The sequence below is a fragment of the Marmota flaviventris genome, chromosome 1 (genome assembly GCF_047511675.1).
Source record: "Marmota flaviventris isolate mMarFla1 chromosome 1, mMarFla1.hap1, whole genome shotgun sequence".
Taxonomy (NCBI): domain Eukaryota; kingdom Metazoa; phylum Chordata; class Mammalia; order Rodentia; family Sciuridae; genus Marmota; species Marmota flaviventris.
Window position 1 is genome coordinate 51774281 of NC_092498.1, and position 72089 is coordinate 51846369.

The following is a 72089-nucleotide window of genomic DNA, read 5'->3' on the forward strand; positions in this document are numbered from 1 at the left end:
CACTGATATCTTATTTTTCAAAATACAATTTGGAAAAATTATTTTTAAGCCTTGTAAAATTTCTGCAATATTTCATGTAAATTATTCTAAACATTTAAAATTAACTAATTAATTGAGTTAATTAATTAATGCTGACTAGACAATTTTCAAATGTCAAGTCACAGTTCTAAAGTACATTATTTCAAATACTACCATGCTGTTTTTAAATAACCAAGTATTAATACATTGTTTTATATAAGTAACTGTACATTCTGGTTGGCCTGTGACAGTTTTGGTTTATGTCTATTGCAATGAATTCTATTTAGTTCATCATTTTCATCTTTTAAACAATAATTTTTATACATAGTTATATGAAAATAAATCAGAATAGGTGGGGTAAATCTCAAAACATTTTATTTCTAGCTTCTATCATGATTTAATTTGAATCAAATGACTATTCTATATTTGTTGATCTCATAAATAAATACTAGTTTTTTTTATATCCATGAAGAATGAAGAATGATTCATAGATGTCAATGTCTTGGTGCCATCAGCACAGGAGAACTGTAGAAAGTTAAATTATTCTGAGTGTTTATAAAAACATTAATGTTATCAAATGTGTCATTTTGTTTATCTATTCATTGACTGGAAATACAGATATTTAAGTTTATTTTATTAAAATGAGAGATTTAACATGCTGTTGAAATTGCCTTTAAAAATACAATGTGAATGATGCAACCAATTTAATAAGTTCTGGTGGAGCAAAGCTTTGCAGTACAAATAATATTTTCATTAAATTAAGAAACCTGTGGAGCAGAAATGTACATAAATTGGTTTTGAGTACACATAAATTGCCATTATTCCTAAACAAGATTGATTTTCTTCAGATAAAAATAGAAGATTGAAGTTCACAAATTTTATAATTTTTACTTACATCAAATGTAAGTGTAAGTAAATGAACTAAAAATGTTAAGCAAAAATTAATGTTGAATTCACCCAGAAACTAAAAATCATCCTTGTAATAAATTTCTTTCTGTTTTGTGTTTCATAAATAGTTGAGCTGTAAATACATTTTTGTAAATCAATCTATGTGCACTAAATATTGATTTTTGTACACATTGCAATTTAATTTTTATTGCAATGTGTTAAAAATAAATAATGTACTTAAACAAGTAAATACATTGTTTGAAAATATGGGTTAGAAATTCTAGCAAATGAAATAAAATAAAAACAAAGCTTACAAATAGGAAAATACAAAACTATACTTTTATGAAAGTTAAAAAACTAAATCAATTAAAAGACTCTAAATTATTTGTAATACTTAAATATTCTATATGTGCTTTGCAATATTTAAATTTGGAAAAAATATACTTCTACAAATTTTAGTTGAATAAATTGGTATCTGTCCTATATCTTTTTATCGCCAATATTGTCAAAAATTGACATTTATTGAAATATTAAAAAATATTGCATAAGAACAACTTCTTGAATTTTATCTTATGCAAATATTTATTAAGAAATCTACTCTGATTTGAGATTAAAAAACAGTATATAAAGATATATTTCATAAAAAAATTGTGTTTACCAGGGACTTCAACATCTAAAGACAACATTTTTTTTTAAAAAAAATTAAAATATGTAAAGAATCTTCAATAGAATTATTGTTAATTTTACATATGCTGACAATAAAATGATATTTTTTGCAGTAAATCATAGGCAATTAATCATATTAAAAAGAAAATATTTAAAAATTATATTATTATTTAATATAAAAATTATAATATTATTTAAATAGTATTATTGGCATAGTTTTAGAAACAAATGTGACTAAAAAACTGATTAAAGTACATGAGTATAGCCAGGATTAATTTTAGAAAATTAATAAAAAGACACTTAAAGTTTGATTTAATATAAATGGCTATATATTTACATATTTTAGGACTATACTAATTTCAAAATTTATTTTTTAATTTAACTCTTAAAGGTAGACAAGTATGATAGAACCAGTGGCTATCATATAAACTATTTTGTAGAATTATATTGTAAGATTATTTTAATAACACCATTTACCATAAAAATTTGCTAATCTGGAACAATAAATTATATGGTCACCTTATATTGAGTATTCTTACAATTCTTTGCACCTGTCCTCAGCCAAGGTTTGAACATTTGGTTTCAGATCACACTACTCACCTGCTTCTTACCTCTGGTTTCAGTTTTCTTCTTATCTCCAAATATTCTTTATAAGTCTTTCACTAAGCATTATGAGTGACAATCTTTTCCAGCGTTTGCAATACAATGTCTTTATATCATACATACTCTTCAATGATAATGTAACTAGGTATAAGACTGTTATGGTTTAGATGGGTTGTGTTCCCCAAAAACCTAAGTGTGAGACAATTCAGGAAAGTTCAGAGGTGAAATGATCAGGTTATGAGAGCCATAACCCCATCAGTGCATTAATCTCCTGATATGGATTAATGGGCCAGTAACAGTAGGAAGGCAGGCAGGGCGTGGAAAAAGTAGGTCACTGGCACACATTTTGGGGGTTTATATTGTATCCCAGACAAGCAGAGCTCTTTCTACTTCCTAGTTGCCATGTTTTGCACTGCTCTCCTCTGCCACACCATTTCACCATGATGTTGTCTCCCAACAAGGGCCCAGAGCTATGGAATTGGATGACCACCTCTTCTGAAACCGTGAGCAAACTAAACTTTTCCTCTTTTATGTTGTTCTTCTTGGGTCTTTGTGTAAAAGCGACAAAAGAGCTGACCGAAACAGATCTCTTAAGTTAAATTCATTTTCTCTTATCTCTTTGTGAGAGTTCAATTGTCTTTGAGGTGCTACAATGGCTGTCAACAACTGTTGGTCTAATTATTATTTCTTTTTAAGTAAGTCATTTTTCTGTATGAAAAATTGCTTTCAACAATTTTTATTTTTATTTTGTGAAGGTCAATTGAACTATTAACTAGATGTGAACTTCTTTTTATTCATCTTGCATGAGAATAAGCAGTTTATTTCAATGTGATAATTTGTGTCTTCACTAAATTCTGGATGATCGTAAATATTATTTTTATAAATATTGCCTCAGTGACATTCTTCCTGCACTATTCTGTTGAAACTGTATTAATAAATGTGGGCAGATAGTACCACCTGGCCAGTCCATACCTGGACTTTTTTCCTTATACACTTTCACTAAAATGACCAGAGATGCTAAATGCTTGCTTTTCAACTCTCTCTTGAAGTTAGGACTTGCTAAGTGATAGTTTTAAAGATTAAATGCTATGCATAGCATAATTGTGTTGTTGGAATTCATGGGGAAACTTTCTTTCATGATGAAAGAGGTCATCTTGCTGCTGAATTTTCTTCCTTCTCTCTTCCTGCAACAAACTCAGATGGAATTAGAGGAGCTTTAGCAAACTTCACACTAATCTTAGTCAAAGGGACAAGGCAGTGTCAGAGATGCTCTGTCACATCACTGACACAGAGATAGGGTACTCTTAGCTTCCTCCGTCTGAATTTTTAGTTTTGTGTGGGTGTAATTTCAGTTTCTTTAAACAGAGTCCACAGAAAGGATTTCCGTGCTAATGCTTTATTTGAGTGGAACACAACCAAAGTGGACTGAGGGAAACCCGGCGATGAAGAAAGGAAAAATGCTTAGGAAAGTGATGCAATATATGATACCTGAGTGTTCGTTCACCAAGAGGTGCAGAGAGACATGACATATTTAACGTAAATTTATGCTCTTTACACATAGAAAAAATTTTAAAATGTTGAATGGAGAAAACTGACATCAGAGCAGCCCACAGGAGAGAAAATAGATTTATTTGCCTAGTGCTCTCCTGCCTCCTGTTTCCTGTAAGACCACATGCCAGGGAACACAGAGGGGATGATCTGATGGACATCTCCTTCACTTTCATGTCATGGTGTCCAGCCCTTTGCAGGCCATTCATTAAGCGACACCTTGTGGTATATTTCATCCAAATCTAAAAGAAGAGAGACAGTCCTGAAAGGTGGGATGTGGATCAAGGGACAGAGAAGACATAGTTGGGAGAATGTTCCTCACCCAGGACTGCATTTAAAATTCCAAGCCTTTTCTAAGATTTCTCACACTTCTTCTTCTCTTTACTATTACAAGACTTATCAGTTAAGCTGATAACATGGTGATATATTGCATTATTAATTTATTATCTTTTATCCTTTAGTTGGTAAGTAACATGAAGGCATTACATTTCATCACAATGAATGTCAGCCAGGGTGCTTTGCCATAAACCACTGAGTATTAACATGGTTTTGAACCAGATTCGTGCTTTTGTGATTTGGCTAGTTTGAACTTGTCCTATTGGGCAACATGTCATGTGATGAGAATAGTTTTTGCCTAATATTCTAGTGGTTGAGATCATTAAAGTTAGGTACTGATTTCCTGAATTCAAATTCTACCTCTGCCACTTAGAGTTGTATGACATCGTGAAATTTATTTAAATGCTGTAAGACTCAGTTTTCTTGGTGTGATAGTGCATGCCTATAATCCCAGAGGCTTGGGAGGCTAAGGTAGGAGGATTACAAGTTCAAAGCCAGCTTCTACATCTTAGCAAGGCCCTAAGTAACTGAGGGAGACCTGTTTCGAAATAAATAAATAAATAAACAAACAAATAAAAGTGCTGAGGATTTGATTCGGTGGTTAAGTGCCCTTGGTTCAATCCCTAGTACCAAAAAAAAAAAAAAGTCAGTGTTCTCATTGGACAAAAGATAGTACTTATATTATCTTTGCAAGGAATATTCATTATCATATATAAAGCATTTTCATGGTGTCTGGTACCCAGTAAATATTTAGTAGTTGTCGTTATCACTTCAAACTGCTATAACAAATTACCATGGATTAGGTGGCCTAGAGAACTAAAATTTATTTCTCAGAATTTTGGATATTAGACAATTCAGAATCAAGTGCCAGCAGATCTGGTATCAAGTGAGAGTTCGTCCTGGTTTGAAGATGGTCTTCTCCTTGTTTCCTTTCATGGCAAAGAACAGTGAGAGTGTGAGATCAAGCTCTCCTTTCCTTATTTGGGCACTAATCTCATTCATGAGGGCTCCTCCCATCATGATTCTCATTCTTTTTTTAATTTGTTTTAATTAGTTACACATGACAGTACAATGACCTTGACATATCATACATTTGAATCAGATGGGATATAATTTCTCATTATTCTGAGTGTACAGGTTGCAGAATCACATTGGTCATGCAGTCACGTATATACACACAGCAATAATAATGTCTATTTCATTTTACTTATTCTCATTCTTTTCAAGGCTTCATCTCCCACTATTATGCTGGGGATTAGAACTTCAAGATATGAATTTTAGGAGGACATGAATATTTGGTTCACTATAGTGATGTTTTTATCTTCAGGTTCTAATAGACAAACAGAAAGAACTTGAAGAATTTAAAATAGAGGAATTCAGTGCATATAACATTTTAGTTAAGTAAAAGCTAAACAACAACAATAACAGAAAAGGCAAACAGGAAACTGGTGAGGTGATCCAAAAATGTGCAGTAGCAGTATCTTACTACCATCTCTAGATTTTAGGATGAGGCAACGTACACAAGGCCAGGGGCAAAGTTAGATGCCCAAGAGCCAGTGCCATAAAGTAGATGCAGCTCTGCCCGATGGTGGTGATGATGAGAGAAAAAGAAAATACTTAACTTCTCCCTTCTCTTCACCCTTCATCTTCCCATTCTTAAAACCCAACTGGATGCCAAGTGATAGGAGAACCTTGAGAACCCAGTTCAGGGGAACAGCTCATCAGTTTTACAGATCATAAAGGAAAGGGTCAAAGAATGGGTCTGAGGGCAATCCTGCCCAGAATCTGCTCCATATTATTTATTATTGTTAGAATTATCATTGACAAGATTTCAGCATTTTTTTCTGCTCTATTCAATATATCTCAAAGAATTTTTTTCCTATTTCCCTGGGATCACCTATAAATCAGAAACCATACTTATTGGTTTTAGTGTACCTCATGTTGCAAAGTACCTTTCTCATGGAAAATGTTCAATTGTTGAAGGAATAAATGAGATTGATTGTATACATTTATATTAGTACTTTATAATCAAAACTTATCCAGTTCAGCCACTTAATAGTTCACCTACCTACCTCTAACTTCATTTTATGCTTCCCTGTTAGAATAAATCATTATTTTTATGCAAAGCAAATGACTGTTCCATTTGTATGATGTGGTGTTTATCACCATGATAAAGAGTTTCTATTTTTCCCTTTTGTGCTCTTTAGCAGTTGTTATCAATGAAAGATTCATTGTATCTACACATTGCTTTTTGTGTGTCCCTTCAAAAGTTAGTTAATTTTAGCATTAATAGTTTTCTTAATCTTATTTTAAATATTGTCTGTGAATCTAAAATCTATTAAACAAAGAGGAAGTTTTAAGAATACTTGTCCCTCAAACACTGTTTAATTCATGACATCTCACATTGCTTTTATAAAAATAATACCTTCATTTTCTGTCTTTTCTGGAGAATTTCCTTAAAATAATACATTTTCAAATGCACTACCATTTGTAGGTGGAAAATTCCAGTATAAGCCCTCTGCCTTTCCAGGTTTTATATAAAAGTCACATTGAAGAAAAATAATCTTTTTATTATTATTTGAATCTACTCTATTTCTAAAATTGCTCTTCTTTTCACTTCTTTGTGCTTATTTTTTAACAACTACATAATAATGTTTTTATCAAAAGAGTTTATTCTCTTTGTGGCATGTAGACCACTTTATTTTCCTCATTGCACAAATGCATTGTTTAGAGTTGTTAAGCTCTTCTATTATGTAACAGGTACCACATTTCAAGGATAAAGAGGTAGGAAGAAGTAACAGCACCAATTTCCCCTATTAAAGTGAAATTTATAGGACTGATATTTTGTTAGAACAGCTACAACCCTTATTCATGCATTTATTATAAATGAACTCCCTCTGCAGTACTTTTGTAATCCCCATGTGATACCTGTGTCTTTCTTTCTACTGAGATATTTATAGCATCAGCTGTGCATTGATATTTCCTAAAAATTGCCCAGTGTTTCAAACATTACTAGCAATTAGTGATATACAGGGTAATAATATCTTTCCTTACCATTTTAATACTTCAATTACTATCTATGATTACATGATAAAAATAGAGAATCTGAACATCGCCTAGGCCCAAGCTATGGCTGAGTGGGAATATCACTAGCAAAGCTCTAGAGAAAAGAATCAAAGCTCAATTTGAGACAAGGCAAGGTCATAGATAAGAAACAGATTTAGGATTTATTAAAACACAAAAATCAGCAAAAATAGAGCCATGAGAGGAAATCTAGACAGTAAAGAATATGTGTAGTTAAAATCAATAAGAAGTAAAGGAGCAAGAACATGAATTTTGTTAGAAGATTAATATGAGACTATGCTGTGAGTTGCTTTGTGACTTTGGCCATCTCAAAGTATAGCTGAATTTCTCTTTGAAATATGTATTGATGAGGCTACATATGCAATTGAAATAATACAGCTCCTGTTAAATTTCATATGCTTGTAACATGATTTATTCACATTTTGCCAATAAAGGGAACTGGATCCATTTATCCTGTTTTCAGTTGAGGAAAATCAATCTAAATGCTGCCTAAGGAACCAATAGTTTTTTTGTTTTTTTTTTATACTTTACAAATGCTTTTTATCCCATATGCTTTAAAGTACTTTCCAATAGAAATAGAATGTGAGCCATAAATGTGACCCTCAAATTCACTTTTAACATTTCAATTAGCCCCATGCCTACTTCACCAAAAAGTCAACTGAGTAGATGAAATTAATTGTAATGACACATGATAGTAAACAGCAACATATAACAAACGTTCTTATTTAAATGTGAGATCATTGTAAAAGCTACTAATGAGGCACTTTACCTTAAAAATAGGTACTAAAAACAATATTCTGTGCAACTTTGCACATTCCAGTGGTGATTCAAACTGAGGCAATCAGTAAGTACTAGAGGAAGCATTGGAAGTTCAGGAGTGAAGCTCAGGAGTTGTTTGGTAGATTCTAACTTGTTAAAAGTGCATCTACTGAAATTCAAAGAAACATGATAGAGAGCAAGTACCAGTGACATTAGAACACCTTTCCCTAGTGTTCATTGCACAAATGACATTCCCAGATTATGTGAGTTATCTAAGTGTCTTCCAGAAAGCCTCCAGTTTAACCTATCTTAAATTGCATTGCTGTCACTTGCTGTATTAGTGTTTTAGGGCTGCCATAACAAAATACGGTAGATTGAATGGCATAAACAACAGAAGCCATTTCCTCACAGTTGCGAAGGTTTGGTTTCTTCTGAGTTCTCTCTGGCTTGCAGAGGGCTGCCTTCTCATTATGTTCTTATCTGGGGTTTCCTCTGTGTACCCATGCCTATGTCCAAATCCTCTCTTTCATAAGAACACCAGACATCCTGGATTAAAGTTTATGAAAATGATCTCATGTTACCTCGATTACCTCTTTAAAGACTGGATGTTCAAGTATAGTCACATTCTGAGGTAACGGGGGTTAAGATTTTAACATATGCATTTGGGGGGTACACAATTCAGGCCATAGTGGATGCAACAGTAGCAACAAAAATAGTCTTGATAAATATACTTTCTATGGAGGGTATTGGATCATCTCTAGGTGAATTTATTTTTGAAATATGATTTTGGAATTGAATGAAAATTAAAACATGTATAATTGTACATATTCCGATAAGAAGGGGAATTTGAAGAAATGATTGTATTTTAGAATACATTAGAACACCATATTTTAGAAGAGATACGTGACAAACAGAAATGACTCCAGAAAAGGCACAATAATTGTGAAAGTTGCAAAATCATGTTCTTTAAGGGACTGTTCGATTATCAACCTGGGTAAGTAGAACACAAAGTCCAAGTTATCCTATACATCGAAAAGCCTGTCATCTAATAAATGTATTAGGTTACAGGAAAGAATCAGAATCAAAGGGTGCAAGAACAGGAAGGCACGTTTTAGTGAAACATGAAAAATATTTTTTATTCCTCAAAATTAGAGCTTCCCTGGAATAAGCCATTCATCAAAGTAAATATTCAGAAAATGAATACTCATAAATCAGAGATGTTGTCTATGGCCTCGTTGTATTAATGCACTCATTTTGTAAATACCTTTTAAAAATATTCTGTGACTTTTTGGTACTTTTTTGGTGATGGGGATTACACAGATTATGTCCAAATAATGTTGAAACTAACATAATTACAAATGTTTTTGGACCAGGATCAGATAAATGTCTCTTTCTTTTCTTTCATTGTGTGGTTCTATGAACTTAGTCTCTTTTCTTATCTAGTTTATTTAGAAATTATATATATATATATATATATATATATATATATATATATATATATATATATATGCTAAAGTACATCCACTTAAATTGACAAGTCAATGAGTTTGACAGTTACACATACCCATTAAACCACTTAACTGAGGATAGATTATTTCTAGAAGTCTCCAAAGATTTTTGTTAGCTCATTGTTATTCATTGTTCCCTGTCTTCTGGCCCCAGTAAGGAACCAATTGGCTTTTGATCTTTATAGACTTATTTGTATTTTATGTAAATGTTTTTTCCTTTTTAAATAATTGAATGGTATTCTGTCATAGATTTACCATATTGTATGTATGCAAATGTTAATGGACACTTAAATTGTTTCTTCTTTTTATCTTGTTAATAAAACTACTAGGAATACAAGTGTTTACGTGAAAAATTTTAGTTTCTATGATAAATATCTAGGTATAGAATGCTTAGGTCTTCTGGTAGCTAGCTATATTTTTAACTTAAAGGAAAACAACAAAATGTTCTAACTGGTCCTGCACAATGTGTATAACATTTTCTATTCCTAGCAGACAGAGAATAAGTATTCCAGTTTACCCTCATTATTGAATTTTTCATTATTTGAATTTTATCTATTCAAACCCTTTGCCCTCTTTTAAATTGGACTTTTGTCTTCAATATTGAGTTGTAAAAGTTCTTCATATAGTCTGGGTATTAAACCCTCATAAGCTGTGTGAGCAGTGTTAAAACTGAGAAGCCATTACCAAATCTGAGATTGTAAAGAATGTCTTTTATGCTTTCTTCTGTAGTTTTTTAGTCTTTATTCTTAGATTACTGTTCCATATTGAGTTACTTTTTGCATATAGTGGAAGGCAAATATTTATTTCATTCTTTTGCATAGGGTTATCTAATTTTTCTAGAACCATTTGATGAATAGACTACCCTCTTCCCATTAAATAATCTTGATACCTTCTTCAAAAATCAATTGGCAATGTATGTTTGGATTTATTTCTGGGGTATTGATTCTATCCTATTGATCTGTATGTCTGTACTATGACCATGTCCCACTTTTTGATTACCATATTTTCACAGTAAATTTCAAAATCACAAAATATATGCCCTGTAACATTGTATTTCTTTTTCAATGGTATTTTTTCCTATTCAGGACCTCTTGCATTTCCATAAGAATCTGAAAACCAGTTTTTCTGCCAGAGGCCACTGGGAATTTTAAAAGGAATTCCACTGAATCTCTATCCCATTTTTAGAGTTGACCATTTAAAAAATATTATCTTCTAATCCATTAACATAGAGTATCTTTCCAATTAATTAGGTCTTCTTTAATTTCTTTCTGCAACATTTGTAGTTTTCAACGTGTAATTCTTTCACCTTTTTGGGGGTATTATTTTAAACAGAATTAATTTCTTCCTTGGTTTCTTCATTGCTGGTATGTAGAAACAAATGGAATTATAGCCTAAAGGTGTTGGTTCCTAAGTGAAGAATGCAACCCAAAGAGACATCAATACCAACCTTGTATTGGAAATTAACACTGACACCTGGCTACTTTGAACTACTCATGTATCTGAATCAATGAGCAATAAAGGGACTTCCTGTGCTAGATGGGTGACTGACTTTCCAATGGGGAATTGAACTAGTACTCCACCACAGAGACAAGGGAGATTTGGGTGTCTCTTGTAATTATATTCATGAAAGACTTTAACCTATAATTTTCTTTTGTAACAATGTCTCTGTCTTGTTTTTACTATTAAGGTTATGTTGACTTCATAAAATGACTTAAAAAATGTTATATCCTGTTGACTTTTCAAGGTTTATGTAAAATTATTAAGATTTCTCTCTTGACTGTTTAGAATTCATGAGTGAAGTCATCTGGGTCCTGAATTTTCTTAGTGAAGTAAAGTTTAAATAAATTATAATTTTATTATTATAGGTATATAGAAGATTGAATAAAATTAGGTAATTTTCATATTTTAAGAAATATTTTAAAATTTCAAATAAGATGTTTAACTTTGGGGAATAATGTTAATTTTTAATTTACTCCTTGACACTTCTACATCTGCAATAATAATTCCTTTTTCAATTTCATTACTGATGACTCAAATTCTGTCACTATTTATTGATCATTCCTTAGAGACAATTTTTTAATTTACATATTATTACAATTTCTACTTTTAACTGCAGTATTTGTTATATTTAATACATTAAATGTAATAAATATACTATTACTAATATGGCTGACATTAGCTTTACCATTTCATACTGTATCCTCAGTTTACTTCTCCCTTTGTTGCTTTCTTATCTGTTTGAATTTTTCTGCTTTCATTTGGATTTTATAAATTTCTTATGGTTTCGTTTTTAAGTGATGCACCTTCGCTCCAATGTTTAGCATTTATTTAAAGGATTATAATAGGTATCCTTAAACTTTTACCATTTATTTAAGTTTAATATTATATAACTTTTCAGAAAATATAAAAACCTGCAACTAGACAGATCTATTTATTCTTCCTCTCATTTTTATTTGTTATGGTTGTCATATATATCAAATTTACATATATTAGTAACTCCACGCAAGAAAATTACAATTGGTTAAGCCATCATTGTATTTTATTTTATTTTACTTTATTTTTGAGAGAGAGAGAGGGAGAGAGAGAGGGGGGAGAGAGAGAGAGAGAGAGAGAGAGAGAGAGAGAGAGAGAGAGAGAGAATTTTTTCAATGTTTATTTTTAGTTTTCGGCAGACACATCATCTTTGTTTTTGTATGTGGTGCTGAGGATCGAACCCAGGCCGCACGCATGCCAGGCGAGCGCGCTACTGCTTGAGCCACATCCCCAGCCCAATCATTGTATTTTAAATAAATTAAGGAAAATAAGTCACATATTTACCATCTCTGGATTCTTCATTTATTTCCTGTTATACAATTTTTTTTTCTCAAATAGTCATAATTTTCTTCTATTTGAAGAAATTCATTTAACATTTGTTATGGCTCAGCTTGATTCAAACCAAATCTTTTTAGATTTTCTACAATGTGTTTTTACTTTTATTCTTGAAGACATATTTTTCCTTTTATTCTTGAAAGACAGCTTCTCTGGATCAAGAATATTGGGTTACCTTCCCTTCAGAGACAGTGTTTCACTGTGTTCTCATGACCATAGTTATAGAGAGACGTCTACAGCCATTTCAGTCATCTTCCTCTGTATGTGATATGTTCTTTTTTGTAATTGCTATATTATAATAAAGAAATGTGGAACTGAAACATTTATAGCCTGTAACATATCCTTTTATCCTTTCTCTGATTTTAGAGGCAGCTTTTGTGAACAGTTTTCCCATACAAAGGACATGGATAGGCCTATCTCAAGTTATAGCTTCTCTCTCTTTCTCTTCTTTTTCTTTTTTGTGGCCCAGAGTTTTGAAGCATGATGTTTTGTTCTTCAGGACTTTCATAAACAATGGAGGTGCAAGAGAGTTAAGCCCTGGAACACTCCCACTAGTAGAGAGGCTTTCCCCAGTTCATGTCATTTAAGGAAAGATTTTAGGTTCATTTTAATTTCTTTAAAGGAGTTGTACGTACACATGGTAATGCTCAACTTGATAATAGACACTTATTTATTGTATTTTCTTCTTTTCTGTCTCACTACCTGACTACTTACTCTGGCTTTTTAGGGAACATTTTCCAAATAAATTACCTGCAAAGTAATTCCTTAACTCAGGCTCTGCTTCATGGAAATCCAAGCCATTAGACCCTGGCTTTGTCATGTCTTCTTCTTGAACCCATTTCTTTATGGTGGAAGCCAAAACACTTTCTGAGACCCATTCCACCACCCCATATATGTTAATTGCAGTAATATATCATCAATCAGGTGTATCACATCACATTTGCAACATGTAGTCTACTGCATCTGGCTTCTTTCAGTCAATTTGTTGAAATTTATTCAAAAGATGGATTCTTTTGAGATTCCTTCACATTATTGCATTTATCACAGTTTTTTTTCTTTTGTATTACTTTTGAATCTCTGTGTAGAATCCTATAATAAGGATGTGTCACAATCTGTCTTCCAAAGTAATGGTTATATTACTATTTGATGGACTTTTGAAGCACTTTCAATTTTGACTATTATAAGTAAAATTGCTATGAACATTGATGACCTATCTTTTTGTGGACATATATTTCATTTCTCTAGGATAAATACCTAGGAGTATAATTGCTATGTTAAATAATATATGCATGTTTAATGTTTTAAGAAATGGGATTGCCTCTCCTCATACCCTGTCCCTTTGTTTATTGCCATTCTTACAAAATTAGAATTTCTTTTGGTGAGGAAGAAATGAAGAATGGCTGATGTGTAGTCAATAAAAATTATGTACCAAGAGAGAAGTATTTCACCAGAAGCTGATATATTCTAAGTGATGCACTTTGAACCAACCTGTTGAATGATTTTGCACCTTTTGACAAGCACTGGATAAATACATATTTATTTTCCAGGCACTTTTCAGTTTTTGAAATTATGTTTTTGATTACCATGGGCTCTTTTTAGCTATCTCATGAAAGATATGCCCAACTGAACATCAGATTACTCTTTAAGGTAGTAAAATTTTAGGATGTTTAGTGATGATTGTGTGTGTGTGTGTGTGTGTGTGTGTGTGTGTGTGTGTGTGTGAAGTTCAAAAGTAGGTTAATACCCAACAATTTTAATTTGTAAGATTTTCAGTTCCTAAAGTAACATTTTCTGAGGTTACAAAAGTATGTGCTTGTTTATGTTGCTATGCTGATTTGCAATTCCACAGGTCAGAAGAGCCACTGAATGTTTATGCCCATATAATTGGGAACCATCTTCTTTGGCTCACAATTCAGCAGTAACGAGCTCTACTCTACAGTACTGTGTATTTTACCTTATTAGATTCTAGAGCTGACCCCAGGAAACAGGGAAGTAAGTGAAGTCTATCCTCATTCTATATTTGTTTTATTCCTTGAATTATATTTTCTCTCTTCCCTTCATGAAAACCTCTACTGGCAAAATACTCTGAGGGGCTTATCAACACTAATCTCTTTAATTATTATTCTGCCAAGGGGAATTTGACAGAGGTTAAAGGAATAAAGATATAGTAATGGTAGAATTTTAGCTTTCAAAATTCATTGGATGCAATCCCCAATATATATATATCTTTGGGAAAAAGGAGTGCAAACATAGGGAAAGTGGATGACACCTTAGGGAATTTACTCCTGGTGACAAAGTCCTTTCAGAAAGTCCACTAAACTGAACCACTTACCTTGACTCTGTTCTTGCCTTACAAACAAAAACCAAAATAGATGTATAAAAAATTCAATGGAGTATAATACAATACCTATTTTTGCTTATTTATGAAGGGTCTTGAATGGGCATTATTTTATTACAATTTTAAAAATTTATTATATTTTATTACATCATTTTATCTAGGTTAATGTTGTATCTTATACAAGATGGTTAACTCTCTGGATTCAGGGAAACAAAGAACAGGTTATATGTTGATATGGAAGAATTATGAAGATCAGAATAGAAAGCAGAGTTCAAATAACAGTGTTCTTATTTAATGTAATTGAAATTTATATTTACTCAAGAAGAGTTTATCAAATATTTTTGTATTTTTGTAAAAATCACACTTGAATATATCTACCCTGAAGCTTCCCGCATTAAGTGGCTGGGCAAAATACTCCCTATAGGACTAGAAACCATTCCTTTATATTCTGCTTACCATGCAATGAAAGAATCATCAATTTGTTACTGGATGAGTTTTTAAATATTATACCAGAATATAGAAATTTATAAAACCCTTGGGTTGTATGTCACCCAGGGGGAAAAAAAACTTCTCTGGCTACCAAATAAAGAGAAAAAAATAAGAATTTAATGGGAAATGTAAAAATTTTGATATTTTACTTTACTTTCCATAAGAAAAAAGTGATAGTGCTGATTAAATTTGGATTCATGCCATTCACATCAAAACATGGGTGAATCCATTGTCAGTAAAACACAACACACAAGCCATAGAGTATTCAGAATGAGAGATCTTTCAACAAAAGTAAAACATATTTATAACATTGATATAACATAAATAATATACATATAGCAATGTACAAATTGCTATGTAATTTGGTAGCCCAAAGAATAAATAATTTATAGAACAATGCATTTTTTTCTTTTTGGTCAATGTCCGTGATAGTATAATATCTCTGGCTGAGAGCAGAGAAGGTACCATCATAAAGTTTTAAGAATAACCTATTCTTTGTTAGATATACATCATTTGTTACTTAATTAATTCTTCCCATGATAGAAAGTTGATTTTCTTAAAATCCAATAGAGAAATGCACACAAAAGCCTGATTATTTATAAAGAAGAAAGCCTAAAGATTAAATAATACTCATTCCCTTCTCAAGAATTTTTTTTTAAAGAAGGTCTTTACTGATGTTCAATTTAAAAAGGTAATGCACAAGGGATCAATACTGTTTAGATCTGTGTTTTAGTGGGTTTTGGCAATGATTTTATTACTGACACAAAGTCTATCTGTGGCAAAGGAAGTGACCCAAAAAACAAGGGTGCTGTCAGCTATTTAAGACCTTACAGACCTACTGTCCCCCCCCCCCCCACTGACATTAGTCTCATGTTTAGTTTGTGTGTACAAAGTTCTTTTGTGCCAAGAAATTGGCTGAGAAGATGTGTATGTATAAAAAGCTCACTGAGAGGCAAGTTTTGCAGTGACTATAAAAAGGCAAACAGTGGGCATCAGAACATTGGCATTTGTGGAAAACAGCCTTGTCCTTGTTCCTGTCATTTAATTGGATGACTATCAGATTATCTTAGTAATAAAGGATAGTAGTCAATCTGCCAGGGGAAAAAAAGCATGCTGACAGCAGAATTATGCTGAACAGCATCCAAATACATTCTAAATGGACAAGCTTCTCAGCTTAGCTGACACTGCATTCTTACAGGGATAGAGGAAACATAATGTAAGTGGCAATTTGCCCTTACTGATGATAATTTATATGTATCTTGGTTATATTTTGCTAATATTATAATTCATTGCATGTGGTATTTCTACTCATCTGGGACCAATGTCTAAACTGATATTTAGAATTAATAAGTTTCACAGTAATAGCTTGATATTTTTTTAGATACTATGGAACAAAATAATCAGAAGGGTTCAGTTATAGTACTGATTCTTGAATTTACTAGAAATCAAACGTGGCAAAGTCTGTTTCTCAGTGTCCTCTCTTTCAGCTATAATATGTAGATAATTTTTATTACCTTTTCTGATAATAAAATATAGTAAGTGAGAAAATACATTTTAAATTGCAAGGCAAAATACAACATTTTTAAAAGAGATTCCTTTATTGTTTTTAAATGGGCCTTTACTTTGTTCATTTATTTATATATGGTGCTGAGAATTGAACCCGGTGCCTCACACATGTCAGGCAAGCACTTTAACACTGAGCTGTAACTCCTTCTCCCAAAATACAACAGTTTGATGACATAAGAACTCCATCAGCTACTCAGTGGAGAAATAGAACAATTTCCTGTTTCTTATGTTGCTGATTCGTTCTCATTTAAGGTGGGCACCAAAGGGCTGTAACCCTGTCATCTTGGTGGAACATGCATGAGTTTTGGGCAAACCTAGCAATTGTGTGGTCTAAGGAACAACCTCTGTCATTGGAATGAAGAAGGCAGAGAATGGAGTAGTACCCAGTTTCCTCTCATCCCATGTGTGATTTACTCCTCTACTACTTTCAGCTGTAAATCTTTTCATACAGGTTAAATTTTAAGAAAAAAAAAATCTGCTCAGGAAATGATAAACAGGCTGTGTGACTTAGAGAGTTCCTATTACAAAGTGTCATTTGCTTTAGTGTGTCTGGGAAAGCCAGGTACCCTGTACATATTGATCAATGGACAGCTGAGAATTGAAGCCCACAGGTAAGAAGCCACTGTCTTGTGGAAAACTGAGCTTTATAACCTGCTAGCAGGACAATAAGGAGTCCTCTGAGGTCCAACTAGTTTCTTGTCAAGTAATACAATGAGTACCTGCGTTTCAACTGGCCCTGTGTATTGTATGAGACAACCCAGTACCCATTTTCCTCCAACAGAGATTATTTTATTGCTTCTTAATCCCCCAAACTGGATTTGTAGAAAACCCTCTCCATCTTCTGCATTCTGCCTGCCCATCTCAATTCCACCTACTTAATTAAGGCATTTTGGCATGTGGAGTAGGAAGAGCATGTGAGCTTTGGAGCCAGAGTGCTCTGCTTATGAGCTCTGTTTATAAGATTCTCTGGGTCTCACTTTACTGACTTACAAGGTATGAATAGCAGAAATACCTAACTCATGGAATCTTACCAATATAAAATGATATAAAAAATTTAAAACACAGAGAAAAGCACCTTTGTATCTTAAGTACTCAGTAAAAATTGCTATTTTTATGGACTTATACAAATTCGATTACTAAGCACTCAAGATCTTAAAAAGCAACACTTGCTGACTGAGATATGGGAAGGAACTTTCCATTTATTGATCACACATATTGATCCCCTCCACGGTGCTAAGCATTTAACCCTCAAATAATCATATGCATTCCCTGTTTCCAGATGAGAAAATTGAAGCCCTGGGTGAACATCTGAGACTGTGCAGCAAGTAACAGATGGGGATCTCAGACCATCTGACTCCACGGGCCTGGCTGCTTCTTATTCCATGCCAGAATATCTGTTATTCCTGTAATTTTTTGTCTTACTTCCTATATAGAATGATTTTAAATCCCTCTGGTTCCCACCTGCACTCCCAGAGGCACTCACAGAGATAGAATTATCCAGAAAGAGATGTGCATATCTTCTTTTCTTTTATAATCATCCATACCTCTACAGAGAGTAAATATTCTTCCCAAACCCATGTATTTCTTCCAATGTTTAAGTTCCAATGGCAGATTCTTACATGGAGATTCAAACAAGCATCTCTCTACTCACCAATATGCTCAGCACAAGCATCTCTCTACTCACAAAACTAGCTATTAGGAGAACTGGCATATAAAGCAAAAGTTGATCACATCACCTGTAATAAAGCTCAAAGAAAATCACACAACTCCAACTTGGTTACGAAGTTGACTCATGAAAAATTACTTTAAATCTAGTTTTCCTCTTGAATTGCCAGAGAAGTAGCCAATAACTCAGGAAGTAGGAGTAAAATTGGTTTCTGAGGGAGAGTGTGGAGTTCTACATGGGAAAGTAAGGAGCCAGAACAGGTATTGTTGTTTTCTGATCTGAGAAGGGAATGGAAGTTAACAACAAAATCCTGGAAACAAAATCAAGCAAGCAACAACAAAAAACTAAAGTCTGTAGCAAAATACCGTCTGGGCTGGGATTATACTTTCTGTGAGTGAGTTTTTGCCTTGGGGTAAGGAAGAAGGAAATTCAGGCATAGGCATACCCCTCAGTGCAAGGAATCATTGTATGTGAACAACCCTGGCAGTTCCATTCCAGAAAGACATGGGGCCAATAAAGCAGGCACTTCTGGAGGAATTCAACACCTGCGACAAACAAAGCAGAAATCAGCCCTTTTTATATCCTGCACCACCTTCACAGAACTAACACAACAGTCCCTTGGGTGCTGCTTCCCAATTCACGTGCAACCCAGAGATGACAGCTTTGAAAAAGAAATAGGAACTCTCTATGCCCCACAGTGATCAACCGGGAACCAAAGAAAAGGACTTGATTAGATTGGGTTGGTATTCCTCGGGCCCAGATACAAAGCAAGACTGATAAAATTTGTTTGTTCACTGACTCTTTACCCAGGCTCCCACAGCCTGAGGGACCATTTTTTACAAAACACAGACCCTACTACCTCAACTGCCATCTGAGTCCCAGGACTAGAGATAGAATGAGATTTTAATATGATTGGTTCCCTTATTTTTCATGTATATTTGATTTAATATAGTTCAAACAAATAGTCTCAGAAGGGATCCAAAGCTTTGCAACTCTGAAGGGATAATGGTAAGAAATACATTAAGGGTCCCTCTTCTAGGGAATCCTGGTGAATGTAAGAGGAGGAATTAGTAGCTACTGCAGATGCAATTCAAGCCTCAGAAGTACAGAGATGATAACAAGAACAGGATGCTTAACCACAGTAGGAACTTGTCATATTAGCATGACTCTTCCCTTAAAATGAATAAATACCTCCTCTATAAGTATAAAAGTCTTGTCTATTATCATCTTAGTGTTTTTGTGTGGCTGGGGATTGAACACACAACTTTGAATATACTAAGTATGTACTCTACCATTGAGCTATGTCTCCAACCCCCTGTCTTTTATTTACTATTATTATTATTATTTTATTATTATTATTATGACATATTTATTTTTATAACCTCTAGAATATCTTTTGTAAATGAGTATTTATTTGAAATAAAACTCTTTTAAAATCATTACATTTGTGTATTAGCATAACCACTTATTAGATTTGTATTAGCTCTCCAGAGATGGTTGAAACATGCATAAGATTAATTTTAGCATCTACTATATTTTTACCCGTCAAAGTAAATTATATCAGGGAAAATAATGCATATTTCTAACCTGATTATAATTTCCAGTATCATATATCAACTTCAGTGAATACTAATTGCTATTAACTGGCATTTGATGGAAACAGTAGAAAGGTAGATCTATTCTGTTTCATTAATTGATTCAGATTGGATTTGAGCCAAGTCCTATAACTTAAATGTCCAATAATAAGGGAATGATTATTTGAATTTTAGCACATCCGTATAAGAATAATGGGAAGTCATTATGATGGTGTTTTAGAAGAATTCTTGGTAAAGTTGGGCAACCTTATAATAAATTTATTATCTCCACATGGAAAATGAAATCCAGATGAATCATCCTGGACTCTAAGGTCCTATATAATCTGGTCCCCGAATAACTATGCCACTAACCTTAAACATCTCTCTTCCTCAACCAAAATCACTCTTCATTCACACTGTTCTTTGTCTGACTCTGACATCTGAAGACTTTCTTACTTTCAGGGCTTTTTAAGAGCTAGTTCTGTTGTCTGGAAGTTTCTTCCTTACTTGTTCACATGTCCAGTGGCTTCTCATCATCGAAAAGTTCCTTTCATAACAGTATGCTCACTTTCTAGTATATCACCTATTACTTCTCAGTGTCTAATGCTGCCTCCCTTATTTTTTGATTACTTTTCTACACGTCTTAATGGAATTCAAGCTTCTTGGAAGCAGGACCTGTCCATCTTGCTCACTGCTTTCTTGAAGGGCCTGGAAAATAACATGGCACTTAGTAAAGGTCCAGTAGGTAGGTATTTTAAATGAATAAAGAAATAAATGAATTGATGACATTTTAAGACTATTACAGGTGTTGGGAATTTACTTTGTCCACTCAGGCATCCAGCACCTGAACACAGGAAATAGGGAGGTGTCCTTGGTGGCTGCTTCTAGAAACTTACTCTCTATGCTACAAGTTATCACACCTCTTTTTAGGTTCCACCAGGTTGGGCAAGATGAGCCACCAGGATTATGCTTTCCTTGTAGATACAAGCAACCATGAAAGATTGTCTTTTCTCTAACATATTAGGGCCATGTGCAGTTTTCCTCCTCTAGATAGGCTTACCATCAAAGCACCGCTAACTCCATCTCGCTTTGCTCCAGAGATGCAAAATACCAGTAATTTGTCCTGGTGACTTTCTGCAAATTGATCAGGTCTATCTTTTTTGACATGTCCAGGTGTTTTGCATGTGATCTGTTTCACATGGACTAGCCTTCCCCTCCATTTTTTGTTCTCTATATTACAACTTTTGGAATTTACTAGATCTCCCAGGAATGGTGTCATCTTTGTTTTTTGTTGTTGTTGTTGTTGTTACTTATTTGCCTCTTTCTCAAACCTCTTTTCACCAACATTCCTTTAGCCTTTCCAAAGAAAGACTATGTAAGTAGAAACAGAGATATAAAAGAAGGACAGGAAAGGCAAATAAGGTTTGTTTACAAGTCAGCATTATCTCAGAAATTCATGTAATATTCCAAAGTATAGAGAGGGATGAGCTATAACTTGGTAGCCACACATAGCCTTTTATAATCCCCCAAATAATTATTGAGTACTCTCTCTTATTTTCTGTGTTTATATTTATTTATCTATATGAATATTTATTTATATATATGAATAATGGAGGAATCGAAGAAAAGAAATAAAAAACAGCATCTCTCCTACAAAAACAAAAGTCTCCTTGTTTGGGGGCCTGTTCTCTCACATCTCCTGAAAGTCTTCACTTCTCTTACTGTTTTGATTTTGTATTAGCTTCCCATCGCTGCTATAACAAATTACATAAACTTTTGCATTAAAACAATAAGATTTATTATCTTAAAATTTCAAAAGTAAGGAATATCAAATGGATATCATACAATAAAATTAAAGTGTCAGAAGAACGGCAATTATTATGGAAACACAAGGGGAAAGCCATTCCTTGGTCTCTCTAGCTTTTAGAGGCTGCTTGTATTCCTTGAGTTTGGGCCCCATCATGCACATCTCTCCTACTCTAGCTCTGACTCTCCTGTTTCCCTTTTACAAGAATTCTTGTGCTTACATTGAGCCCAACTGGAAAATCCAGAATATTCTCCTTATCTCAAAACCATTAATTTCTATACATGTGCAATATCCCTTTTTTAATGTAAAGTGTCATATTTATAGTATTTGAGGACTAAAGCATGAGCACCTAAGGGTGGGGGAGCATTATTCTGTCTACCACACTCCTGCATTACCAGTTTCGATCCACTCTAGTTAGCCTTCATTTCCCCATCTATGAAAGGTGGCATAAGTAGTACTACATTTAGGGTTTTGAAAATGCTTAGAAGAGTCTGGCCCCTGTCATATAATTAAGAAGCTATGATTATCATGGTGAATGTTATAATTTTACAACCCCTTCATGAGGTTAGAAATTCCATCATCCACATATAATGATGCAAAATGGTAGGATTAATGATGTGATATATGGGATTTTAAAAAGATACAATGCTTCACAATTGATTATGAACAATATAGTCTTTGAATTACGATTAAAGAATCATTAATATTTTAGCAACTCTAAGAGAAAGTAGCGATCAAATTATTTGCAGTGTTGGCTTGCTTCCTTGGCTATCTGTGACATGGAGAACCATCTACATTTGTATATTTCTAGTCTCCTACCTTCCTTTACATTAAAAAAGTGTTATATTTTTTTATTGCTATTCTCCATGTACATTCACATCTATGGAGAATCTCTTTGGTGTCAACTGTTACCATTAGGTTTTTTTTTAGAGCTTAATGAATTTAGGAAAAGTAGAGAGAAATAAACCCATACAGAGAGTATATTGAAAAGACTTGTCCTACTCAAGAAAAATAGAAAGAATAATGCTTAAAGAAAAAGAAGCAGTAGTTCAGAATTATAGTGAAGGAGGGAGATGTTGAGAAAAACAGTTGTGATTCAAGGGAAGAATATTTCTAATGACAGAAATATAAAGTGTTTTAAATATTTTCAGAGAAATGAGAATCTTTCTAACCCTCTGATGTTATCTGAGAGATGCCAGTAAATTGTTTTCATTACCTTCAGTTATTAGATCCCGTTTTGTTCACTCCGAGTCCATGCTTGGACAGGTCATGTGGGCTTTGCTTGTGTGAACTGTGCATCATCTGGTGCTATGTTTTAGTCTCTTCAAGTCTCCTATGCCTGTTCCATGTCAGTCATACCCATCAAGCCATTTACAGCCCATTTGACTTTTCCTCCAACAATCTTGATCCCTCCCTATCCCTCTTATCTCAGAGTAGCAACTGAGCCTTCCTCTGTTCAAGTTCATTTTCTTCCCCAACTGTTGTAAACAACAATCATTCTCACTTTCAACCTACACACATGTTCTCAAAACACACAATCACACACTTTTTGTCAATACTGCTTTCCTTGTAAGCTGCTGTCCTCATTTTCTCTGTTATAAACAAACTTTGTTAATGAGCCTGCAAAAACCACTAATTCTCTTTCATTTCCAACTTGCTAATAAACACACTTTGATATGGTTTCTTATTTAAGAAGGTAGAAAATATGCTTGCAATCATAAGATCCAGTGACTGCCTTCTATTTATTTTCAGTATTTTATAAAATATATTGATCATATTTTTGCCCTTCACCATAGCACATTACTTCTTTTTCTCCCTTAATCACTGATTATTTTCTTTCTGCCTTTCCTCCTGCTCTATCTCAAGTGTTGCTAAGTCTCATGGTTCCATCTTTGACTCTTAACACATTAGCTATGCTGTGTGCATGCATGTAAGTGTGTGTGATATGCACTTTTGTAGACTTTTGTGCACATGCACCCTAGGATTGAAGCCAGGCCCTTTGTATGCTAATAGTGTACTCTGCCACTGAGTTACCTCCTCAGTCCCACTTCTGCAGATTTGCTTAAACCCCAATGGATATTCCCAAATAAGCAAAATTTCAAAATCAAATTAAATTCATCTCTGAAGTCTCCTGTGTTTCCTATTTCATTAAATAACGCCAAAGCCATTATTATCTCTTGAAATGTCTAAACCTGAAAATTTGAAAATCTTGATTTGCCTTCCTTTAACCTCATATTAGTGACTATCAAGTCAGTTTTCTTATTCTGCCTATGTTAAATGAGAAATAACTCCCTTCCCCTACATGACTCTTTTAGTTTAAAATTTCTATTTCAGTACTCTCAACATATCAAGTCCCTGAAAGGAAGGAGTTCTTGTGATGTCTCTAACTCTCAATGTCATTCTTTATACAAATTTGAGCATGGTACCCCCTACATTGTTTAAGTCTAGGCCTAAAAGAATTCTGTATGAGACCTTACAATATGACACTGCAACAATGAACTGGATATTTTGTGCCCCGTCAAATTCATTTTTTGAATAAATTCATGTTTTGATGATACTTAGAGTTGAGGCCTTTGAGAGTTAATTGGGCTTGCATGAAGTCACAGGGTGGAGCTCCTATCAAAGTTATAATAGTAATGGTGCACTTTTAAGAAGACAGAACAAACAGAACTATCTCTAAACTGTGTGAGGATTCAGTGAAGAGGAGGCTGCTCAAAAATCAGAAAGTGGGTCCTCACCAGAACTTGATCATGCTAGCATTCTAATGTTGGACTTCCAGCCTCCATAACTGTGAGAATTGTTTGTTTTCTACCTCACCCCGACTACTGTGTCTTGTTATAGCAATCTGAGCAGACCGATGCTAACACAAAATTCTTCTCTTCACTTACCTATCCATATCCTTATTTTTAACTACACAAACTTATTTTTAAAATGGTATGCAGAGTTTGAGGGGAACTATTTTTGGAATGTCAAGAGGAAACTCTGTGAAGTTCCACAAAAGCTCAGCTTCAGGCAATTCTCCACAGCTGCAAATTCTGGAAAGAAGCTCTAATGGACAAAGCACTCAAGCACAGACAGTAGTGAGAGGCTGGTTGAATCTGTGGCACCCCAGAGAAATGTTCATAAACATTTGACAGCACTGATAGTGGCTCAGAGAGAGCCAACACAGTGGAAAAGAATAAATTACTCATTTGGCATTTTTACTATTTCTACTTCCATTTCTAAAACCTTCTTCTTCTCTCCCTGTCTTTTTCCTCCTCTTTCCTCTCTTTTCCAATAAATATGCATAATCTCTTTCAATCGGAAGGGCTTATTTCCTGCCCAAGGGCCCTTTCTATGAATGACCCACCTAAATATTTCCTGATCCTGAATTTTTGCCCAGACTCAACTTGCCTAGAATCTATTTTTGCAGGATAAGCAAAATGAGTTCTGTGGTTAAATATCTAACAGGGATATTTCCCTTCATCCATACAGTCTGTGGCCACAGATGTCTTTTCCAAAGATGGCCACATGATCATTCAGTTCTCATGTATTTTTCTCATGAATTTTGTAACTCTTTTTCTCATCAAAATATGTAGGTTAATTCCTTTTTCTTTGATTCTGGGCAGACTTTTGATTAACCTGTATGCAAGAAAAAAAATGTATGATATTTTAGAGGCCATTATTAAGAGTGTGCATCTTCTACTTTCTAAGCTGAGATCTTTGGAGGCTTAGGTTTCCATATAAGTAGTCTAGCTGCTAAAGCTGCCAGGCTGTGAGAGGCCCAAAGTAACCCATGGAGAGAAAACACAGGAGGAGACGCTCAGATCTATGGACATATCACCCTGAACGTGTCTGATCTCATCTGAGATTATATGGAAGGGGGGGGCAAATACATGCTTAGCTTCCTGTGACTTTAACCATTTGCTTTTCTAGTTCTAACCCTTGTCTGAAGACAACCACACAAGGTATCTGCCCCATAATCATTCAGCTGATCACAAATTCATGACTTAGAATAAATGTGAGAGGTTGAAAACTGCTAGTCCAAGCTATTAAAATGTTCAATGATTCATTTTATATCAGTAATGATTGGAATAATGCCTAAGCATGTATTGGATAATATGTCCATTCTGCTCCAAATGGAGGGTAAATCCTGCTTTGATTAAGTCAGTTGAAGTTTTCTCACTCTCCAGCTTATTTTAGGAATATCATGCTTTAGAAGCAACTTAGCTATGGCCCATAAGACCTGAGAGAGTACTTGCTAAAGAGAGCTTCTGGGGAAAAAAAATATGTAGACAGTATGAAGTGTATTTTCTTTTACCAGATGTTCTATCTGGAAATGGTACTAAATTATAAAAGCACAATGAAGTGACAGAATGAAAAGACAAAGAACTTGAGTCCTTGATATTGCTAATTAACTGAATTAGTCAATTTAGAAATTCTCTACCTCTTGTGATGTATTTAGAAAATTTGACTTGGTTTTTTTTTGTTATTTGCTCTTTAAATAATCATAACTTAAAAATGTATGAATGTAAATCCACATGGCATTCAAAGATTATCACAAAATCATTTGCATTATGATTTTGGTATAACGATGTTCAGAATAAGCAGAGAAAGAAAAATAGTGAGAAGTTGGCAAAGCAATAGAAAATTAGAAAAGAGAACTGATTATAAAAATTTACTAGGTTACAAACTGATACAGATGGATGCATAATAAGCCAATGGCAGAATATCTGAAGGAAGGCACCATTTTTTAATTAGTAAAAGCATCAGAAATTATCTAAGTAACTAGTACCCATGGCTATAGCTTTTCAGAAATCTAGGGTAACACTGAGACTAATTGAATAAAATATAGAGCATACACACAGGTATTTTTTTCTTTCTAGGGAGTTACTAGGAACAGAATCAAACTGATGAAATAATAGCAAATGAACTGATAAAAATTACTCATGCTATTGTGGGCCTGAGTTCACCGTGAACTTAAAAGAGCAAAATAACAGCTTACACGGTACTGACCATGTGAGGAGGCAATAACTAAAATAAATTAGTGTTTATTTTGTTTTAGGCATTGTTCTAAGGGGTTTACATTTACCAACTCATTTAATTCTCAGCAAAACCCTGGGAAGCATGTGTATTAATTCCTTTCCAAATTTCAGATAAAGAAATAGACACAAAAAAACTTGAATAGATGGCTCATGATTTTATAGCTAGTAAGTACAATTCTGAGGTTTAAGCTTAACATTTTCCAAACCTATAACTTATATATTACTCTCTGTGCTATATTTAGGGGATGATACACCTGGTTCATTGCAAATTTTATCCTGTTGATGTGGCTCAGGAGTTAGGAAGAAATTAACATGTCATGTGGCAGATATCATTGTTTCAATTGTGAGGGAGCTAGGCCTCCCCTGCAGTGGAAATGGGTTAGTGATGAATGCATCAGGGGAAATTTCTTGTTTTAAACTAAATCATTCTAAATATAAAGTGCTTTACCCCCAAAATGACCATGTTGTAATAGAATTTCAGATACTGACATATCTGAAGTATAATTAATAATCTATGGCATAAATATTCTATTGACACAAGAAATAGTTAAAGGCAAAGGTCATTTCTATAACTTTAAAGTGACAGCCAGCAACTGACCAAAGTCAGCCCTGAATGGTCTCAACCAAAATACTTGCAGGTGCATTTTTAAGCAACTTTCATATAAATATGCAATACTGTCCACAGCAGTATCCTCAAATACCTCAGTATTCAATGTGCTTGAGAGGAATTAAAAATAAACAGTGCTCATGTGAATAAACTGCTTGACTTTAAAAACTGGAGATGCAAAGAAGATCTTTAAGAGCATCAAAACTAAGAAAATGCAATCCTGCAACAGAAAGTTTGGTCATTTAGAGCTAGGGACAAAGAGAGAATAATTACAGAAGGTGAAACAAAAAAGTTCTTTGCATTAGAGGAGACTATTTCTCACTTCCATATTTACTCAAAAACATGCTCAGAATAGGACACCTATATGATGATTTCCACAGAAGTTGGCCAATTCTTTCATCAAAGCTAACAAATGAAATAGATGAATATCATTTCTGAGTTATCTACTTTGGAAAAATTGTTCTGAAATAAAAAATTTTATTTTCCCCTTTGATATTTCTTATAAAAAGAAATCCAGAGTAGCTAAGGAGACAGAAAAGAGTAAGGGATCATGAGTTAGAGAAGAGTCCAGGCAGGTTATCTAGACCTAGTTTAATAACTAACATAAAAGGGCTGTACATGTAGCTCAGTATTAGAGTGTTGTCAAGCATGTCTGAGGTCCTGTGTTCAATTCCAGTAACATTTTAAAAAAGGAAGAAAGAAGAGGTTTAGAGTTAGAGACTGACCTATAATTACATATTGTACTTTTGTATTAAGCATTACATAATTTATATAATATCGCTCAGTTTTATGACTGACTAATTATACTAAAAATTTTGGCTCTTCAATGGCCTCAGGCCTTGTTATAGACTACTATTCTCTTTGGTTTGGATAGTAAAACACCCTCCAAAATATGACCCTGAAATACAATCATCACTGCAAAAAATATTCTCATTTCTGCTAGAGAAATGTATTGCAGCGTTCAAACAGATAAGATGGAGAGGAACGCTGTTGTTCTGACACTGCCTCTGGTTTAAGAATTTCATGTGTTTCTAGTCTCATTGAGGTGCTCAGTATCATCTAGCAAATTCAATGGATGTCTTAGTGATAATAGAAGTGGGCCACTTGCTCTACCTCTTTGTCTTGTAGGAAAGGAATGTATACCTTTCAATTATGAAAAATATTTAATATTATCAAAGCATTTGTTTATCGTGGCACCCATGTATTACATATTAGGAGATGAGAAAGAAGAAAATAATTTTTAGAAAATTTGTTGAATTTCTAAGATGCTGGTTTAATTTAATGAAGTTTCTAATTAACATCAACCCAAGATATCCAAGAAGCAGGGCTTGAGTTTGGCCTTCTCTCTTAAGTGGAAATATGAATCAACAAAGTCATATTCAGTTACTGAATGAGCTCACTGTCACCTATGAATTCAGCTTAAGATTGAAAAGAGGGGTTTGGGAAGGAAAACTGATCATAAGACAGAATTGGAAGGACTTGCATAAAGCTGAAACATGGGAAGAGTTAGATTGCTGTCTCAGTGCAATACCAATAAGTCACTTTTACCTTAGATGTAGAAATGACTTCTTATATTATAAATGTGTTATACAGATGTAGAAAGTTGTTGCTTAAACTATTAAGGGTCCTGAATCACCTCCTTTAATACTGCCTAAATCAGTGAATATAGTCAAGAAATTATCAGTACCTGGTTTATTAACACAATACAGTTATTTACCACTTATTGGACAATCTTAAGTGTTCAGCTTTGAGCAGTGAAGCCTAAAAGATTCTCCTTTCCCCTACCATGTGTGAGGAATGTGCTACAAGATACATTATTAATTTTAAACTCTACCTTTTGAAACAGTAGAAATAATACTTTGCTGTATCTTTAAATATATAGTTATCATAGTAGCATGAGAAAAAGATGTATAAAGTAAAAACATCACACGGATGGTAAATTTATAATTATGTCTTTTATTCCATTTGGCTTTACTGTCAGGAAAACTAGACTGTATTTATTACATGCCTACTGTCTGCTGAAAAAGCAAAGTCCTTGTTGAGGAGCGTCGGGTTATATATTATAAACACAAGTCAAAATAACCCTTCATGTGCATTTGAAAATTGAGTTCTTGTATTCTTCTCACTAAATCCTCCCTTTCATATCATGGCATGTCTTTGCCATTATTACAGTATAATGAAGAATAGTGTCAGTGCCCTAAAATTCTCTTATGTACCAGTGTCTACTCCTTTGGCAGTTGTCCTTTGCTGGGTTACTTCCCCCTGAGTAATATTCCATTGTGCATATAAGCCACGATTTCTGTATCCATTTCATCTGTTGAAGGGCACCTACGTTGGCTTCATCTTTTAGCTATTGTGAATTGAGTTGCTAAGAACATTGATGTAGCTGTGCCACTGCAGTATGCTTATTTTAAGTCCTTTGGGTATAAACAAAGGAGTGGGATAGCTGGATCAAATGGTGGGCCATTCCAAGTTTTCTAAGGAATCTCCATACTGCTTTCCATACTGGTTGTAACAATTTGCAGTGCTACCAGCAATGTATGAGTGAACCTTTTTCTCCACATCCTTGCCAATACTTATTATTTCTTGTATTCTTGATAATTGATATTATGATGGGAGTGTAGTTTTGATTTGCATTTGTATAATTGCTAGAGATGTTGAACATTTTTTCATATACTTGTTGATCAATTGTATATCTATTTCTGAGAAGTGTTTCTTCAGTTCCTTAGACCATTTAGTGATCAGGTTATTTTATTATTTATTTATTTATTTATTTGGTGTTAAGGCTTTTGAGTTCTTTATGTATCCTGGAGATTATTGCTTTATCTGATGTGAATGCAATAAAGATGTTCTCCCACTCTGTGGGCACTCTCTTCACATTGTTGATTGTTTCCTTTGCTTAGAAGAAGCTTTTTAGTTTGAATAATCCCATTTATTAATTCTTGATTTTATTTCTTGCATTTTAGACCAGGTGAGCACAGGATAGTCCTGCTGATCCATTTGCAATCTTTTCTAACAGTCTGTGTTTTAGTCAGATTTTTTGCTAGTGTGACCACAAAGACCTAACAAGAACAATTTTAGAAGGAAATTATTTGGGGGTTGACAGTCTCAGAAGTCTCAGTCCAAAGACAGCAGACTCCATTCCTCAGTGCATGAGAAGGGGCAGAATATCATGGAGGAAAAGTATGGTGTAGGAAAGCAGCTCAGGACATGATTAGGAAGGAGAGAGAGAGAGAGAGAAAGAAAGAGAGAGAGAGAGCGCTTTGCTAAATAAGGACAAAATACATACCCCAAAGGCACACTACCATGAACATATCTCCCCAAGCCATACCCTTCCTTCCTTCATTACTACTCAGTTAATCCCTATCTATAGGTTAATTCAATAATTGGGTTAAGAGTCTCATAACCCAATGATTTCACCTCTACACCTTCTTGCATTGCATCACACATGAGCTTTTGGGGGATACCTCATATCTAAATCATAACAACCTGTAACTTGTTTACTTTTTTAAAAAATTTCTTAATAGTATCCTTTATAGAGGATACTCTATGTCTTTTATAAAGCAGAAGTTTTAAATTCTAATAAACTTTTACTTATAAAGTGTCTTCATAGTTAATGATTTTGGTGTTCCTTTTTATTAATAATGCAAGATGATAATATGAATGATGCCATTATTATAAAGTTATTGAGCACTTACTTAGACTTTCTAGTTAACAAGCTCCTTTTTCTATAGAGCTATGTTTCTTTTATGGATGGATTTAGACATTGATAAATGCATATTGCTAATGGTTCTTTGAATAAATGAATAATTTTAGTTTTAAAACAATCATAGATAAATGCAAAATTATTCTCAGTTTTTTCCCTGCCAAAGAGAGGGAGAGATAGATATAGATATGTGTGTATACACAAATATGGATACACATATATAAAGAAAGAAAGAGAGAAAGGAGAGAGGAAGATGTCTCATTACAGCTTCAACATAAAAAAGAGCTTAAGTGGAATCGCTCTGTCATTACAAAAAGAAAAAGCCTAGAAACTGAAATTCCGTAATTATTTTGGACATTTCAGAAAACTGGTGGGCAAAATAGAGGCAGGTCTCCACACAGAGTTATAGTTCAGAATTTTATTATCTGGATTAGAAACTGCTAGTGCCTGCCTTATCAAATCTGGTTTTCAACAAAATGTTAAATTCAGGTTTAGAAAAATAAAAAATAAAAATAAAAAGCTCATTCTTTGAATAGCTCAATAGAGTTAACAAAACTATAGCTAAACGACAACAACAACAACAACAAAGCACAAAAACGAAAGAGAGAGGGAGAGAAGTTACATGGTACCAGTCATGGGAGCAAAAGAGGGTCCTTATTATTCATCCCTTAGACAATAAACAATCGATAAAGGAATACAATTCTAACAATTCTGTGCTCATACACAAATCTAATATCTTAGTGAATTAGTCTGATTTCTGGGAAAACATGATCTACCAAAACTAATGAAAGGAGAAACAACTAAATAGCTCTATGTTATTAAACAAATTGGATTAATGATTTAACTGGATTAATGATTTAATTGGAATAACGATTTAAAGCACCAGGCCGAGATAGTTCCTTTGTTGATTTCAATGAAAATTTTTTAAAAAATTAAAACTATATTTTCAAAAATTCTTCTAGAAAATTGTAGAAGAAAGACTTCTTAACATGATCAGTAAGTTCACCATTACCACAGTACACAAAACAGATATAAACATTGTAAGAGCCAAAAATTACTGAACAGTATCTTTCACAAATATAGGTGCAAAGATTCCCAACAAAATTTTGTCAAATTAATTCTCAATATGTACTACAAGAATTGTTTTAGAGCCAGCCACGGTGGCACAAACCTGAATTACCAGAGGCTTGGGAGGCTAAGGCTGGAGGATTGCAAGTTTAAAGCCAGCCTCAGCAATTCAGCAAGGCGCTAAGCAACTCAATGAGACCCTGTCTCTAAATAAATTTTAAAAAGGACTGGGGATGTGGCTCAGTGGATGAATGCCTCTTGGTTGTTCAATCCCCAGTACTAAGGGAAAAAAAAAAATTTCTAGGAGTATAAGGCTGTTAAAATATTTCAAGATCTTATAATTGACCACATCAATAGACTAAAGAAAAAAAGTCATATTAGCATATTAATTGCCATAGAAAAAGCATTTAACAAAATTCAACATCTAGAAAAGTAGGAATAGAGGAGATCTTCCTCCACAGGATAAAAAGTATATATAGAAAGACTACAAGTAACATCATATTTAATGATAAGATAGTGAACACTTTTCCCCTAGCTCCTCAAAGAAAGAAAGGATTTCATTTCTCACCATTATTGCTTAATATCATCCTGAAATTCCTAGCTATTTTGTTAAAAAATAATAATAGGTGTAAAATATGAAAAGGAAGATATAAAATCATCTTTGGTTTATTTTTGGATGACATGATTAGCAATATATACAACTGCAAACAATTGATCAAAAGTATCTATGGGATAATAAGCATGTGTATTAAGGTCATAAGATCCAGGGTTAATACTGGGAAATATTTAAAAGCCAATGGCTATTCTTTGTATTAGCAATAAGGGTAGAAACGTGACATTAAAATGTATACATATATATGTATATATGTATGCATATTATATATATAATTTATAAAAGCACAAGGGAAATCTTAGACTTAAATATAAGATTTAAGTCTAAGAATATATGGCCAGAACCTGTATGAAAACAACAACCAAAAAAATCTGAAAACCCATGAAATAAATCATAGAAGAGCTACACACATGGAGATATATTCCAAGTTTATGAATTAAAAGACTCAATATCGCTGAAATGTCAGTTCTTCCCAGCTTACTATATAAAGTCAATTTATATAGTAAATATTTAACAAAATACTAGCAGGCGGTGTTTTAAATATAAGCAAAGTAGTACTAAATTTTTTATGTAAACCAGTGAACCTAATGTAGCCACATAATGCTGAAGAAGAAAGTCAGAAGACACACATGATCCAATTTTAAGACTACATAAAGCTACATCAATTAGATTACACAGTTTTGGTGAAGGAATAGATTCTTACATGGAACAGAATTAAGAGCCCAGAAATACATCTGTACAATATAGTCAACTGATCTTTAACAAAGGAAGAAATGCAATACAATCGAGAAAAACTTAAGTTTAAACAAATGGCTCTGGACAAATTGGGAATTTGTATGTGAAAAGTGAATCTACACAAAATACATCATATTTTAGTAAAAATTAATGCATATATATATATATATATCCATATATATGTGTGTATATATGTATATATACACACAGGGTGAGGGGGGGAGAGAGAGAGAGAGAGAGAGAGAGAGAGAGAGAGAGAGAGAGAGAGAGAGGAGAGAGGAGGATGTCTCATTTCAGCTTCAACATGAAAAAAGCTTAGGTGGCATCTAAGTGCAAGTATTTTACACTTAGGATTATGTAGAATAATTATGTAGATTGATTCTAAGTGTAAAATATAAAATAAAAAATTTATAAGATTGCTATGTTCTGAAAAAGACATTATTAAAAGAAAGAAAAGGTAAGCCATAGATGGGAAAATGTATATCTATAAAAACATATATCTGATAAAGGAATGGTAACCAAAATACATGAAAAACTCAAAAGCCAACAATATAAAACAAATCATCCTATTTTAAAAATGGGCCAAAGATCTAATGAGACATCTTATTCTAAAAATGCATGGATGGTTTTACATTTAAAAATATCAATTGATGTTATTTACCACAGTAACAAACTAGAAGAATGGTAATCTCAAAATACGTTTTGAAAAATACTCCTGAATTCAATACCCTTAATTTTAAAATAATATTAGCATGTCAGGCATATGAAAAAAATTCTATGATAAAGACAATGTGCAAAACACTTACAACACTCGTCATACTTGGTGTAAATTTTTGCAAAGTTCTCTTCTCTTCTGTCCTCTCCCTACCATGCTCCCCCAGAGAGAGCAGAAAGGAAAAATCACCACTCTCAGCACAGTCATTCAACATCATATTGTAAACATTAGTCAGTGTAATATATGATGGAAAACGTAGACAGCATGTGTATTGGAAAGTGGGAGATAAATGTTTTCACAAAATAGTTGTAGTACACACTTAAAATTTTTAAAAACTATGAACTATGTTAATTAAGTTTAGCTCTGTGGTTGCTCTAAGTAAATTTGAATAGAACAATCAACTGCATTGGAAAATTCTAATAATATCATTAACAATAGAATATAAAGGAAAAAAATCACAAATTCTTTATGCAAATGACAACAAAATATTGAGAGAAACTAAAGAAAGACAATTAAACGGATGGAGTTATCATACCATGCTCGCTGTATTGGAAGAGTCAGTATTGTAAATGTCTAGATCGAGGGTCCTAGAACAAATTCTCATATTTTCAAATTAGTATTAATTCCATCTCATTTTATTGCCAACTCTTGTTTCATTAAGGGAGAATCTAGTCTTGACAACAGCCTCCTGTCTGATTTCAACATTGCCCCAATGGTGGTGATGTTCACACTTCTCAGCAAATGAAACTTTAATCTGAATAATAAAAGCAATCTACAGAATATTTATCTCTCAGTTGCTTCATAAAAAAGACCACCCAAGAGGCAGGATGAATTATTTTCACACTACCACAGGGAGATTTAATGACATTTTAACAAATAATAGTATCCTATTTACACATATTAAAGTCATACAACTTACAGGGTTTCTAGTTTAGATTTCCAAAAATGTACTAAGTCACCCATGAGAATCATGATTTGTAATTATTCTATTACTATTTCTGAAACTATTTATGGTAGGAAAGGTTAGTGACTGCTGCTGGCACTGTTGTAGCAGAAAGTTAATGATTCTCTTGTCTTTTAGTAGAGTTAGAAAGTGGTTCATGTGCAAAAATACTCCTCAGGGCTGTGTTTTAAATTCTTAGCTCATTTATCTCTCATCAGTTAGGTAAATAAGATGCGGAAGTGGTTCCTAGTTTCTAAATAACTTTTATACACTACTGAAAGCCTTAAAGGGTCCTAAAATCCTTTCTCTTGTTAATGAAATTTCCCTCATATAATCTGTTCCTTAGTCTGAGAGGCTTATTTTTTCAAAGCCTGCAGGCAGAGGCTGCTGTTTTTGCATTCGGTGTGCCAATGTTTATAAGTTCTGTTTTACTTATAAATTTACTTGTATATTTACTTGTTTGTTTTGACATAATTTGAAAATATATGTACCGTAGTTTCGGAAAATCTTACCATTCACGGGAGCTGAGTGAAAAGTATATTGAAACTATACTCTCTTTTCAGTGCTTTGATCAGAAATTAATTGGAAAAAAAATGTTACACACCAAAATGTACTCTTTTTACTCCAAAAAGATAGGAATGTATGTTTTTGATTGCTCAGCATAAAATTTTGAAATATGCAATCAAGAAGATATTTGCAAAAGTTATCACCAAAATATAATGCCTAATAAGTCCTTACAGCAGGCCCATTCCAGCTACCCTCTACATTTCTTCCTCAAAAATCATTGTCAACACTTTGACAGTCGAAAATAAGAAATAAATATCATTGAGTTGAACGTCTCTATATTTCATAATCCACATTAAAATCTTTAGTGCCCATCTTTATTGTGTTGGATAAAAAGTTAATTCTAAGAAAAATATATGATAAATTATTTTGTTTTCTCTGTTCTCAACCTTTCATTTTTCTTATTCCACTGGGGGAAAATAATCTCATAAAGAGTAGAATTGTTTCCTATTCCTCACTTAGATTCTGGTATGAAGAAAAAACTTAGTAAAATTAGCTTTGGATACATCAATAACTGACTGTAAGTGGTTGAGCTATACTTGCAGAACAAAATTAGGTGTGATTCCAAATTTTGGAATCAAATCTGTACGGTGGTCATGACAAAAATTTTTGTGTCTTGGGAAAGAGAATGAAGGGATATTTGGTCAAGCACATTATTTCCAACATGTCTGTGAAGTGTTTCTTGATGAGATTATCATTTGAATTAATGGATGGAGGAAAACAGATGGCTTTCCTCAGTGTGGCAGGGTCTCATGCAATTTCTTGAACACCTGAAAAGGGAGAATGTGCTCTCTCTGCCTGTCTTCAGGCAGAGACATTGATCTCCTGTTATCAGACTTAGGCTCAGACTGGAATTTACTACATTGGCTTTCCTTGTCTCAGACCTTCAGATACTGACAGAACTACACCATTAGCTCTCTTGGGTCTCAAAATTGCTGTCTGCAAATATTTATACTTTTCAATCTCTATAACTAGCCAATTCTTTATGATAAATCCTTATAAGTAATTCCACATAATTATTTTATCCTGTGTACTAGTGTGTGTACAAAGCAGACAATAACTTGGATAGCTATTGATGCTGAATGTATTGTTCAGGAAGGATATTAAGAGACATCCCAGTACTAAACTCTTTATTTTGTCCTTACACTATTTTATTATTTAACTAAGAATCATATTAACTGATTAAGAAAAATGTAAGTTTTTTTATTTGTCGTTTAGTATATATGAATGTTATTATTTTAAGATTGTATTGGGTTTAAACCTAGGATAAATTCTAATTTAATCTTTGTTATGGTCCTTTAGGAATATGTATGCCATTGATTCAGTTTAAAGTATAACTTCCTCATAATCTACGCTCAAAGGATTTTGGCCCTTCCATCCTTGAATTAATCATAAATTGCTTTAGAAGTCTTAGTCCCTTTTCTTTCATTTACTTCATCCATTTCATCACAGGACATAGCCATGATAAATAAATTTTATCAAATCTTTCCTCTGACTCTTAATCTAGGTGGACCACATTGTTGAATTCCATGTAGCACTGGTGCTCTGAAATTGCTTGTTTTGGTTATTGGGTTCTTACCTCAGTCATCTCACTCCCTCTAGGGATTCTGAAGTTGTAGCCTACGATTTATCATTTCAGTTATAGCAGTTCTGGCTGAATCACCTGGCTTTTCTCATGTCCTTGGCTGAACAACTTTCCCAGGAAAAAAAAAGAGTGTCTCAGCCTTGAACTGAAGCCCAGAATTCAGAGTTAATGTGAGTGTGATGGATGGACATATATCAGTAGAATTTGAAGTGAGAAACAAATGGCAGACAGGAAACCACAGACTCTTGGACCAAGAGGGACCTTCAGAGTGACAAAACCAAATCAAACATGGCACAGGATAAAAAGCAAATGGTGGCTTAGATAAAGGCTATAAAAGAGGAAGTCCAGTGCGATTGATCAGGAGAGATCAGGGGTACATATGAACTGATTGATTATGAGAGTCCCTGACGAAGGAAATCTTTATAGGAAGCTTGAGATCTTACCCATGGACAGTGGGAAAGGTCTGGCTTTGAAAAGTATTCTGTTAAACACTGACCCTTCTAACATACACATCAAAACCTGACTGGGCATTAATTCAAACTTTCTGGATGTTCTGTTTTTCCAAAGCAAGAACAAATAAAATAGTGAACATAATTAAAATCATGGGACAAACTATTAAAATTATATACATGCCTACTACACTTTTTGTAATTGTCCTTAGTAAAACATGAAAAAGTGCATAAGAATTATGTTCATTTAAACATCCAGCTTCTTTGCCAATTTATTTTCATTGCAAAAATAATGATAGTATATGATAAATATAGAAGATAATTAACTTAGGCACAGAAGCATATTAATTGTTTTATCTAAAACAACTACTTATGAATTGTTAATTTAGTAAAATTTGAAATTGTGTTTAGTACTATTAAGATATATTAAGTATTATATCTTAATTTAGAGTTATTAATACAGTTCAATAAGTTTTAAATTTTTTTTAAATGAAAATTTTTTTTTTTTAAATGAAAAAACAATGTTTTTTAAAAGTCAGATGACAGAATTACTAGTCACACTGTTATTGTAGTTTTGGAATTTTGAGTAGGAAATCACCAATGTGAAAGAGTTAAGTTTATTTCAATGTTTTAAAGTCCTGCAAGCTTCATTATGTAGCTATTAAAAAGCAGTTGTGTGTTCGTATTTCTTTGACCATATCACCTTAGGTCTTCCAAAGGTATTGTCCTGCCAAGAAACAAATTAAGCATTTATTTGAGGGTCACTAAGGCATCGTTATAGGAGTAATCACTCACTATAGGTTCTTGTCATTAGTTCATTTATTATCCTTTCTGTCTCTTACAATCTTTACAGAATCATGGATTTTTAATAAGTCTTGCACTATGTGGTGATCTCAGATTGGGTACTGCTCTTAAAAATCTGTTTAATTTCTGACTCTGACAGCTTGTTATTTACAAATTACTGTGTCCTCCTTCCTACAAGAAAGCCTAAAATTAGTTTAAAAGATACTATTAAATTAGTAACTTAATGCAGAATATAAATTATTAATCAACTGACTTTGTCTTTTTTTGTGAATTAATTACTTTCCTTGATTTTATGGTTTTCTACTTTCCCATGCCTGGTATATGGTGGAGTTCTATAGTTAAACCATGGTGAAGTCAGAACACAGTGTTTATCAATAGGCCCATGATGCAGAACTTCTCCTGGTACTTCTCATAGTTCACCAGGACAGACATTAGTTAAAATGGAAGTTTCCATCTCTTTCCTCATGATCAAAGGCCTTATCACACATATTTGGGGGTGCTTATGGAACAGCCACTACACACTGACCTAAAATCGAAACTACAAAATATAGTCCTGAATGCACCATTATGTTTATTTGTCACTTTTCTGAAAGGGATCTCATTGGCTTTGCTTTCACATACAAGGCTGTTACCATGCAACTAATTTTTATATGAGAATGATCTCCTTACAAGATAGTCAAGAATCTTTTCATACAGCTCTAAACAAATGAGGTAAAGCTGCAGTTTACACTCTCATTTTCTAAGGCATTAACAATATTGTGTGATAAACAGTGTCATTCTATATAAATATTGTAATGCATAAAAATGATGTTTTAATGACTTCCTCTAAATTTCTTCGAATATGGGACTAGCTATAATGTAAAAGGAAGCTAAGCATGGATAGAATAATGGATTTATCATTAAAATTCTGTGTCTTACAGCACAAGGAAACTCTGATGCTGTGTTTTTATTTCAAAACATCATACTCTGGAATCTTGGTAGCATGAAGTTATGAATTATGCCTAAAGGTTTGCTTAGAAAGTCTGCTTCTCATTTTCCACTAGAAAACGAAATATATACCTGTACCACAACTTACATGCAAACAGTGTATAGCAATCCTAAATGCTGTCCATCATCATATCTAGTCCTCCTTCCCTATTCCCAACAACTGGGAGGCTGTATAGGCTGCTTTGGATGGTGGTATGTGAGCAGAAGTGACTCATGTCATTTATGAGCTAAGACTTTGGAAACACCATGTGAGTCACTACATTTTATGTCTTCTCTGCTGTAGTAAACAGCAATATTCTAGGAAATGGCTTCATTGTTAGCCTAGGTCTGAAAATGAGCAGAGGCCCAAACTGTCCTGCAAAGTATGTCTAATATGAATGAAAAATTAACTTTCAGTGTTTACATCAATAATTAAATAAGTAGTTCAGGATCTTAACCTAGTATCATGATTAATACATAAAGGAATATTCCTATGAGGAGCAATACTTAAATATGTGACATTTCTTTAAGACCCAACTGGCAGATAGTGAATAAGTGATGATTTATTTTGGAAAACATGCAATATATGTTATGTAGAGGTGAAAAGTTGGTAAACTTGTTGCTGTGATAACTGATAAAGCATGTCAATACCTAATGAAGTTGCACCATCAGACAAGAGGTAGGAACTTGCTGTGTTAGGAACATGTGTTGGTTGCTATTGACTCTATTTGACAATGTATTCAATACAAGAGATGATATTAAAAAGTAGTTGGTCAATTTGCAAGAAGAAATTAAAGATAATAGAGAAAATCCACTTGTGGGGTTGGATCAGGCAGCTGCTTATCAACTATCAAAGAAATAAATTAAAAATAATATAAAATGTTGAAAATAATTTAAATAATACTTAGATAATGCTACTGAATATTGGATATAATTTCAATAAACAAATCTAAGATAACATGTGAGAATAATACAATATAGAAACAACTTTGAAAACACTTTGGGCAATAAAAAGTCTATTTGAAATTCAGCTTTGCTACACAGTTCAAATTAATGCTATGAATGCAATGTTGACAGTTAAAAACTTTAAATGGGTTAATGTTGTACCTGTTAAGTACATTCAATCAGATAAAATAGCTCAGACAAAAGAGGCCCAAGTCACTTTCCCAGTTTATTTGTTTCCTATTGCTACTGTAACCCATTGGCACAAACTTAGTAGTTTAAAACAACGGAAATTTATTTTCTTACAGTTGTATTCAGAAGTCAGAAATGGATGTTATCAGAGAAAACTCAAGTAGTAAGAAGAACTATTTCTTCAAAAGTTTCTGTGGGAGAATCTGCGTCTTGACATTACCAGCTTTAGAAGCTTCCCCAATTTCTTGACCTGGAGCCCCTTTCCTTCTTCAAAAACATCCATGGCTAGTTGAGTCTGAGTTCACATGCCCCTAGTCTTTGTTTCTGTTCTCACAGCTCCACCAGATTACCCAGGGTAAATTTCCATCAGAGGATCCCTAACTTACTCAAAACTACAAAGTCCCTTATTTTCTGTAAGATAATATGATCACAGATTCATGAAAGTAGGATATGGCTGTCTGTATGAAGTCATTATGCTGCCTATCACAGCCAATTCTCTTATGTCTAAACATCTGTATTTATTCCACATGCAAAATGTATTCACCATATTCTAACAACTTCAAAAGCCTCAGCCCATTACAAAATCAATTTAAAGTCCAAAACATCTCATAAAAATTATGTCAGCTCAAACTTCCAATTTTTCATTATCTAATTCCTTTAACTCAGAAATGGATGAGAATCTGGGTAGAATCCATTCTCAAGAAAACAGTGTGTGCCCTTCTTTAGATTTACGAAACAAGAATTTAAAACACAGTGGTGGGACAGGTGAAGGACACAAGTTGTAGATGTTCACTTTCAAAAAGGGAAATGATAGAAGGGAAAATGAATCACCAGTTCTAAAAAACTTCAACTCCCACCAGGAAAACTCCGTTGAATGTCATGTACTGGGAATAATAGTTTAGCCTCCCTTTCTCATGAAGGCCAGCACAGAGGCTGAGCAGTTTTACCAGCCTGTTTGTGCCCTTTGAAATTTTGAAGCCAGTAACTTTAAATCAATTCCTATACACCAATGATGAGTTAGCTGAAAGAGAAATTAGGAAAACTATCCCATTCACAATAGCCACAAAAGGAAAATATTTGGAATCATTGTAACGAAAGAGGTGAAGACCTCTACAGTGAAAACTACAGAATTCTAAAGAGAGAAAATAATGAAGAACTCAGAAAATGGAAAGATCTCCCATGTTATTGGATAGACAGAATTAATATTGTTAAAATGGCCATATTACCAAAAGGGCCATACAGATTTAATGCAATTCTTATTAAAATTCCAATGATGTTCTTCATTGAAATAGAAAAAGCAGTCATGAAATTGATTTGGAAAAATAAGAGGCCTTTTTTCATTTCTTCTTCTCTATTCCTTTCAGTCAAAACTGACTGTGTGTGTCTCTGATGGTATAAAAATTCTAAAAAAGTCTGTGGGTTTCCTGCACACATCATGGACATTGACTAAAATAGATAAGTGTTTTACAATATTCCTTGATGTTTCATCTTTAGTTCTGGCTTCTGCTGAGATGGCTGATGTTCCATGAGTCATACATTAATCTCTTCAGAGAACACTCTGTGTGATTGAACACTCCTAACTTTCAATTCTTCTAAGGCATTAACAAAGGTTTGTGCAGCCACATATTTGGCTTTCTCCACAGAGCAGTTTTCCTGAAAGTAAGTCTCCTAACGTTAACATCTTTTCCAATTTGAATAGAACTAAGAATTTCCCCTATGGTCAGGTTCAGTTGTTGTTGTTGTTGTTGTTTGTTTTGTTTTAACAGCACTTTTCTCCAGTTATCTCTTTTCATTCACATTTTCTACTGAGAGCAAGAAGAAGCCAGGCTGCACCGTCAACACTTTCCTTGTAAAGCTAGACAACTAGGGGCTGGAGTTAAGGCTTACTGGTAAAGCACTTGTCTAGCGTGTGTGAGGCACTGGATTAGATTCTAAGCAATGCATATAAATAGATGAATAAAATAAAGGTCTATCAACATCTATAATAATAATAATAATAATAATCAGACAGCTAAGCATCCAAGGCTAACATTCTTAAGTTTTGTCTGCCAAATAACTACAGTTTTTAAAGTTGTCTGCCTCTACATAACACTAAATAACAAGAAACGCCTTTCTGTAAATTACTGGTAACATCTTCATAATTTTACCTGAGCCCCTACAACAATATTTTAAATCTCTCTATTTGTACCCACAGTCTGATCATGACTACTTAAGTTTTCTCTAAGGTGGCATGTGTTTTCTTGGTTATAGCACAAAAAGTAACACACACAAACATGGGCATGGACAAATAAACACATATATATTTGCACATGTAATTCTACCGATAGTCTTTTCACATCTATCTAAGCCTGTCCTATTATGCTCTTTAAAATTCTTTCTGCCTTTGACATTGTCCAACTCCCAAACCACATCTAACTTTCAGGTATTTGTTATAGTGTTATGGGCCAGGCTATATGGCCCATAACACTATATGACCAAACATATTCCATTTTGCCCTGAGACTCCACATCATGTAAGAAATGCTTCTACCATGGAAAGCCCCACCTCTGTACCCATCAACAGTTGCTTAGCTTAGCATGTTTGGCAACACAAATGGCAATTCTTACACAATATAAAAGTCTTCTTTCTTTGGTTTCTTGGTTCCTGTTTTTCTTGGACAATGTACCCTGTAAAAGATTGGTTGTCTAGATGTTAGTAACCATTCTTTAACTTGTACACAACTAGGGATGTGTTGGCCTACTCCCTTTTTTACTTACGATTTTAGATCTCATTACGTTTGTTTATGGCTTTGAATCATAGCAAAAGCCACTTATGCTTTAATATGGTTTTAGACTATAAAAGGTGTACTCAATCCCCAGGAGGGGGTTGAAGGGTATAGACTTGCAGCTGATCCTTTGGCCCACCAGCTGGTAAAAATCTCTTGCTTTAAGATCGACTTGGGGATTTATTGCAATCTCATCTTAACAATAGTATCAGTTCTCTTTTGGAACCAAAATTGTTTTTCAGTTTGAATTACCAAAATAACAAATCCCCACATGATAGATTAGCAAGGCCTAATGTAAAGAAGAATGAAGCCCCACTCATAATATATTCCGTCACCTACTGCAGGGGACCTTTCAGCATATGCAGATGTAATTTCAGAATTTCTATGAATTGGTAACTGCTGCTTCTCTAGTATTCTACTATTAAATGGAATATTTATCATGAGTTTCCTTTGGATACTTTGTCATTTGGTATGAACTGCATGGAGAGTAGATAATTAGGATTTTAATTTTCTTAGCAGTGATGTCCAAACCAAATGAAAAGAAACTGATTATCATGCTCAGATCCTAGACTTCATGCTGGAGTCGAGACTAAGTGAGGCTTTTGGGTTGTCCTTGTGTTTGCAAATGTACAAAGATGCAGAAACTGTGCATTTGATGACCCAAAGGGCATATTTTTAAAGTCTTCAAAGTCTCAAAACGCTTTTGCTTCTTTCTCTTGGTACCTTGGCCAGTTTCTACTTATTTCTACTTTGAATTTTGGAATGGCTCGATTGCTTGATTTGATTTTAAAAAAAAAGATGAGTGTCAATGACATGAGTAGCAGGATTGAATGGTCTTATGCATAACTTCATATCTACATTTATATAATCATTCAGGATCTGAATGGGACACTCAAGTATTCAAAAACATTTTTTTTTTCATTTTATGGAAAACATTATTTGTTACATAAGAAGTGAAAGTATGTCTGTATGGAAGCTTCCACAATTCCGTATAAGAAAAGGAGACAGATTAATTTTTCACATGATAATTACAGATTAAATGAGGAATAGTTCAAACTCTTAGAACAATTATATCATATATAAATAGTTCTTATATCATAGACCTTACATAATACTTATATACAAAAAGGTGTCTGTAAGCTATATGCTGGGAAATGAAGTTGTGTGTTGCCAAAGAAATTAAGTATGGTAGCCTTTTAGCAAAGCAAAACTTTCCCAAAGTTTTCCTCCAGACCATTCATGTTCCCAAGATTATTAATATATATTACAAAGAAAAGTATAATTCAATGGTTAAAATCTTATTGATTAATGCTGATGTTGAATAAAATTATAATTTTATTACTTTGAGATCTTTCAATGCCTTTGGTGCTGATATACTAATGTACATTGCAGCTTACAATATATTATGTTTGACTATCTCTCACCCTGAAACCTCTAATCACATTTAAAAGCTCCTTCAAGGTAGAAAAAAAAATAAAGGTTATTAGGCCAAACATAATTTGAACTAATGCACATATATCAGCTTTTGTGTGTGTGTGTGTGTGGGGGGGAGTACTAGGGATTGAATTCAGGGCCTCATACTTCTAGCCAAGTGCTCTGCCACAGCCCACAGATTAACTTTTTAAAGCCCTATATTTATCTGGAAAAATAAAAGTAGAATTTTGCTTGCTCTTTCAAAATATAGATTTTTTTTTTATATAGAAATAATATTTTAAGGGCTTTAAGTTTTCATTCAATGAGTATGTTCATGTGTATCCTGTGGCTACATGAACTTCACAGGGCATCTTGCTACAGACATTCAGGATGGCAAAGACACAGTCAAACAGTAGAGAGAGTCAGGCAAACAGAAAGAATGGAATATATCTATGGTTATAGAGAGACTAGATATTTGGGAAAAGCACAGGAGCCCAGCCTGCAACAATGGAGGAGTCCCAGCTATGAAGAAGGCAAAGAGAAAAAAGAATGTCACATGATGTGCTTCGGGAAGGGGAAGGAATACTCATAGATAGTAGGCTGGGGAAGATAATTTTCTAAGATTATCTGTAAATATATTACTTCTTATGGCTATCTATGGAGACATTAGAATATAATAACATAAAAGTGTTAGAAAAGTTTAGCATTGGCCATACCTAAATTTAACTCCCAAATCTACCAATTACTTATTATATGACTTGAACAACATTTTTTTAAACTTATTTAAGCCTCAATTTATTCATCTGGAAAACAGAGGGAGATGAAGAAGTCTATGTACGACAGTTAATCTGTCAAATATATATGAGACTTCTTTTTAAAAAATATTTGATACTTTTTATAAAGTGCTTAGTTTTCAAAAATTGCTAGATGAAATTATTGGTATTGGAGAAGCTGAAAATATCTTTCTGGGACTACCTGAATATGTACTTTGAATGTTTTGGACCCATTTGCAATTGTAGAATCAGCTCTTTCCTGATGGGGAAATTGCTTAGATTATCAATTACCTACATAATAACTGTCCATCCTGCTATTATGGTACAACTTCACAGATGCTAGAAAAATAGATACCAGGAACTGTTTTAAATTTTCCAAACTAATTTATTTGATTAAGTTATCACTTATTAATTAGTCTCTATATATGAATTCTAAAACTCTAATTTTGACAAAATTGGGTATTACATTGCTTTCTGTTTATTAAACTGGGGGAAGGTAATTCAGGCACAATCCTATGAATTGAAAAGTAGCTCATCAATTATAATCCTTTTGGTCAAATAATTATTGTAGCCCAATGTAAAATAACTGAGTGGTGTTTTATCTTTAAACATTAGCAAATTTTTGCTCAAACACTGGTAGGACAATAATTTGGTATTATTTTACTTTTTCTGTTCTGTTGAAATTTTTTTCACAACATTTTAGAAGCGTATATTAGGAATGAAATTAGAACCGTTCAACAGAACACTTGTATTTATTTTTCTACTGACAATACAATAGGCTCCTATCAGTGTAACTTCAGAATATATGAAATTACTCATATTATTTTATTCAGAGGCCAAGAAAAGGCCTGGAGAATGAACTGAAGTACTTAACATCACACAAGTCTACATGTGATGTTAGGGAACTAAAAGAACAAAAGAAAGGCAGAGAAGAGGAGAGAGAGAGAAAGAAGGAAGAAAGGAAGGAAGGAAGGAAAGAAATAGAAGGAAGAAGCATAAAGAAGAAAGAAAAGAAGGGGAAAAGGAGGGAGTGAGAGAGGAAGGGATCAATACCAAACTTAATTTAAAATTGCAGGTATTACAAACCAAGTGACAATTTCTTTTTAGAAACAGTGAGTGAAAACTTCACTTATTCTTTCATAAACTATACTAGACAGTGGTTTCGCTCATGCTTCCCCTCCCTTGTCCTGTCTGTTCCTTGATTCTACTTTCAACCACCCTGAGCTCAGAGTAGTGGGGAAGGGAGAGTAAACAGAAGTGCAATGAAGGGACTGATGCTGTCAGTCTCCTTTTAATAAAGGGTCTACAGAAGTGCTGAACAGAGCTTTAATGGTATTCCTGGCAATAACCACCCCGGTTCCCCATGTATTTTGAATCAGACTTAATTTGAATTAAATAGAAATAAAAACTCTTTACCATTGCACCCTAATGACTGTAATTTTCTCTCAAGCTGTTACTTACAGACACAGTATGCTGCACCTTAGAAAGAACATTCCTACCTTTTTTTGTTGAAAATCAAGGATTATGCCTTAAAAGCGAACTTATTTTTAAAGAATGAAGTTTGACACAGTAAAATTAATATGAAATATAAATAGTTCTGAATTCTCCAAAAGAAGAGAAATTCTCAATTTTAGGTTACTTCCCTCTGTTGCAATTATGCTCCCCACCCTCTTTGTCTTTTTCAGAGCTGTGATACTTTTCTTGGCATCTTTGTGTGGAGCATTTAACTTACCACATAGCTGTAACCCTGATTGCCAGAACCAAAATGTCTCCATTATGACTTTAAGTAGCTCAACTCTCTGGTACCAGATGGCATGCAAATTGGTCCCTCTCTACAGATGCAGATGTCATTGCACCCAGTACATCTAGTATTATAATTTGGTAGAATAACTCTTTGGCCTACCTGCCAGTTGATCTGCAGAACATAGACTCATTCCCAGATGACAGTTTTAAAACATGTACTCTTCTACTTATCAGAGTGACAAAGTACCAAAATTCAAAATTGGGGATGAACAAAAAAATTTGTTTGAAATGTAGGTGATGTTTGGAACACATACTTGATGGAACAAGAAATTTGATAAGCAATTAGAATGAATGCTAAAATGAAATGTCACTGAATGAAAGCTCTAATGTCTCTTGCCTCCTTCCCTCATGGTAAACGTTGCCAAGGAGAATATCAAATTGTGCATAGCAAATGGAGCAAGGGATGTTTGCATCCAAGTATCATTTCTTTGATAGGTAAAAGAGGGCAAAAATTGATGGAAGGAACACATGTTAATAAAAGTTACTTGATTTAGATAAGAGTGTTAATGATTAGCTGAATTCACACCTGATGTCCTGTTTTCCCTTTGTTAATATCTGACAATTATATCCTGTTTTAAATATGTTTCTGGTTTTTTTTTCCAATTCTGTACTATGGCAGAATGCATTATTTTTATGTTTCTAGGAAATTTTAGGTTATCCTGTGACTTAACTGTTTATTCAATTAAATCAAATATTGAAGAGTAAAGGAAAATTTTAGGCTAAGACAAATATACCTGAGTAGATAAATCCATTACAAAATAAAAATATTTGTACTAATATTGAATACAAAGATTTTAAAAGTGTTCACAGTTTAAAATTATTCACATCATGATCTTCCTTATTATAAAAAATAAATAAAATCTGAGTGTTTTATGTATAAAACATAATCTTGGGAATTAAATATAAGGTTAAATATAAGGCTAACATAATTTCTATTTTTTCTCCATTGCTGTAGATGTACTGGATTTCAGTCATTAGTATGAACATACAAATATATATGCATTTTCCCCAGAATTATATAATTCACCAGCTTACCAAATTATTAAAATACCATCAAATATTTTGAGAAATCATTCTATAGAAAACTCAGCAACTGTATCTATCTGAAATCAACAGATTGGGTTGTAGATATACTTTTGTAGCATTTGCATGCCTATTTGAATTTGAGACCAAATATTTAGTGTTTATGACAGGAAAAAAAAAACTATTGTTGCATATAGAATCTAAACGTAGAGCTATTATGAAGAAGATATCTAGGAAAAATTAACTCAATAAAATGACATTATATTTTACATTTTATAAGAAAACAGTTCTTTTATCTCTAGTTCTGAACCACTGTGCTATACTATATCAGTGACAAATTACCTACAAGTACAGTACAGTTTTTAACAACAAAACTGATTTAATAAAATAGGTGGTAACTAAACAAGAAGTTAAAAGATTAAAGTATTTACTCAAAATCATTCTAGTAGAGGATGAGGTAGAATACCTGGGATTCAACTTTACTTGCAACTAACTGAAAGGCAAATTATCTGATTTTGTAGTAAAATTATCTGATGGTAGGAAACTTTTATAACTTTAACTTACATTCTAAAAATTGCAGAAAATATCTTCCTGAGGGGTAGATATATACCAGGATAGTGTTTAACCCATGGTAAATATTTAGTGATTTTTAACTACAATGATGTCAATAAGTTTAGTATCACAGACACTAATAATGTTATATGAATAACAATTTTTCTTGTTCATTTTACTTTACTACACATTCTTAAAGTTTAAAATGTCAACTCTTTAATGATTTCATAAAATATTCACTAATTTTTCTTCTTCAATTGAAACAGTTTTTTGTTTCTCTGTCTCATTGCCACATGTATTTCCTTGGCTTGTGGGTTCCCTGTAAAAGTAGATAAATGTCCAATTATTGCCTTTCTTATTAGGACTTAAGCAGCTCCAGCTGCAAATACTTGTAAATTTACATTGTGTTTTCACTTTCTGTGTCTTCATACTTTTATTTCTCATTTTACTGTCCTATTTTATTTCTAGTAGAGTACAATTGCATGGTCTCTTTATTGCTCCCTGATGAAACTTGATTTTTACTAGGTTGAGCCTCCAACTCTCATCAAGTCATTATAAAACTAATAATTTATGCTACAAATTTATGAATATAAAAGAGAAAGTTCTTTCTATTTTAAAGCATACAAATTGATCCATTGTCAGCAAGTGCATCAATTACACAGTGAAAACATTATTATTCAATATGTCTAGTATCATGCAAAGAGATGTTTTTAACATAAAAGAGTTTGTTACGTGATGCTTGCTTTCAAGAAGTTAAGATGGTAGAAGTGAGCTAGGCAGTGGGTCCCAATCTCCTTAGAACCCAGAAAGTAGGCAGCAAAGAAAAACCAGAATTGAGAGTGGGTGACAAAATAAAGTTCTAAGATTCAATATTACAAAGTCTGAGATCTAGGGAGACTGGAATAGAGGATATCAGTGTAGAAAACAAACTGAGAATCCTCTAATTCTGAACACCAACCTAGGGATGATAAAGGGATAGGGGTAACAGCTGGAGTGGGAAAATCTCTTAAGCTCACCCACATAAAAACATTTGGAAAAAGAAAGAAAATTTAAAGCATAAAGGTAACAGCAGGGTCCTTAAAACAGCAAACAGCTTAAAACCAAATCAAGAAAAGAAAACTGAGCTGGGGGTCTACAGGCTTCTTGTGAAGGCCTCAGCTGATAAGTTACCCTCTTCAATCAGCATGATATCCTCTCAAACCCAGAAAGCTGCCTATTAAACCAGAGGTAAGTCCCCTGCAGTGGGAACTCTTAAGATTTCAGCCAGAAAGAACTTCTAAAACGACAACTACTAGCTGAGAATTACTAAACCCCTCTTCCTTCTCACTACAAACAAGGGTAATGGGATGGAGACCTGTGCCAGGGACTGTGTCTAACCCTTCTCAGCCTTGGTAAACCAAGTAAGGGCTCAAAGCTCTATACATCGTCAATTCAAACAGAGATGGCAATGAAGCAGCTCTGACCCTGAATACAGGAAAGTGGATTCACCAGACTTCAACCACTGACACTAGAGGAAGGCACCGTGGAAAGCCTAGGGATGGTCACTGGGATCACAGGCCCATACCAGAGAGAAGCTTCCTGAACATCCAGTGACATAGAGACTTGGCAGAAAATTACCAGAGCCTATGCATCAGGAAAGGTGTATCCATCATCACAACTGGAAAGTTACAGGGCATTGTCTGGATACTAGCAAGACCCTGCATTAGACATAGTAAACAGAAGGAATCAGTGTTCATCATTCACAACCAGAGTTCAGGTGAATAACCTGAAACCCTTCCCTATGGCATCTCAGAGAGCAGCATGGGCCGGGGGAATAATTCTTCAATATATATCACCCATGGGAAATTCACAACCAGGATTCCTGTGTTCACAGGCAGTCACAAAGATCTTCTACAGGATTGTGAAAAGGATCCTGTAGAGAGAAGCAGGTACACAGTGACACACAGAAATCACAGGAACATTCCAGAATCTGGATCCTGAACTATGGCCAACACACAATATTGCACCTGCTGAGCCGACAAACCAAAAGCTGCTGATAGAGGGTTCACAGCAACTAGGGAATTGGCTCCCATGTGCCTAACTCTGGAGAAATCCACAAAGACTGGTAGACATTTGCTAAATGTCCAAACCCCAATAAAATCCAAACCAAGATTCAACAAGAATTTTCTTCACCTTGACATGGTTTACTATAAACAACTCTAATGACAAATTTTATTATATAAATAACTCTTTAAATTGAATGATAATTGTTACCCCAAAGCCAACATTGTATCTTCAACCTATTTGAATATATTTCATCTAATGATGTAAAGCATTAATTGAATCAATCTTCCTATCTTTGCTTTCCTAGCTTTAGTTTATACTGGCTTCTCTTAACCCACATTCATACACTTGCACTATTCACTACTACCTCAAATACCACCCATTCATCTATTTCTCCTTTCATGTAAATTATTCTTTATATTTTTCTTTCTTCCCCACCCTATATGCCCACTCTTTTATTTTTCTCACCTCTTTTAGTTCTAACTTAAGGTTATAGTAAGTTTACTAAATTTGACAAGTAATTTTTGGAGCTATTCTAGAATTTTATTATAAGTTTATACCTGAATAAACCTATAATAAAATTCTAGAATAGCTAGAACAATTGCAAAATATTTTTGTTTCTTATAAGGTTGATTAAGATGAGGCTGGGTGCTGAAGTGATTATAGTATATAGGGCTCAGTGGCATTTATTTCTTTTTTTAAAAAAATAAGATATTGATGGACCTTTTTTGGTTCATTTATTTATATGTGGTGCTGAGATTCAAACCCAATGCCTCACACATGCTAGGTGAGTATTCTACCAATAAGCCACAAATCCAGCTCCTTAGTGGCATTTCTTCAGTAGAGCTAAGATTGGTATCAGCAGCGGTCACTCATAGATGCAAAATATCATTATCTGGATATTCACCCAGCCCAGGGCTCTTAAGAAAAAGACGTTCTCAAAGTAGCTCTTCACTTTAAAGAAGAAAATCAACACAATAAAGTAGATGAGTATAAATACAAACAATTTTTTAAAAAAGAATAAACCATCACAAACAACCATAATCCTTTAACAACAAACTTCATTGATACCATAGTGGAAAACATGTCAGGACACAGAAAGTCCATAGTTAACTGTTGCATGAACTAAAAGAAAATGTGAGGAGTGAAATCAGAGAGAAAATACAAGAAGTGAAAGATCACTTCAATGAAGAGATAGAGATTCTGAAAAATAATGAAACATATACCAAAAATGAATCAGAAAACTAAACTAAAATTGTAATGAACTCATCACCAATAGATTAGACCACTTTGCAGTCAGATTTTCATATCTGAAAGACGAAGTGTACAATCTGAAACATAAAGATGACCATAAATATTAAGAGAATATACACAGAATATTCAAGAAATCTGGGATAATATTGAAAGGCCAAATTTAAGATTCACTGGGATAGATGAAGGCTCTGAACTACAAACCAGAGGAATGCACAATATTTTCAATCAAATAATATCAGAAAATTTTCCAAACCTCAAGAAAGAGATGGAAATTAAAAAACAAGAAGCATATAGGACTCAAAATATACAAAAGCACAATAAATCCACTCCAAGACATAGTTTTATGAAAATGCCTAACATACAGAACAAGGATATAATTTTAAAAGCTGCAACAGAAAAATGATTCACCACAGTTAGAGATAAACCAATCTGGATTTCAACTAATTTCTTAAACAGGACCCTAAAAGTCAGGAGGGGTTGAAATAATATATACAAAGCTCTGAAAGAAAATGTGTGCCCAACAATAATACTATACTTGGAAAAATTAATCTTCTAAGTTGAAGATGAAATAAAAACTTTCCATAGTAATCAGAAGCTAAAAGAATTCATAACTAGAATGTCTATATGACAAAACAAACTCAATAAAACATTATATAAAGAGTAAACAAAATATAAAAATAAAAATCAGCATAGGGAGAAATTACACTAGAAAAACAGTCAAAACTAAAGGAGAATCAAATCTAATTTAAATATTACAAATAAATCAAAATGTCATTAAATAAAAATCATCTCTCAATAATAATATTGAATAAATGATGTAAACTCTTCAATCAAAAGACATAGGTTGGCAGATTGGATTAAAACACAAGACCCAACAATATACTCACTGCAAGAAACTTATTTCACAGGCAATGACATCCACAGACTGAAGGTGAAAGAAAAACATATATTCACATGGGATTCATTAACAAGCAGGGGTTACTGTTCTCAGATAAAGTGAACTTTAAGCTAAAGTTTATCAGAAGAGACAAAGAAGGTCACTTCATAGTGTTTAATGGAAAGAAAAGATAAAGATATATCAAAAAAGATATAATGATTGTAGATATCTGTGCCCCATATAATGGAATAATTTTCTTCTCAGCAGCAAATAGAACATTTTCTAAAATAGACTATAATTTATTTTGGCCACAAAGAAAATCTTGGCAAATATAAAATGATAGAGATAATACCTTGTATTCTATCAGATAACAATAGAATAAAATTTGAAGTCAATGTTAAGGGAAAAAAAAAACAGAAATCACTCTAACATCTGGAGATTAAATAATACATGTTTGAATGATGAATGGGTAGCAGAAGAAATCAGGGAAGAAATTAAAAAAAATTCTTAGAAATAAATGAGACTAGTGATGCAGCACATCAAAATCCCTGGGACAGCATGCAGGCAGTTCTGAGAGAAAAGTTTATGACATTGAGCTCATACACTAAAAGAATAGAAACATACCAAATAAACAACCTAACATTGCATCACAAGGCCCTACAAAAAGAACACTAAAAGTAGTAGAAGGCGGGGAATAATTAAAATCAGAACTACTAAAATTGAGATTTAAAAAAATTCAAAATATCAATGAAACAAAAAGTGGGTTATTTTGAATGAATAAACAAAATTGATAAAGTCTTATCCAAACTAAGCAAAAAAATAAAAAAAACCTCCTATTATCAAAATCCAAGATGAAAAATCACCACAAAAATGAAATATAGAGGATAAGTGAAAATATTTTAAAAATTTATACTTGATAAGCTAGAAAATCTTTAAAATATTGACAGATTTATAGAGACTTGTTACCTACATAATTGAACCAGGAGGATAGAGAAATTTTAAACAGATCAATTCAAGTGATGAAACTGAAGCAGCAATCAAAAGTCTTCTGAAAAAGAAAAGCCCAGGACTGAATGGTTTTTATACCAGGATTTTAAAGAAGAACTAATACCAATCTTCCTCAAATTATTTCATGAAATAGAAAAGGAGGAAACACTGCCAAACTCATTCTATGAAGCCAGTGTCACCCTGATACCAAAACCAGAAAAAGACACATCAAAGAAAGAAAACCAGATAAATATCCTTAAGGAACATATGTGCAAAAATTCTTAATAAAATATTGAAATCGCATACAAAACACATTAAAAAGATAGTGCTCTGTGATTAAGTTGGGTTCATCTCAGGGATACAACCTTGGTTCAACATATAAAAATCAATAAATGTAATAGACCACATAAATAAACTTCAGGAAAAGAAGTTTATGTCAATAGATGCCAAAAGGAATTTGAAAAAAGTACAGCACCAATTCATGTTTAAAGGATTAGCAAAACTAGGGATAGAAGAACTTTACTTCAACACATAAAGGCTTTATATGACAAACCCAAAGTCAGCTATATTCTGAATTGAGAAAAAAATGAAAGCATTTCCTCTAAAAACATAAAAAGGGCAAGGATGCCCACCTTTTCCACTTCTATTAACATAGTCCTTGAAACTCAAGCCAGAACAATCAGGCAAGAGAAGGAAATTAAAGGTTTATGAATAGGAAACAAAGAGCTCAAATTATCTGTTTGCTGATAACATGATCCTATATTTACGAGACCCCAAAACCTCCACTAGAATACTTACAGAGTAAGTCAGTATTCTTAGAATAAATAAGTTGAGCAAAGTAGGAGGATACAAGTTCAATTCCCATAAATCAATCATGTTCCTATGGTCCAATGATGAATCTGCTAAAAAATAAATTAGGAAAATTATACCACTCACAACAGCCTCAAAGAAAAAGAATCTTGAGAATTAATCAAACAAAAAAGGTGAAGAACCTCTACAATGAAAACTATAGAACACTAAATGAGGAAACTGAAGTAGATCTTAGAAGATGGAAAGACTCCCATCTTCTTGGATAGGCAGAAAATTCAAATTGTCAAACTGGTCATACTATCGAAAGTGCTATACAGATCCAATGCAATTCCCATCAAAATTTCAATGCCATTCTACACAGAACTAGAAAAACAAAATGGAATTTATTTGGAAAAATAAGAGACCCAGAAGAGCCAAGCAATCCTTAATGAAAAAAAAGCAAAGCAGGAGGCATCACAATACCAGACCTAACATTATACTACACAGAGAGTGTAACAAAAATAGCATGGTATTCACACCAAAGCAGGCATGAAGACCACTTGAATAGGAAAAGAAAACACAGAGAGAAACCACATAAATACACTCATCTAATACTAGACAAAGGTGCCAAAAACATGTGTTAGAGAAAAGATAGCCTTTTTAAAAAATGGTGCTGGGAAAACTGGAAAGCTATATATAGTAGAATGAAATTGAACCCCTATCTCTCACCTTGCACAAAGATCAACTAAAAATTGATCAAAGACCTAGGAGTTCTGCCAGAATGCCTGCAACTTACAGAAGAAAATGCAGAGTCAACACTCCTTCATGACTTCCTCAACAAGACTTCTAAAACACAAGAAGTGAAATAAAATATTTATGAGTGGGATGTCATCAAATTAAAAAGCTTCTTCTCAGCAAAGGAAAGGAGCATTAAGAGAGAGCCAGTGGAATGGGAAACATACCTTTGCCACCCATTTATCAGATAGGACAATAATATCCTGGATATAAAAAGAACTCAAAAAACTTAATGCCAAAAGAACAATCAACCCAGTCAATAAATGGCTGAAGTAACTAAATCAACAATTCTCAAAAGAAGAAATGTGAATGGTCAAAAATATATGAAAAGGGCCTGGGGAGATAACTCAGTTGGCAGAGTTCTTGCCCTGCACACACAGGGCCCTGGGTCCAATACACAAATACACACACACACACACACACATACACAAAACACACACACACACACACACACACACACACAGAGAGAGAGAGAGAGAGAGAGAGAGAGAGAGAGAGAGAGAGAGAAGTATTCAAGATCGATCTCTGGCAACTAGAGAAATGAAAATTAAAACTGCATTAAAATTCCATGTCACTACGATCAGAATAATAATTATCAAGAATACCAGTAACAATAAATGTTGGTAAGGATTTTGGGAAAAGTTATACATTGTTCTGGGACTGCAAATTAGTGAAACCAGTCTGGAAAGCAGTATTTAGATTCCTCAAATATCTAGGAATGAAACCACCATATGATCCAGCTATCCCATCCTCAATATATATCCAAAACTTTAAAAATCAGCCTTCTACAGTGACACAGCCACATCAATGTTCATAGCAGCACAATTCACAGTAGTCAGGCTATGGAGGACCTAGGTGCCCTTCAACAAATGGATACATAAAGAAAATGCAGTATATATACACAATAGAGTATTAGTGAGCCATAAAGAATAATGAGTTTATAATATTTGGTGGTAAATAGATGGAACAGGAGACTATAATGCTAAGGGAAATTAGCCAGTCTCAAAAGCCAAAGGTTGGATGTTTTCTCTGATGTGCAGAAGCTAATCTAAAAAGGGGGGAGGTAACAAAAAAGGAATAAAAGATAGTCCAGTGGAGTAGACATAGGGTAATACTGGGAAGGGAGAAGGAATGGTATAAGGGATGGGAAAGACAATGGAATGAATCTGAACTAACTTCCTTGTGTACATATATGAATGTATCACAGGGAATCTTGCCATCATGTACCTCCAGAAGATATTACTTAAGAAAAAAAATAAGTGAATAGCAGAAAAATCAGTAGAGGGAAGGGAAAAGGGTAGGGAAGAAAAGAGGGAAAGGGGGATTAGAACAGATTTTATTCCTTGTTTTTATAATTATGTCCAAATGAATCCATTTATCATAACTAAAAAGAACCAATAAAATAAGAAAAAAAGTTGGAATAACTTGTTCAATTCTTTGTACCATCCCTGTCAGGGTTGAAGACTTTTAAACACTATAGGCATCATTACCAATGGAAGCATTAGATGTTTTAAAAAAGTAATTTGGAAAGTGTAGATAATAATGTTTTGTGTTTATTATATAAACATGACTAGTCCCATATAAAGTTGCTGTGGATCTTCTTTGTCATTCAACTATAAGGCAATTGTGTGTACTAAATTCAAACTAAATATAATCTATGGGAATCCTAGGGCCCCTCTGCTTCCCCCTCTACCATCTTAAAAAAAACCAACACTATTATGTTCTCTCATAAAATTCAGAGGTTTTCTGTTATTTTGCACTAGTAGTTTATAATTAATATAGAATATCATTATTGCTTACTCTATGTCCCTATCTCCCTTCTCTATAATTGCCATTGCATTAAAAATTGGGGCTTGTGGAAGCAGAAGTGATAAAGAACTCTTTAACATTTTCTGTGACTCTTAAAATCATGAAATTATAATTCAGATCCTCAACAGCTCATGTATAGTAAAGATAGGTTCTGCACAGTTGTGTTGGCATTTCCACAAATAAAAGTTTATGACTCTGTAATGTGGGCTGTTAAGAAAGTTCAACTAATTAATGTAGATCATGTGAGGAAAACCCATTTTGAACATGGTTACTTCTGGAAAACAAGATTTGCACTTTAAAATTTGTTTTTATTACTCTAAATGGCATTTAAAAGGGATGATCTTTGTTGTTTTCTTTCAGTTTGACTATTTCATTATTGTTGTTTTGGTTTGAGGGGAAAACTAAAAATGTGGTGCCTTTGTAAAGCACAATGATGCATCTTTCACTGCAAATAATTTTTATTTTGGCAGTGTGTTCTAGATTTCCTCTCCAGAGACAATGATACTACATAAAATTTTACTGAAATATTCAGATTGTGTGCTTATGGGAAAAAAGGAATGGCAGAATGGTGAAAGATTAAAGGAAATCACAGGCAAATAAAATAGGAGAAACATAAAGAATGTGTGTCATAAACTAAGAAATAAAATTTACTTAACTTCCTGTGTCAGATATTTAAATGAATTTCTGTGAACTAAGTGTATATTTCTTATCCTTGGAAGCAAGTGGGACCCATAATATCAATATGTAGAGGTGAACCATCCTCACCATCGAGGTCAAACCTCAACCACCACTGCATAGGCATCTGACATACCTGATCTCTTCTCCTCCCATAAAAAAAAATTGTAGATTAATCATACATACGTGCAGTCACATTGAACATGGACATTTATACCAACTCAAAATGCTTACTTCTTTTGTGATTTTCATAATCTATGCTTGCAAAATAGGTTATTCGATTTTAAATGAATGTTTCAAACCCTCAAGTACCTATCAATAAGATGATTTAAACATCTGATGCAATGCATAATATTTGGTTTCAAAAAATTAAAAATTACATATTTATTTTTGTTGCTTTAATAGGAATTATGAAATCTGCATGCTTACTTTTAGATATTTTACATGTTTAATTAAACATGTTACGCTTTTATGTTTTTCAGGTTAAATTGATGTTAGAGACTTCTAGACTGACATTATATAAAATAATTAATCCAAAAATTATGAACATAATATTTCATGAATGACCAGAGTTAAAAAAAAAGCTATAAACCTAGGAATGTGTTCACCAAGGGAAGAATTGCTGTCTGTCACCCTGGATAATGGGTACTTCATGAGAAGCCAAACATTTCAGAGGCTTTTGGTTCATAGAAAGCACATCTACTTTATACCTGCAGTCATATTAGAATTTTCTCTTTTCATTTGATGTCTTTCCTAATTATACTGTCTTCTCTCCACTCAGTGGCCGACTACCCTTGCAATGAATCAGTATCAAGTGAAGCTAAGATCTTATGTCAGCTGACTCCTAAAGGTTATGTAATGTTTTCTGAGAATTTCCAGAAATACTTGGATAGGAACACCTAATTTAAAAAGAAAGAAAAGAGGATGCCTGAACAGAAAGATGGAAGAAAAAAGTAATTAAACAACTGGGAAGCTGGGGCTGGGACTGGGGCTCAGTGGTAGTCCACTTGCCTGGCATGTGTAAGGCACTGGGTTCGAATCTCAGCCCTGCATGTAAGTAAATAAAATAAAGGTCTATCAACAACTAAAAATAAAACAAAACAAAACCTGGAAAGTTAAGCAAAAGCTGTAATTCTTGTGATAAGGCATTGGTGGAAAGCTTTACTTTTAAGCCCTGAGAAGATATGGCACATCTAGTTGACAGTTGCAAGTGTCTAAAGCCAAATCATGTAGCAACTGGCTGCATTAGAGAGAATCTAAATATCTAAAGACCACAAAGGATAGTCTGTTTCTTTTAATGGGACAAAACACATTTCAAAAGTGAAGGGATTGGAAAAATTACTCTTGTTGCCACTTTTCCATGTGCAACATTTTTAATGGTCCTGTGTTTTAAGTATGAGGTTGGAATTATTATTATCCTGGTTTTTACAAAAAAGAAATCATAGCAAAATTAAATCACTTCCCAGAATACTCACTAAGGAATTTCTGAAGGCTGTTATCAGCTGGTTTCAAATGTAGAGTTTAACTCCAGAACTTTTGTTCTTTCCCGTTATGATGTTGTTTTGGAAATATTCTTTTTAGCTTCATAAACTTCATTTGGCAGCTTCAACTGGGATATCTCATTATACCAGACACACTCACATGAAAATTCTATAGTCTGCACCTCATTGGCTTGACAACTCAAAATTAGATAAAACTGAAATGTAATTACTTGGGATTCCCCCCCACCACCACCACCAAATGATACTCTAAAAGCTGATGTGTTGAAAACAACATTAGAGACTACATCTCTGTGAATATACTTGAATATAAAGTTATGGAAAATATATAACCCTTCTAAATTATTTAGAATTGTTTAATTATTATCAATTTGGTGCCCAATAGACTATCCTGAATAGAAGATAAGAAATAATAATTATTAATGCATTGATTCAAGAAATTTCTACCTGTGAAAACCAAACTTTGACTTAATACCCAGAATCTACTAAGAATATGAAAACATAAGAGAACATTTTCTCATGATTCTATAAATTTACATATTCCTCCAAACATAGGATCAAAGTCTCTGCAGTCAGATTGGTTTTTTTTTTCCATTTCTTTTTAATATATTAATTTCTATCTTCTGTGTAACCTCATGATTCCTTATCATCAAAATCTCAGGTGTGTTTGGTTTCTCTTGTTTATTTTCTTTGTGAGAAAGAGTAAAAAGATGAACAGTTCATGAATATTTGAGCAAACTGAATTTCACTCTTTGAGAATCTGTTATAGAACCAGAAAAACTGGTTTACATTTATTACCAATGGTGAAGAACAACAATAAAAAATTGATTAGTTGATAATTTAGAAATATATATTCTGATTTAGAAAATAATCACATTAATCTAAAACTTAATGGGAAGTTTTAGAAAGTTTTGCTTATGTTATCAGCTTATGAAAATGAATAAATAAGCAATGCCTTGTATTATTTGGATATAAGTAAAAAACAAATACCACCACCTCATTACTTCATTTTGTGGCCCAGTGATATTCACTACTTAAGTAGCTACAATTCACAATAGAATCTGAATTCAAACAGGAGGCATCTCACAAAATGTCATCAATGGAATGTGTCAACTTTCCTACAGTATGAGAGGTCTTAGCTGAAACATACTTATTTTTTTTTGTCACAATTTTTCATATTTTTGAACTTATAGGCAGAAAATTTTATTTAAATCTCATAAAGATGATCATTAAAATATTCTATTTGCCCTTTATCCTAAAATTAAACTCCCAAAATTCCATTTTTTTTCTTACCCACTTGCAGGCTAGTAAGACTTAGAAACTTGCTTGTGTCAAGAGTATTTAAAACAAAACTAAAATTTAAGGTGATATTTTGAGGGAGTATCCTGCCCTAATTTCTAAATAAGAATTTATATGTGGAAATACATAGAAATATTGTGGATCTCCTTTGAGTCTGGAATGGAAGAGGATTGTGTTCAAGTAGTGTCCTCCTCATGTCTCACTGTCAATGTTGGAGACTAGGTTTCCCAGAATCTTCTTTATCTTATGGTGTTAGTTTCGATTCCCAATGAGAGGAGCTTATATGAGATTTGTAACTCATCACTCTTAGGAGCCAAGACACTTAGTCCTAACCCCCTCTAACAGACTTCCTTCTGTGCAGACCAGTGTGGCAGACCCCTAGCCTTCTCACACTCTCTGCCTTCTCAGCTTGCTCCAGACTGAAGTCATTAGTGACGTGTCTCCAGTCCTTTGAATAAAGTACTCCAAACCTTCTCTCTTACCATGTTCTTCTACCTTTGCTTAAGCTTAAATTGCTACATTAGATTCTACCCGAAAAGTTATAATGGTTCTGTGTCCTCAAAATACAGTAAATTTAATAAAACTGCTGACATCCAGAGTGCTTTCATTAGGATAGATTTAAGATTGGGAATCTACAATTGATCCTTTGTTTGAATTACATTTAAAGAGATTAATTATATCATTACTCGTGGTAATTAAGATACAATGAGGGCTAATATGGTACTTTAAAAAAAAGTAGATATTTGAGATGGCAGAAAATCTTTGGTGTTTAAAGCTTATGAAGGGGACTGGGGATGTGGCTCAAGCGGTAGCGTGCTCGCTTGGCAGGCGCGCAGCACTGGGTTCGATCCCCAGCACCACATACAAGTAAAGATGTTGTGTCCGCTGAAAACTAAAAAATAAATATTAAAAATTCTCTCTCTCTCTCTCTCTCTCTCTCTCTCTCTAAAAAATAAAAATAAATCTTATGAAGGAGAGGTAGAATTCTACCATGGGTTCATAATAGGTAACCTGTTCTCTTAACCTCCTTCCTAAGTCCCATGAGAGGCTCCAGAGAATTATCCCTTCAGCATGCTGTGAGAGTTGTTATACTAACCCTAGAAAATGAAAGCAAACACTGAACAAATCTTGTGAAAAAGAATTTCACACCAATAAACGATTTCCTTTTCCATTTACCTTGCTTCATGCAGCATAGAATATGTGATAAATACTAGGTGACATAATTCTGGGACATTATATGGTGAATATAATGTGTTACATTCTATACCAAGTCTATCATTTTGTCAGTATATTGTACAAAATGTTTAGCAAAGAAGAACAATATTTTTGTATAGTATTGTACCAGCACACATAAAATGCTATAGATCAAAGCATGTCCATTAAATAGGCATTGGTAAAATACCACCTGGGAAGCAAATTCAGCCACCTGCTTTGTTTTGTAGTTTAAATTCCTTGGAACACAGCCTCACCTATTCTTCTATGATTTGTAGAGATCTGCTTTAACATTATAATGGAAAAATTGAGTAGCCATGGCAAAGACTGTGTGGGCCACAAACCTGAAAATATTTATTATCTAGCTGTTTACAGAAAAAAAATCCAATTCATACATTAAACTTTAATTGAATATGGTAAAACATGTTCTTATACATGAGTTGGGTGTGCTAGTATTTCACCATATTAAAATCAAAACATGCCTCCATTTTTTTTAGTTGTTGTTTTCAAGAGATTGCAAATTAGGCTTGGGAATTGATTTGTCATTGTCCCACAATCTTCGTCTAATTACTGTAGTTGTAGACAAATGTTTGTCGAATTCAGTTCATTCATTTAATCAGAAATTTGTCAGCTATAATATATGGTTGAAACGTTAGTATTAATTATATACTGAAGTGTTAATTATAGGTTTGCAATTGTACCATTAACACCAGCATAAGCATATTAATTACAAAGAGTCTTGATGAATCTGTTGACAGATATGTTAGGATAGAAACTATTAATTTGAGATAAAAATGGTTGATGCTAGGGAAAGTAAAATCAAAGATGCTACTTTACTTATGAACAAGGATTAGAGGCTGAGACCTATTGAGGAAATAGAAGAACGCTCATGGTCAGACACTTGGGATCTTTTCTTGAAAAAGAAATAAAAGAAATCAACTCATAAAGGAAGATGTTCCTGGGATAGAACTGTGAAAAGTATCAGGAAGAGAAACTACAAGTAAATGTTTTTAATGGGAACACAGGTGAAAGGAAATTAAAAAACTCTACAGAAATAGAAAAATAAAATTAGGCATAGATTGACCCTACCTGTGCTGTTTTTAGCCTAGAATAATCATTAAGATCTTTCTTCTTCTCCTTCTCCTTCTTCTACATAGGCTTACTGGTTCTGTTTCTGGAAGTGGGATTTATGACTTATAAGATACCCCCAGTCATTTTGATAATCGTGTAGGTATAAGAAACATCAAAATGCCCTTATTTTAAACCAAGGCAGGAAAGACTTAAAATTCCATCACAGAAATTCAGATTTGGTACCAATTGTCTCTTATCCCAAGTCTCAAATTGTCATGGAGATCCCAATCTCAATTTTGATGACTTTTCTCTCATATTTCCCTTGGATCAAATTTCTGTTTTAGTGAGTCATCTCATGACTGGTCCATCTGTGAGTCCTTGCTTTCTTTTTGTATTTTTCTCATTCCTTCTCATAAACTGAAATTTCTAGATCGCAGTATGGCAGCTGTAATACTGTTGGTAGCAGATGAACTTCTCACACAGACTGCTGGCATGGGTGGCTATGTAAATCTTGTTTCTGGCCTATCCTGTACTCAATATAATGCTTTTTTTCCTGCTGTTTCTTCTTATTTTTTGCTGGTCTACCTGTTAGGTTTTCTACACATGGCTTGTTCTTAATCAAAACAAATAAACATATTTGTCACTATCACCTCTAAAATTTTCTTATGTCTATTAATTTGCTATTTTTTTGTTGTTTGTTTGTTTGTTTGCTTTGGTGATAAGAACAGTTAACATGAGATCTGTCCTTTGGACACAATTTTAAATTTATAATATTTTATTATTCACTACAGACACTATGCTGTGCTGTATTGCAAATCTTTCAAACTTACTCATACAATCGAAATGTTATATCCACTTAGCACAGCTTCTCATGTTTATCTTCTGCCAAATCCTATCAATCATCATTCTATTCTCTGTTTCTATAATTTTGAGTACTATAGATGTCTTGTATAAATAGGATCATGCAGCATTTGTCCTTGTGCACTGGGGCTTATTTTGGTTAGCAAAATGTCCTTCAGATTTACCCATGTTGTTGCATGTGGCAGGGTTTCTTTATTTTTAAGAACTGAGTAATAGTCCCCTGTATGTACATTTTTAAATTTTTTTCAATCATCAATGGGTATTTGAGTTTCTATGTCTTATTATGAATAATGCTGCAAAGAATATGTGAGTTCAGAATTTGAGGTCTTAACTTCAATTCTTTATGTATTCAGAAGTGGGATTGTTGGATCATATGAGAGTTCTAATTGTTCAGAGCTTCCATACTGTTATGCATAGTGGCTATAATATTTCACATTTCCACTATCAGTGTACAAAAGTTACAGTGCTTCTACATACTTATCTTTATGTTTTGTTTTTGATAATAGCCGTCTTAGTAGAAGTAAGGCAATGTCTCACTGTGGTAATGATTAGTGTATCTCCTATGACTAGTGATAATGACCACTTTTGTATATGCCTGGTGACCATTTATGAGTCTACCTGAGAGAAACTTATAGACAAAAAATTTTACAACCTCCACCAAAAACAATTAAAACTAACAAATGAATTCAGTAAAATTTAAGAAAAGAATATCAACATAGAAACTTACTATGCTTTTGTTTACTAACAATAAACTATCCTAAAAAGAAATTTTTAAAATCCCACTTGCAACAGTATGAAAAACATAAAATATTTCATAAAAAACTCAACTAAGGAGGTGAAAAACTTGTTTAATATAAACTGAAAAATGTGGATGAAAGACATTAAAGAAGACACAGATAAATGGAAAGATGTACCATGACCATGAAGTAGAGTACTTAATATTGTGAAAATGCTGTACTCACCAGAGTGAGGTACAGATTCAATGCTCTTCCCATCCGAATTACAGTGGCATTTTTAACAGAAATACAAAAAGCAATTAGTCTACAGACTGGAGCCACAAATTAAAATAACACTATAAAGGACCCTATATAGCAAGTGATCTCAAGAAAGAACAAAGCTGGAGGCAGCAAACCTCCAATTTTCAAAATATAAAGAGACAGCAATTTAAACAGAATGCAATCAGATACGAAGTGGCAAGCCCATAATCCCAGTTACTCAGGAGTCTAAGGCAAGAGGATTGCAAATTCAAGGCTATCCTGGGAACATTAGCAAAAACCTGCCTCAAAATAAAATTAAAATAAGAATGGTAATTAGTGATAGAATACTTGCCTGGTATCCGAGAGGTTGTGGGCTCAGTACCCAGTACTGGAACAAATCAAGATGTGCATGGCTACTGAGCCAACTGATCTTTGACAAGTGTCGAGAATATTATAGGGCAAAAGAATAGTCCATTTAACAGATGACATTGGGAAACCTGTATCCACATGCAAAACAATGCAATTTAATCCATATTATATGGGTACATACAAAAATAACCTCAAAATGTATTGAAGACTTAAATAAAATATCTAAAAGTATAAAACCCCTAGAAGAAAACATAGGTGAAAATGTTCATAACATTGATTTTTGGCTATGATTTCTTGCATATGTCACTAAAAGCATAAGCAACAGAAGTGAAATAGATAGAAATACATCAAAGAAAAAGTTTCTTCACATTAAATAAAACAACAGAGTCAAAGGCAAACTATAAATGGGAGAAAATATTTGCCAACTGTACAATTGATAGGGAGTTACTATCCAAAATATCCCAGAAACTGCCACAAATCAATAGCAGAAACACAATCTGAATAAAACTGGGCAGTGGACTTCAGCAGACATTTCTCCAGAAGAGCTGTGTCATATATTTTGACATAAACTTCCTGCAGTGAAAGAGCAGTTAATTTTGCTTGGCAATGGAAATTCTCACAGAGAGAGTGACCATTTGACTTGATTCTTCATGGACACAGGCAATACCAGAGAGAGTTTGAGAAACGATCTTTTAAACAGAGCAGTGAAAAGATCCATATGAGGTAAATAAATGTAAAAGTATTCAAAACACCATGGACAATCACTCACATATTTTGTTTTGGGAAATGACACCTTTTCATTGTAGGAGATGCGTACAAAATGAAAAAAACTTTAAATTTTACTGTACTTCCCCCTGAGTTATTCTGTGTTTACTTTCCTAATATTTAGCCCTTCCCCTTCACTTCAGATGGACAATTGCTTAAATCTCTGACCTAACATTCCAAAAATTTCTGGTCAATATCTGGATTTGGTGTTATGTTTAGAAGTAGTTTGGAAAGTCATATGTCTAAAATTTTGTATCCTAATTTTTATGATCTGTATTTATCATTTGTCTATTGAGTATTTTGTTGTGGGTTCTTTTATAGTCATTGCATTTCTTGATTTGTGACAGCTCAACTAGTGGCATGTTCACATGCATATCTCTACATGTTTTCCTCACCCTTGGAGAGGGAATGAAATTTCCTCATATCATATTGTCTCTTATATCACAAACTTCTGACTTAAAGAGTTTACTTATTTCTCTTCAGTTGATTATGATCAGGGCTTCCTCTTCTCTGGCTTCTAGAAACTTCATCTAAGGTATGAAAATATACCCTGGCAAATAAAGATGATGACTCTCTATGTTTCTTTCCTACATCTTTTTCCAGGGATAATCACCATGATTTTAGTCAGCTTTTCACTGCTGGGACTAAAGGATATGAGCAAAACAAATGTAGAGGAGGAAAAGGTTATTTGAGGGCTCACAGTTTCAGAGGTCTTAGTCCATAGAAGGCTACCACCATTACTCAGGGCTCAAGGTGAGGCTGAACATCATGGCAGGAGAGGGTGACAGAGGGAAGCAGCTCACATCTTGGTGACCAGAAAGCAGAGAGAGAAATACACTCACCAGATAGAAATATATACCCAAAGCCCTGCTCCAATTCCCACCTCATCCAGCCAAACCCTTTAACCACTTTAGTTAACTCACTAATTAGGCTAAAGCTATAACCCAACCATTTCTCGTTTAAACCTCTCACATTGTCTCACATGTGAGCTTTTGGGGGACACCACATTTAAACCATACCAACCATGTCACTTCATCAGTGCAAACATACTTATGCTTTTTCTACACATGTAGTGAAATCCTATAGAAATCTGTAAACTTCTAAGTAACCTAGAGAAAAATGCATTAAAACATGGAAATGTTCAAATTTCAATGTATTTGACAAATGTTTTCTACACTTTGTGGTTTGTGGATATCACTATTTCAAAATTTGATGATCAAATTATTTCCCCATTGGTTACATTCTTTTGAGCTCCTGTTACAAGTCTTTGAAAGAGGAAAAATAAAAACATTTTTGTTCCATTATATTTTGGTGGAAACTCTGAACTAGATTTATCATAGTTCATTTTTATAAGTCATTTTCTGTATATTAGAATGGACATTGGAATACTCAGATAGTAATTCTTAGCATTATTAAGTTCTGTATACATGCCACAGAGATCAAACCTCTGATTTATTTTTTATACTCAAAGCACCCAAACCAATATCTAACTAAAATTTGCACATAACATACCCTTCCTATGATGCTGTGGTATATTTTTCCAGAATAAGCAAAGCAATTATATTTATGGGAAAAGTCAGTTATACTGTAAAATATGTGTAAGTCAATCTTTCTGATACCCAAAGTACAAAAGAGTGTTATTAAGAGGCAATATATAATATGTATTTTATGGAACAATCTTGTTTAGAATATACATTATGAAGTAAAATTTGAAAATAAAAAATGATGCATAAACAGTTACATACTTTTTTAAATTTAAGATTATTGTATCAAAGACACAAATTTTTAAAATATGATTCTGGTCCTAAAGATGTCAAAATTGGTTGTTTGGAGAAGCTTGATACTCAAGTCTTCATTTCATTTTCTGCAAAGCTCATTCTCTTCAGAGACTTTATGGATAAAACAACTTTTTCCTTTCCTTTATTTTTAAATAAGATATGTATTTATTATATTTTAATTTTATTACTTTGGATTTCAAATCTTAATTAATACATACCGAGAATAATAACTATACAGCATTACACATATAACACACCAGAACAATCATTGTTTTATTTTTGCCACAGTAAGAATTTAACTGAAATTCAAAAGAAATTACCTGTGTATTTGTTTTTGCAAAACTAGTCAGAAATTGGAAATTTTATGTTTTCAAACAAATATTTTTAGAGAAGATACATTTTTCTTTCTTTTTTTCTCTCTCTCCTCTCTCTTTTCCTCCCTCCGCGCCCCCCCCCTCTCTCTCTCTCTCACACACACACACACACACTTGATTACTCACATCACATTAAACTGGAAATATGCTTCCTCCAATCACCTCCAAATAAGCATTGCTATGTTAAAATGCATTTCCTTTTTCTACCTTTCTGTGTTTCTTACTATCTGTTGTACTGGGATTAAATTTCATGCAAAGTTTTACATAGACTGCTTTTTAATTTAAAATTATGCCACTAAGAGTTTTCCATGATGTGTAAATTTCTTCAAAACTGACAAATATTTTCAACTGATTTCCTGGAAAGCATTGTAAATTTTAGTTGACCTTTGGGTTATTTTTTTTCTTTTTTCACTTTTTTTCTTTCTTTTGGCATAGTTTTGTCAGTTTGACTACGGCATTTAGTGCAGGTACTTATATTTTCCTACAAAGTAGTAACTCATGCATAATTCTGATAGGAAGCATAAATTAAATTTGAAAATGACTATGGTGATATGTCCTTCCAGAATAATGTCTTTTCTAGTCACTCAAGAATACATGCACAAAGGAAAGACAGCAGTCCTTATTATATTCCAGCCACGTGCCTGTCACCATGCTAGTCTCCTTTTATACTTTCAATGTGTAGCATTCTATAGGACAGGCATTTTCCACAATTTTCAAATGAAACAGCCACATCTTCAGATGTTTAACAAGCTTCTGAAATAATGCAGTTTTTATATGCCAGGACTGAAAATTGAACTGATCCTTAAATCTCAGTTATTTTCTTACTATATCTGCATAAATCTAATTTTAGAAATCCTTGTGTAATAGGAGAGTTCACTTGGTTGATGTTCATACTTAAAGGGCCCTTCTCAGAGAGGGTATATTTCTCTTTGGGATGACACATGACCTCAAGAGTCTACCTGAGCTCTTCACAGTGTCTTACCTCTACCCCTGTTACAGTTCAGATATGGGGTGTCCCCTAAAAGCTCATGTGTGAGACAATGCAAGAAGGCTTGGAGGTGAAATGATTGGGTTAAGGCTCTAATAACCCAATCAGTAAATTAATTTCCTGAAAGGACTATAGGCAGGTAGGGTGTGGCTGGAGGAGGTGGGTAGTTTAGGGTGTGCCCTTGGGGTATATATTATTTTCCTGGTGAGCTCTCATTCAGCTTCCTGATCATCTTGTAAGCTGCTTCCCTCCACCACACTCTTCAACCATGCTGTTCTGCTTCACCTTGAGCCCCAAGGAATGGAACCAGCTGTCTGTGAACCGAGACCTTTGAAACTGTGAGTCCCCACATAAACTTTCCTCTTTAAAATTGTTCTTATCAGGTTTTTTAGATGCAGTGGTGATAGCCCTGTTTCTTCCCACCATTATGACATGGCCTCTGCTTAAAAAGTGCTCAATGATGATGCCTCTTCTTTTTTCACCCTTTATCTTCAGGGAGAAGTGAGCTAGAGTAACACAGGTTAATGGAAAAAACAATTCATTGCTCAAAAATGAAAGTAAAAAATGTCAGGGAATTGTACCCACTCTATCCTGTTCTGTTACTATTATGCTTCTTCTATTGGATTGAATCTCAAAAGGTTGTGATTTTTAAAGATATATTGCATATTATATATATTTATATAATTTGTCAGAAATATATATATGTATATATATATATATATATATATATATATATATATATATATATATAATTTATCACAAGTATTCTTAGGCAAAATGAATGAATGGAAAAAGACCCCAAAGGATAAATATAACTTCAAGATTTTTATCCTAATTAAATGTCCAAAATTATATTATTTGCAAATAATATTCTAGTGTGTGCTTGTCTTCTTTAAGTAGATGAGGAAATTATAATAATTTTCACAAAAAAGAACCAGATTTCTTTTGTACTTTTACTTTTTTTCTCTAAGTAAAATATAATTTTACTTTTTCCAAGAGCACCTAACACATATAAAGAAAAGGAATTAGTTACCTTTCTAAAAGTAAAGTGAGACATCAATTTTATCTTTAATAACAATTATATCAAAATTATTTTCATTAACACTAGTTTCTATCATTATGGTGAAAGCAAAACTTGAACATGCTTGTGGAGAGCTAAGGACTATGGAATACTGCTGCCTTCTGAATAACAAAGTTCAATAAGCTCAAAGCTTTAAAATTGGGCAGATTTGAATCCAAAGGTCTATCTGTGTGACCTTGTAAATCAATTTCTCTATTTCTTCTCCTGTTGAGACCAATGGATAAGGATATGTGAGAATTAAGGAAAATATGAATAAGAAATGAATGAATAAGAAATGAGCGCATCTCCATTGTCTGTACACGGCAAGGATGTAGCAAAATTGCTTCCTGCCTCCCACATTGTGGTCTGTTATTTTTCCCCTTTGTCTTGCCTTTGTGAGGTTCTGATCACTGGATGACCCTCCAGGGGTCACACAGTGTACATCTAGCTGTGCCTTCATTGCTCCACCTGCCCCTGCCGTTTACCACAGTCCTTGTCAACCGCACCACTTACAGAAGTCAAATTATTTGTTTCAAAATTACATAGGGCAGATGAAGAAGGCCTGCACAATGACCCCCAAGGAACAAAACTGGGTTTGTGACATCACTTACAATTATTTATTTTGATTCTTTCCTAAAGATAATATTTGTTTTAATCATTGCTCCCTCCAAAATTTTGATATGAAATTCATTGACTGATTTGCTGGTATGCAATGCAAAGCCAAAATTAGGAGATATTTTATGAAGAGAAGTCCTGGATAAAAATGTGTTCACCAAGTATGGTAAAACATGAGATGGCAGAGAAGGAAAGAGCACATCTGGGTACAGCCACACGTGGAACATCTGAGATGAGGTGTTGCTGATGTTGGCATCTTGAGTAGATGCTATGGTTTCATCATGGTTAGAACGCATCACACTTCTTATGGGTTGTGAGCTTGGTCACCTGTGATGTTGTTAACAGGTGGTTAGACCTGTAAGAGGTGGGGCCCAGTGGCAGGCCATTAGGTCACAGGCATCATTAACCTTAGAAGAGATTAAGGCAGTTCTCATGGAAGAATGGGTTAGTTTCAGCTAGAGGGTTACTATCAAAAAAGCAAGACTGGCCTTGGAATTGGTCTTTGGCTTCCTCTCTCACTCTGTAATATCTTCCTCTATAAAGTGTTCCTGTCATGATAAACATCCCATGGTGTTATGGGCCTAGGCAGGCCCTGACCACAACTGTGGTCATGCTGTTTGTTCTTCAGCTTCTAAATTGGGAGATAAATAAACCTTTTTTCTTTGTAAAGCCCCCACCTTCAGACCTTTTGTTTTAATAGAAGAAAACTAATTACCATAGTCTTCTGGTTGATTAATCCTTCAGATGTTAATTTCACTCTTAAATCTAATAATAGTTTTATGCAAGTTACATTAGCATATAACCTTCATGACAGAATTTTCTCTTTGTTAATCTCTAAAGAAACCCCAGCATATTGACACATCCCTGGCATAATTTTACGATGTTTATTTGTTGAATAAATCAACTAACTTTAGGATAATGTTCAACTTTCTCAACATGGGCTGAGAACATTCTCAGTAAAAAAAAAGGAATGCCAAAACCTTTTAGGTTTGGTTCATGCTATTACTCTTTTGTTATGATTCAGTCATACTGG